The sequence below is a fragment of the Entelurus aequoreus genome, linkage group LG01, assembly GCF_033978785.1.
Source record: "Entelurus aequoreus isolate RoL-2023_Sb linkage group LG01, RoL_Eaeq_v1.1, whole genome shotgun sequence".
Classification (NCBI taxonomy): domain Eukaryota; kingdom Metazoa; phylum Chordata; class Actinopteri; order Syngnathiformes; family Syngnathidae; genus Entelurus; species Entelurus aequoreus.
Window position 1 is genome coordinate 58,683,974 of NC_084731.1, and position 66,946 is coordinate 58,750,919.

A 66,946-nucleotide genomic window follows, 5' to 3' on the forward strand; every position below is an offset into this window, starting at 1 on the left:
AGTTGTTTTTAAGTGTAAAAATGGCATTAAACAAACAAACAAAAAAACATTTAAAAAAAAACAGTCAGTAACATCCCAGCAGTTGTCTTACAGTAGAAGGCTAATCTAGCTACAAAACAAATTCAGCTGACATAGCATATTGTATCATTCACATATTTCTAACCTACTGTTAGTACCTACCGTTTCAATGCTATAAATCATAGTCACCAAGCCTGCCAGTAAAAGTCGTTTTTTTCGAAAAATCCATCTTTTTGTGAAAGTTTGTGGGAAGCAGGAATCTTCTTTGCACTCACAAGGCACACAGGCACAATAATGTTTGGGTAAATTTCTACCATACATGGATAACCTGCTGATGTAACACTTGAACAAAATTCCAAACGAACCGTTTGGAGGAAGTCTGAAGGATTGTTTTATAGATATCCCCACAAATTCATTTCAAATTGTCTGGACTGAAAAGGGCATTAAACAAACAAACAAAAAACACTAGCAAAAAAAAATTATAATTGAGTGATGGATCTGAGGTTGCTCTAGAGCACAGGTGTCAAACTCAAAGCCCGGGGGTCAGATGTGGCCCGCTACTTCATTTTATTTGGCCCTCGAAAGCCCGCAAATAATTTGTATCAAGTAACTTTCATTACTAAATGTAATGTTTCTTAAAAAAAATACTAGCACTCCATATAATTGCAAATTATGTTAACTTAAATATTGTCTAATTATGCAAAAATATGTTATCAAATATTCAAAGAAATAATAATAATGATTTCAAAGCAAGTTAACCATCAAATTGTGCAATGTAAAAGTAGCAATAGATTTCATGGTAAAATTGCGAAATTTACTGTGGTTTTTACAGCATTTGTCTCTAAATGAAAAAACTGTACTTTTTTTACTGTAATAAACTGTAGTGCTGTTTTGGCATTTACAGTAATACACCGAAAAATCTACAGTTGTTGATTTGGGGTGGAAAAAAAACAAAACTGCCAGCTCAGGTGCCAAAATGTTACTGTAAAATTGCAGTTTTTTTTATTTACAGTAAAAAAAAAAAAAAAAGTTTTTACAGTAAAATTCTGGCAACTGAGCTGCCTTTTTTTAACCATAAAAACAGCAGTACTGTTTTTCCATTTACAGTAAAATACAGTAAAGTTTGAGGTGAAATTATTCCAAGTTACCATATTTTTTTGACTTTTTTATTTTTATTTTTTAAATCTACTAATAAAATGCAATACAAAATGGTGTAATAATAGTATTCACTGTTAGAAGCGGCCCTCTGGGGCCAAACATAACTGCGTAACTTTTGCCCTCAGTGAAAACGACTTTGACACCTCTGTTCTAGAGATTTAAGCGTTGAAAGTAAAAGATAAGAATAATATTGTATGACTTCTTTAATATGAGTTTGGCCCATTTTTATTATTAACAAGAAGTCAAAAATGCTACTAACTGATAGTTCTTCCCACGGTGTTTGTAATTACGTAATTATTTAATAACAGTTACTTTTAATAATAACCAGTAATCTAATTGATTACAATTCAGTCCGTTACAATGCCGTGTGCGATAGCGTGATGTAACGTGGCGCGCTACTTTTGATGTGGTTGCATGTCGACAAAAAGACAGCGTCATAAGTGCAGCAAGTTCAACGCAGGAAATATCTTTTTACTAGTGAAAGCAACAATCAGTATCGCACTAAAATGAACTTGATATCAAACAGGATGGGGCACCATCACACTGTGACACAGCAGACAACAACGCACGCACACGTACACGATGGGAGTAATGAACAACAAATCGGTGATTGAAGTGACAAACTTGCCATCCAAACAACACCCTGTTTGTTGACAAGAAGGTACGACAGCCATGGAAGCACATTCAATCTCTTTATTAAGCAGAGGTGACACAATCCGGTGAAGAGATTCAAAAGAGCTGGCTAACTGCTAAAGCTAACAAACACAGCTCCGTTGAAACCCTCGACGACATCGCACGTAACTTGGCAACAGGCCTCGCCTTTTAAAAGCACAGACACACGCCCACTGCTCTATATCAAACATCTATCCACTGCAAATGCCAGATATTTAAACTTTCTTTTAAGTAACGTATTTATTATTTTCCCTAGTAATTAATAACATTAATTTAAGTGTAATTCCATTAGTAATTCAAAATTAATTACTTAATTAATTAATTAGTTAATTACTTTTTTAAAGTAATTTTCAGAACACTGTCCTCCGACAAACAAGACTCTAAACTTTTCCGGCAAAGACGAGTGACTGGCTTGAACAGTGTCCAGGTGATGATTAGCAGCAGGTAAAAAACATAATAGCAATCACCCCCAGGTGATGAAGACGGCACTAAGAAGCAACATTTGACCAAGAACGGCCTGACCTAACTGATTGGAACAAGTTGGTTGAGTTAGTTAGTTGGTTGAGTTAGTTAGTTGGTTGGTTAGTTAGTTAGTTAGTTAGTTAGTTAGTTAGTTAGTTATTTAGATAGTTAGTTGGTTAGTTAGTTGGTTGTATGGTTGGTAATTTTTTTAGTTTGTATGTTGTTTTTTTACTTTGTTAGTTGGTTGGTTGGTTGAGTCAGTTGGTTTAGTTAGTTAGTTTGCTATTTGGTTTAGTGAATTGGTTTAGTTAGTTCATTGATTTAGTTATTTAGTTGGTTTATTTTGTTAGTTGGTTGAGTTAGTGTGTTGGTTTAGTTAGTTAGTTTGTTGGTTGTGTTAGTTTGTTAGTTGGTTGAGTTAGTTAGTTGGTATCGTTTGTTGGTTGGTTGTTTTCGTTAGTTGGTTGAGTTAGTTTGTTAAGTTAGTTAGTTTAGTTTTTGTTAATTGGTTTAGTTTGTTGGTGTAGTTAGTACATTTAGTTAGTTAGTTGCTTCAACTTGTTGGTTGGATTATGTAGTTGGTTGAGTTAGTCAGTTTGTTTAGCTAGTCGGTTGGTTTAGTTTGGTAGTTGGTTATTTTGTTGGTTGAGTTAGTTAGTTAGTTAGTTAGTTAGTTAGTTAGTTAGTTAGTTAGTTGGCTAGTTTGTTGGTTAGTTGGTTAGCTTGGTTAGTTGTTTTTTGTCCGTTTGTAGTTTGGGCTGATTTTAATGAAACTTTTAGTACATGTCAGAAATGGGATACAGAACAACTGATTACATTTAGGGGATCATCATTTCTTTACATTGACTTATTTGATACAACTGACACGTGTTCACTCCATTTCCTTCACTCGTTATTGGGAGATTCTAGATGTTTGGGCTCACATATGTTAATTAAAGTGTGTGTGTGCAAGTATTACCTTTGCTAGCTTACCTCGAATGTCATTGGCCTCCAGATAGAAGTGCTGCAGGGTGGTGGGCACTGTGGGTATGCTCACAAGCTCATTGTAAGACAAGTCCAGTTCCAGCAGGCTGGAGAGGTTGAAGGCCTCAGGGTGGATGTGGGGGCTCTGCAGGCCACAGTGACTTAGACCAAGGTGCCTGAGGTTCACCAACCCCACCAAACTGTCCTTGTGGACCCCAGAGAGGGAGTTATTGGACAGATAGAGCTGCTGCACCAAGGGCGGTAAATGTTTGGGGACTAATGAGAAGGAATTTCCGCCGAGGTCCAGCAGGTGAAGACCAAGGAGACCTGTAACACATGAACACACTTGTTGGTCTGGTATTGTCGTGGTAAATAATACTATTATTCTAGGGATACATGACATGATGAGTGGTCCACTACCATCGAGCGCTCCTTCTTTGATGGTCTTCAATCGGTTTCCTTGCAAAAGCAGCACCGTCAGGTTCTGCAAGTTCTTCAGCGCACCGGGCGCGATGCTGCTGATTTTGTTGTGGGCGAGTCTGAGCTGCTTGAGACCGTCTGGCAGACCGCTGGGCACCGAGCTCAGCTGGTTGCGGTTGGCGAAGAAGTAATTCAGTAGCGTCTGGTTTTGCAGGAAACCCCAGTCCAGCTGGTCACTTCTCAAACGGTTGTGGTCCAGGATGAGCCAGCGAAGCCCAGTGATGTTTGCCAGATGTGGCGAAGACAAGGATGAGATGTTGTTTCCCTGTGAAAGACACAAAACCAAGACCGAGTGGTGGAGTAGTGGACAACTTCCAAAGAACCTCCTTACCTGCAGAAACAGGTACTTAGTTGTGGCTGGCAGGAACCCAGGGACGGCAGCCAGACTTCTGTGGTCGCAGTACAGCGCCGTGGGCCACTGAATGGGGCAGTCACACTGCCGAGGACACGCCTGAGGGTTGTTGGCGCGGTACCAGGCTTGGTCCAAGCGGCCCTCTAGGCTCAGCACGCTGGGCTCACCGAGCAAGCGGTTGATCCACAGGGGGATGCCGCCATAGTCCTTGTCAGACAGCGTGGTTGGCGAGGCCACAGCCAAAACAAACAGCAGCACCAAGTGACTTTGTAGCACACCCATGGAGACCAAAATCTTTGTAGACCTGCAAGAAACAGCAGACTAAAACTCCAAAAGTCTGTTTTGGAATTTACTGAAGAGTCATGCCTTTAAGATTTATTCTGTTGAAGGACTTTCATGCTTGGCCAATCAGTTTAGTTTGGTCAAGTCTATAAGATTTATTCAACTGTTTGTCACTTAAAATCTTTTATTTTCTCAAAAATTTACTTTGCGCTTTGTAACCCGGTGCGCCTTATGTATGTATTCATTCTGGTTGTGCTTACCGACCTCGAAGCAATTGTATTTGGTACATAGTGTAATAATAAGTGAGACCAGTAGATGGCAGTCACACATAAGAGATACTTATGGACTGCAGGTTGACGCCTGTTCAATTAATTATGCTGGCAAGGCAAAGCAACACCAAAACTTTGATGTTCCATTGAGAATATTGAACATTACACACAGCGCCCAAACATCTGTACAACTTTGGTTAGCTACGAAGCCGCACCGCTTGATGGATTGTTGGAACATTAGGGCTACCATAGTCAGACGCACTGTGCTTCAACATACGGTATTATTATAGTGTGTGTATAAGGACCCCAAAATGGCACCTATTAGCAGACATATTATCTGGTGTTTTTTTTTGCAATATTATACAAAACCAACTGTTCTTACCTATTGGTATCCGCTCATGTGTATTTGGGATCTGCATATGTCCTGAAAATGTGCACGCGTCTGCCATTGTAGTCAATAAGCTCCTCGTTTTTGTGGGGCATTCATCCTCCGCTGTTGCCATTTCCAATATACGGAGATGAAAGAAGGCCGTTTTAGTAACACTCTTAATGTGTGGCTCAAACAAGAGAGTTGGGTCGAAGATAATACCCAGATTCTTTACCGAGTCACCTTGTGTAATTGTTTGGTTGTCAAATGTTAAGGTGGTATTATTAAATAAATGTCGGTGTCTAGCAGGACCGATAATCAGCATTTCCATTTTCTTGGCGTTGAGTTGCAAAAAGTTAGCGGACATCCATTGTTTAATTTCATTAAGACACGCCTCCAGCTGACTAAAATCTGGCGTGTTGGTCAGCTTTAGGGGCATGTAGAGTTGAGTGTCATCAGCATAACAGTGAAAGCTAACACCGTATTTGCGTATGATGTCACCTAGCGGCAGCATGTAAATACTAAAGAGTGCAGGGCCAAGAACCGAACCTTAACATAGTCCCATGTCACATTGTTATGGGAGACGCACTGCATCCTGTCAGTAAGATAAGAGTTAAACCAAGACAAGGCTAAGTCTGACGTACAAATACATGTTTTGATACGCTCTAATAAAATATTATGATCGAAGATATCGAAAGCAGCGCTAAGAACAAGAAGCAGCAACATAGATGACGCATCATAATCCATCATTAACAATAAATCATTAGTCATTTTTGCAAGGGCTGCCTTTAAAGCCCTTAAAAAAACATCCAAACACCTCCATTAAGGTTATATATACATGATGTAAGTATATATGTAATGTAGTAACATTTACAACCCTAAGCCCAACATTTTAATCATTAATTTCACAAATGCATCAGAACGTTTGCTTTTTTTTCCAACATTTGCACTGATTAATTCAGAGGTGGGACCAAGTCATTGTTTTTCAAGTCACAAGTAAGTCTCAAGTCTTTGCCCTCAAGTCTCGAGTCAAGTCCCGAGTCAACACAGGCAAGTCCCGAGTCAAGTCCAAAGTCAAGACTGGAAAGTCTCAAGTCAAGTCCCAAGTCCTGCGTTTTGAGTTTCGAGTCCTTTCAAGTCATTTTAACCACATACTAATATATTTACACAGGTTGTGTATGCTTTTAAAATGCTGTATTTATTTATTAAAACAAGTGCATTTGAAATTGCAGTAAAAAAAATAGTGCTGACATTGCACTTTATTAAAGCACTATTAACCAGTCATTTTAAACATTTAACTCATTCCTTTACAGAATAAACACATTTGAAAAAACAAGTGCAACTGTACTTATTTGTACAAAAGTGTTAACATTGTAATTCCATGGCATATTGCATTGTAACTAGTTCCACAGCAGTTTCTATCCTGTTCTTACCTTATCTCATTGATCTCATCTCATACTGTATGTGTGTTTATGTGTGCGTACACATGAAAAACATAACAAAAACATGAACAAAACAATGAACAGAGTTGTACTTTTTAGATGTCAGGGCCCTATGCAATATGTACACATATTCTTAATATAGTATACATTTTAACTGACCTTTATTTGACTATGTTTGTCTTTTTGTAGGTGGCTAAAAATATGCGGTGCTGCTGACCGCCGTCTAACGTTATGTTACTGTGTGTGATACATTGACTAACGTAATGTTATGTAGGTACCTCATGCAGCCCTGCTTAAAAAAAATCACTTGACAAAAAGTATGAATAAGGTAGCGAACTGCAGTGGACGCAACAGATTGCCGTGTTTGCAATGACGTTATAACCATAGACATCTTATAAGTAGACGCAGCATTGGCTGCTGTGACGCGAGCAATTTTGGCTGCCATCTTGAAGTGGTGATGAGGAGCCGGCGAGCAGCCTAAACTGACAGTTGACAGGTAGAAAACAAAGATGCCATGCTGGTGTTCAGCGTTTTCCTACTCAAATGAGCGGACTGTTGAAAATAGGAATTGGGGGATTACTTTTCACAAGTAAGATTTAACATTGACGTACTATTGGTTGTATTTTGTGAAAAGAATATTACCACAGAGTTGAGAAGGAGCAAAGATCTTCAATATTTGTATGTGAAAATCACAAAGAAATCTTCTGGGGGAGGATGATGGCCCTAAAGGGGTTTGGTTTACAAACTTTCTGCCCCACCTAAAACAAAATTCACCAGCCGCCACTGATTATGATGTGTTCTCATTTTAGGCAAAGTATAAGACAATACTTTCTTAACAGTATACTTGTAACCAGGAATAAGTCTTCAATTAACACTATTCAAATACTAAGATTGTTGGGTAAAACAGAATTTAGTTTTATTCTGAATCCAGTGAAACAAATTGGTGGTTTTAGCTGATATAAAGACTTTCAGGTGTTTATATATGTTTATGTTAAAGTATTTGGCAGACGCTTTTTTTCAAAGCGACATACATAAAAAATACATATATAACAATCACTGTAAACATGATCATTTAAAGGAAGAATGTAATACAAAATATCAATACAAAGTGTCAAGACAGATTAAACTCTGCTGCTGCAGCAACATAGATACAGTCTATAGGTCCCTAAGATATATAGATATCTAATGTTTTCATACATTGTCTATGTAGGATATACTTATGTATATTTTACCTAATCATATTGTTTCTTGAATTTAAAAATAGCTGACCGTTGTTTCCCTCTTCTCTGGGATTATATTCCCAGTTTTTATCTCGGACGTCTGGTCACTTATAGCATATAAGAATATTGTATTACTGTTAAGCAAACTTTGAATAATAAAACACGCCAAAACATGTGTCCTTTATCATAGCTACACGTATGACAAAAAAGCGTGTGAAAATGAGTGGTATTCAGTGAGGTAAAATGAATTAAATTTGCTGACAGTTCATTGCTCCTGCCAAATGAATTGCACTGAGTGGAGCGGATCACCACTCCAAGATGGCGGCTCCACGTCTTGTCTGCGCCAGTAGGCAGTAGCGCTCGATGCTACGTCTACTTATAAGATGTGTATGGTTATAACGTTAGCAGTGAGTTTACAGCCTCACTGATTTGACTACACAGCAAATAAAAGTTATGTTACTTAGCCAATAAACATTAGCTTACATTCAAAACTTACCATTCTGTTTGCAACTTCAAATGTCGAACAAAGTTGGAAGTTGTTGCAATTCGTTTTTTGTTGACCAAGTCGTAGTTTTAATACCCGAACCGAACTATCTTTGGGGTCATTTTTCCTCACTGGCGCGTTGTTTGAGAGCTATTCTTTGTTGGTTGTTCTGCAATTTGATTGGATGAATGCCGTAGGACGAAAACAACATGGATCTAATTCGATTGGCTGTTGTAATGACAGACACACAAGCTGACAAAGCGCACACTCCCTGACAGACACACACACGTACACTTTGGAAGATATGGAGCGCTCCCGAATAACTTTTTAATCGTTGGGTTTTGGGGAAAGTAGCAAGTCATGTCAAGTCAAAAGGCTCAAGTCCAAGTGAAGTCACAAGTCATTGATGTTAAAGTCTAAGTCGAGTTGCAAGTCTCTTTACATTTTGTCAAGTCGAGTCTAAAGTCATCAAATTCATGACTCGAGTCTGACTCGAGTCCAAGTCATGTGACTCGAGCCCACACCTCTGCTGATTATTACTCACTGCAGACTTCATGAGAGCCAACAAACATAATAAAGCATCACTTACTGTACAATGTCTGCTGTCAATAGGATGCCGACTGCGAGGATGTTCATATGTTCCCATGTATATGAAAAATTACTCATAATCCTCATGAAGAAAAGGGGAGTGGAGCCAAGCCTCTTTTCGTGTTGTTCTCGCCATTTCCGGGTCTAAATTGGCTGTCAAAGTGTGTCAACTTGTCGGAATACCTACTCAGACTTCTACTGTCCAGGTGAGACATATGATCTACAATAAACTTACAGGGAGCAAGGAAGTGAGGAAGCAGCTGATCAGTCGATGATGTAAACATAGAGACACAGGAAGTGAATACATTGTTGTTGCTATAAATAGTTTGTCTGCGGTAGCACTGATAATAACAATATCACTAATACTTGCTCATATTAAAGTCACCAAATGTAAATGTAGTATTGTTGGCGCTTTTTTTTTTTTTTTTTTTGGTTTTATGGACGGAATGGAGAACCTTCCATTGGCCCTGCTGTAAGCACACTTTTATTTACGTTTATTTAATATTTCGAATACATTAAACAAAACAAAAAAATCCATCCATCATGTCTTTCATAATGATTGTGAACAATAGGCAACATTCCAAAAAAAGTGCACTTACCCTTTAAGTAACATAGAAATGTTTATCTATTTTATGGAGGAATGTAGTTAATCACAGAACTGGCACCCAATGTTATTACAAATGTATTGATTTTCAATCAAACGTCGTTTTGAGTCAATAATCGATTCTGAATCGAATCGTTTCCCACAAGAATCAAATCAAGTGGTGCCCAAAGATTGACAGCTGTAATGTTTGCAGTAATAAATATGATTAGAACATTTGAGCATGGTGTTTGATTATGGCCTTAATACCGTGACATCTTGTTGTTGTTTCATTGCTGGTTAATGCAGGTGAAGAAATAATATTATTTAAAATTAATCCACAGCAAGTCTGTTTTTAATCATCACTATGGAATATAACTGTGCCAAGGTAACATGCACAAATAATGTTTAATAACTGCAATAACAACAAGAATCGACATGGCAGCGGTCTCAAATCATGCGTTAGACTCCGGCCAACAGAGTCGCCCAGACAAAAGTTCTGGAAGGTAAACAAAATCAGCTGATTGCCGGCACAAAGCGATGACATCATGCAGCAAATATGTGGCTTGGACATTTATTTACCTGATGTAAAAGTGCTGGTGAAATCCCCCAAATGAAGCAGGAGCAGTCGGGTGTGTGTGTGTTTGTGTGTGTGTGTGTGTGTTTGTGTGTGTGTGTGTGTGTGCGTGTGTGTGTGTGTGTGTGTGTGTGTGTGTGTGTGTGTGTGTGTGTGTGTGTGTGTGTGTGTGTGTGTGTGTGTGTGTGTGTGTGTGTGTGTGTGTGTGTGTGTGAATTTCCATGCTCTGTTTACTTGCAGTCTGGTACATTCCTCTTCCCCTCACTCTGGTCCCACCAACAAGGCAGTGTTGCTCGTGGCAACGACTTATGAAATTATGGGATTGATGATTTGTTGACAGCACCTGTTTAGTGTGTGTGCGTGTGTGTGTGTGTGTGTTTTGTGTGTGTGTGTGTGTGTGTGTGTTTGCGTGTGTGTGTGTGCGTGTTACCTTGAGGTCTTTTGCAAAGTACCTGGGGATCCAAAGAGACCATTCTGTGTGTGTGCGTGCGTGCGTGCGTGCGTGCGCATGTGAGCGTGTATGTATGTGTGTGTGTGTGCATGTGTTTGTGTGTGTGCGAGAGAGAGAGAGAGAGAGAGAGAGAGAGAGAGACAGGGGTGGGGGGGTGAGTGAGAGAGAGAGAGAGAGAGAGAGAGAGAGAGAGAGAGAGAGAGAGAGAGAGAGAGAGAGAGAGAGAGAGAGAGAGAGAGACAGAGAGAGAGAGAGACAGAGACAGGGGAGAGAGCAAAATGATTCCAGAAGTTTCTCCCTAATTGTGAGAAGAGACTTGAGAATAACAGGAAGTGTTGGAGTATTGCAACAGCGCCCCCTAGTACACTCTTACTGTATGACATGTACATGAACTTTTACTACATTTTTTTTATCAGACTTTTTAGTCAAAACTTTATTTTAGCCTACAAATGTAACAAAGAACTTACATTATCACATGTACATGAACTTTTACTATATTCTTTTTATTACACTTTTTGGTCAACACTTTATTTTAGCCTACACATGTAACAAAGAACTTACTGTATCACATGTACATGAACTTTTACTACAGTCTTTCTATCACACTTTTTAGTCAATACTTTATTTTAGCTTACACATGTAACAAAGAACTTACTGTATGACATGTACATGAACTTTTACTACATTATTTTTATCACACTTTTTAGTCAACACTATTTTAGTCTACAAATGTAACAAAGAACTTACTGTTTCACATGCACATGAACTTTTACTATGTTCTTTTTATCACACGTTTTAGTCAACACTTTATTTTAGCCTGCAAATGTAACAAATAACTTACTGTTTCACATGTACTAAACTTTTACTACATTCTTTTTATTACACTTTTTAGTCAACACTTTATTTTTGCCTACACATGTAACAAAGAACTTACTGTATCACATGTACTAAACTTTTACTACATTATTTTTATTACACTTTTTAGTCAACACTTTATTTTTGCCTACACATGTAACAAAGAACTTACTGTATCACATATACTAAACTTTTACTACATTCTTTTTATTACACTTTTTAGTCAACACTTTATTTTTGCCTACTCGTGTAACAAAGAACTTACTCTATCACATGTACATTAACTTTTACTACATTCTTTTTATCACTTTTTAGTCAATACTTTATTTTAACCAACAAATGTTACAAAGAACTTCACCACATATTTAATGCATGATGAAGTAAGAACACACGTACATTTTTTATATTGTTTGTCCTCATTTGGGTCTCAGTTGAGGTGGAGCTTCTGCCAGGAGATGACGGACGAGAAGAGTCGATCACAGAATAGTTTCTTAACCATTGTTGGACCACTAGTTGTAATACACTTTTCCACCACTTAAAACCTTTAGTATTGTAAATTCCAGAGTACAAGCCTTTTTTCCTGCACTTTGAACCCTGTGGTTTATAAAACGGTGCAGCTAATTTAGGGATTTTTCTTCGGTAACGGCCATTGTGCAAAAAAACAAAAAAAACAAGCAAAGACATTACAATGGTGTGTTATTTTTTTGTGTTATGGCACTATCTTTTGGACGAGTTCACTCACTGTAGGTGCTGCTGTGCCCTTCTGTTAAGACTGAGCTTTTCAACCGGAAGTACAAGTGCTGTTTTGTCTACTAATCATCCATTGTGTTTCCACTCGTAATAAATCTTCATTCATCTCTACAAGCAACGTTTGTAAGTTTTAGTTATATTTATAATATAACTAAAACAATTCTTACTTACTAAACCGTCCCATGTGTGATGTCTGTAGGACTGTTTTCATGCATATTTGTACGTGCTATCGTAATATAATCAAGCTAGCGTCGTTAGCATGAGCTAATAGGCTAACACATTTACAAGTGTCTGTGTTTCTGTATATATATATATATATACGTTATACAGTGCTCAATACCGGTAGAGCGGAATATATGTTAGGTCAGGAAAAAACACAGAGGCTATATCATCCCAACAAGCCTGTTTCGCAGGTTTCCCTGCTTGTCAGGGGATTTTATTCCCCTGACTAAAATCCCCTGACGAGCAGGGAAACCATCCATATATATATATATATATATATATATATATATATATATATATATATATATATATATATATATATATATATATATATATATATATATATATATATATATATATATATATATATATATATATATATATATATATATATATATATATATATGTATTATATATGTGATGTATTATGTTATAACTGTACATCAGAATCAGAATCAGAATCAGAAATACTTTATTAATCCCAGAGGGGAAATTAACATTTTCAGCACAATCCCATTCAAGATCAGACAAACATTACAGGGCGACAGAACAGGATCAAACATTACAGGGAGACAGAACAGGATCGCTGACGTACAGCTATGAATAAAAAGTAAAGGAAAGATATACACTGTAGTGGCCTCCGCGGTGTTCCACGCCATCGTCTGCTGGGGTGGAGGGAGCATGGCCAGAGACAGGAGCAGACCCAACAAAGCAACCAAGAGAGCCGACTCCACTCTCAGCCGCCCACTAACTCGGCCAGTGTCCAGTCCGCATGGATGAACGAGGATGCGTCTAAGGAGACCGAGGTGTCCGATACCTGCTCATTCAGCCAAGACACTGTGAAGCCTGTCCGACCCGGCGCTCAGTGCTAGCTCCGCAGCCATGTCTCTTCATCCGCATCTCCTCCAGTCCCTCCAAACGGACTCTGGTGTGGCAGAGACCCAGCAGCTGGTCTCCATGGCCAAAAGGCTCCCGGGAGGCAGATCCAGACGTCCACAAAAAAGCACCGCAGAAGTCACGAAAGTGCCACCCCTTGTCGCACAGTCCCAAAGGGTCCCAAACCAAAAGGCAAAAAAAAAATATATATATATATATAATAACACATGAAAACAAGAGGGAAACACAAAAGGATGACACAAGAGCACAGAGCTCTTGCCAACAGCAGCCACTTTCTTACATGTGATGTAATATATGTATCATATACCGTATATTACCAAATAAACGCCCTTGTGCAAATAACCGCCCATGTCCTAATAGCCGCCCGGGGTCTGACCCCATTTTGTGAATTAGCCGCCTCTTCCTAATAACCGCCCATGTCCAAATAGCCACCTGTTATTTGCATAATTTAGATTAAAATCATATTGATTTCATTAAGCCCAATTTATAAGCTAAAAGGAAAAGCAAAGGTGCAGTAATTCTGGTAATTACGGTAACAGCAGACGTTACGTGGGGATTCTGGGTAATCAACATATTGCAATGGGTCACCGCATATAGCGTAACACACACTCAACGACAACAACAAACCCACGAGGAAAAGTTTCAGCATGGCAAGCAACAGTAGACGTGAGTTGAATGAACAGGATACCGGTACACCACAACTGATGGACGGGAATACTTTAAGGGGGAAGAAGAACATAAAGTTTGACTTAAAGTTCAAGCTAGCGGTTGTGAAGTATGTGCAGCAGAATTCTGGTTTGGCAGCGGCCAGGCAGTTTAACGTTGACCCAAAACGTGTACGAGAATGTAAACAAAAAAAGGGAGAACTACTATCTCAGTCGGGAATCGATGGAAAACGGGCTCGCTTATCTGGTGGAGGTAGGAAGAAAGTGAGCGACGAGCTTGATGCTAATTTGTGTCAGTGGATACATCACGTATGCTGCTTTCAGTGACATGCGGTGAGGTTCATGACTGGTGAGGCAGTGACTTCATCACAGTCAGATTTACAAACATATGAACCCTAAAGAGTATCTTATTCACCATTTGATTGGCAGCAGTTAACGGGTTATGTTTAAAAGCTCATACCAGCATTCTTTACACATACAAACTGTAGCACACAAAAAAGCACATTTGATAAAAAAACATTATTATGGTCTTACCTTTCTTGCTGGACATCCACGCAGCCAGACTTTGCGTGCGTACCACGCCGTTTGAAAAGAACCGGTCTTCTGTCCCAAAGTCTGAAGCAAACCTTTTAGCTCCGGCGTTGGTCTACCTTTAATTATTACTTCCTGCTTCGATTGAAAGTCCAGTTTAGAAAACTGTGTTATTTTACATATGTAATCCTCCATGTTTTTAATAAAAGTTCAGGCGAGAGGAAATAAACAATCGCTGCACTTGACTTGCTAATTTATTATTTTTTTTTTTTCTTCTTCTTCTGCGGCCGAGGAATGATCTCTGGGATCACTACCGTCCTCTACCACCAGGAGGCCGGATTACTGCGAGCCTCAGCCAGTACGTCTTTTGCAGCAGTTTTATGAATGCTCAGCACAAAAAATACGTGACACACATAATGTTGTTGACAAAATACACTGTACATTATATACCTCAGCTAACTAAACTATGCCATAGTTTAGTTAGCTGATATAATTCATATAGCAATGCAGTCTCACTGCACAGCAGGCCAGCAGTTAGCCGAGTCATTGTGCACAATCCATGTTGAGGCACAACTGAGTGACGTGCCTCAACTGGCTGCTGATCACCGCACCGTCTCTTCTCAATATTTGAGCGGCAAATGTGAAAATAAAAATAAAAAAAATCTACAACTGGTGAAGTTAAATGGAAAATAACTTTAGTATAATCACTGGATACATATAACAATTTAATTATCATTTTTTTCTTTTTAAATTTTTTTTCTTTCCATGATGGCAGGTGAGACCCCGCCTCCCCTGCCTCTACTGACTGCACGTCACTGGCTGCTTTATTTAAAACTTGGAGTACTATAGCCTTTATTTTATTTAAGTGACAGTATTATTGTTCTGTTTTGATGGTGGGTTTTGTACTTGAGTACTTTGTACCATAATTTTATTTTTCCCGGTAGGCTGCTTTATTTAAAATGTTTATTTATTTTTAGTATTGGTATTCTATTTGACAATTGTTGCACTACTGCCATGTTGAGGCCTTGTTGATCTCTTGTCTTTTGATAGCCTACCTCATGTTGATCTCTTGTTTTTTTGTTTGTATGTTTACAATAGCTTTTATATTTAAAGTTTTTTGTACGAAAAAAAAATACTGGACAGTAACCATTGTAACCAAGTAATGGCCTGGTGCAGGCTGGTGCAAAAATAAATAAAAGCCTTGTGCAAATAACCGCCCATGTCCTAATAGCCGCCCGGGTTCTGACCCCATTTTGTGAAATAAACGCCTGGGCTACTATTTGGTAATATACGGTATGTGATGTATTATGTTGTAACTGTGTGCATGTTTGAAATTAACCATCTTCACAACTATTGTGTGAACTATGACAAATATCAGGAGTCGCTCCTCACAGGAAGTACTACAGGAAGTACTGCGTGTGGCAACCTTCTGCCCATCACTGCGCTCCAGCAGGAAACAACAAGGCAGCGTGGTTATTGCAACATGAGTTAAAACCCGGGATGTCTCACGGATACGTCTGCTGACGTTTCAAAACACTTCCTGGTGCTGTCAGGAACAAAAATGCTGAAATAAGAGCTGTGATTGTAACTTATCCCCAAGACAGGAAGATTTATTTTGAAATCAAAGTAATGTCAACTTATTTTCACAGAGAAGTTGAAGTCACATGCTTCTCTGCAGCAATGGACACAAAGCTGTATGGTATTTTATTTTTTTTTTGTCATAAAAAAATACAATTATGTGTGCTTACGGACTGTATCCCTGCAGACTGTATTGATCTATATTGATATATAATGTAGCAACCAGAAATATTAATAACAGAAAGAAACAACCCTTTTGTGCGAATGAGTGTGAATGAGTGTAAATGGGGGAGGGAGGTTTTTTGGGTTGGTGCACTAATTGTAAGTGTATCTTGTGTTTTTTATGTTGATTTAATAAAAAATAAAAAAAATAAAAATTATTTTAATTTTTAATTTTTTTATTTTTTCAAAAATATCTTGTGCGGCCCGGTACCAATCGATCCACGGACCGGTACTGGGCCGTGGCCTGGTGGTTGGGGACCACTGCTCCAGAGCACTCTTCGGGTGACCTATTTGTTTTTAAGTGTGACAAGTTCCCTTACTTATATTGTCTAATGTTAAATTAATATCATAGATAGATAGATAGATAGATAGATAGATAGATAGATAGATAGATAGATAGATAGATAGATAGATAGATAGATAGATAGATAGATAGATAGATAGATAGATAGATAGATAGATAGATAGATAGATAGATAGATAGATAGATAAGACAGACAGACAGACATATAGCAAAATGAGCAATGTATAGACATTTGAAAATACGCACACACACACACACACACACACACACACACACACACACACACACCCACACACACACACACACACACACAATATCATCAATTACCGGGGCGTTGATTTAGTGATTGGTGACTCTTTAAAAGACCAACAGGCCTCTCACACCCTGTTGCGACTCAACTCCCACGATGCTAATTTTTGGTGTTATTGCAAGATGCCGCAGATCGTGCCCTGGGGAGGGAGCGCATATGTCACCACCATGTAGACCTGTTTGACCGAAGTGACAAATATTTATTTAAACGCTTTCGGCTACCTCAATTGTCCCCCCTTTCTTAAACTTACGTTTTGACATTATGTACCCCCCCCCCCCGCAGGATAATACGAATGTATCTTTTGTAATCTGTTTGTGTTTTCTCCGTGTGTTTGATGTCCGTCTTCTCCGCTGGAATTGTGCCCTAATATGAGGAATTAAGGGTGTTTACCTATTCATATTGAGAAAATGAGGGGGCGTGTTTATATGCAAATTATGATAGACACGCACACGCTAACCATTTGGCATTCAGCAACTTAAGAACAGCAGGTGTGAACAATTTGGCCGTTTAAGAACACGTCATGAATTTGAATGGACTCCTCTTAGGAAATCACTTAGGAAGAAAGATAAGAGGAAAAGTTAAGAACTTATTGCTGAATGGTGCCCTCTCCATCCCAGGGTCTAGACAAACAACACTATTGCTAAAATTGTGTTGAATCCTTGAATGTGTATTCACAAATAGTATTCAGAAACTTAACATGTTATGTTTTTGGGAAGTGGAAGGAAGTTGGGGTCTGCAGAGAAAAAAAAAACACACAAGAAAATTTCTTAACCTCCTGTTCCACTCTTCAACATTGCAGTTCTGATTAGTCTACATGTCAGTGTTGTATACCGGTACTAGTGAAGTACCGCGGTAGTAATGATCATAATCGGTACTATACCGCCTCTAAAAAATACCTATTCCCTTTTTTTTCTTTTTTTTTTTTACAGGCATGACACCGCGCCATTGTCACGTCGTGACATTGCTGGTTTTACGAGTATAGGAGCATGTTCGGCAGCGCACACAAACGGAGTACTTACAAGTAGACACAGTGTGTAGACAGAAAAGGGAAAACGGACGCATTTTGGCCTGAAAAGTAAAGATAAAGGTGAAGTTATAACACTAAAACGCCCTCAGGAAGAGGTGCTTTAAAACATGGTTAGCTAGCTTGCGGCTAACTTCCATCTGCAGTTGGCAGTGTTTTAGCTACTTCTAAATCACTAATCCTCGCCTCCATGGTGACAAATAAAGTATGTTTCTTACAAGTACCATTATCACTGGAGGACGAGGAATAACTCAACATGCTTCACTACACACCGTAGGAGGATACAATAGCTCACCGCTAACAGCAAGCTAGCACCCCTGAATGTAAACAAATGGGTGGATCTACACCTGACATCCACTGTAATGATACCAAGTACAGAAGCATATTTAGTCGATACTACTATAATTACATGGATATTTTTTATCGTCACAAAATCTTTTTTCCTTTTTTTAAAATTCACATTATTTTTATAAACTCAGGAAATACGTCCCTGGACACATGAGGACTTTGAATATGACCAATGTATGATCCTGTAACTAATTGGTATCGGATAGATACCTAAATGTTGTGGTATTATCCAAAACTAATGTAAAGTATCAAACAAGAGAAGAATAAGTGATTATTACATTTTAACACAAGTGTAGATAGAACATGTTGAAACAGAAAATAAGCAGATATTAACAGTAAATGAACAAATGGATTAATAATATTTTTTTTACAGTTTGTCCCTCATAATGTTGACAAAATAAAAGAATGCGAAATGACACAATATGTTACTGCATACATCAGCAGACTAATTAGGAGCCTTTGTTTGTTTACTTACTACTAAAAGACAAGTTGTCCATTATGTTCACTATTTTATTTGAGGACTAAATTGCAATAATAAACATATGTTTAATGTACCCTAAGATTTTTTGTTAAAATAAAGCCAATACCGACATTTTTGTGGTCCGCTTTATTTAGAAAAGTGTCAAAATAGTTTTTAGTACCGGTACCAAAATATTTGTAATGGTACATCCCTACTACATACAAACTAAATGAAAAAAAAAACATGATTTATTTTTCCTCTCCAAGCTCCTCCAAGCCCACAATACATGCGTGTCCTCGTTATATTAAACTCAAAACTCTCCTTTGAATGGCACATTCATTTTTCTGTGTTTTTTTTAAATGTCATAAAATACGTTGTGTGTGTGTGTTGAAACGTATCTTTCCTTTTTTGTTAATTCCAAGTGCGGTCAAAGGTTGGTTTTCTTAATCTGATGAATCACATTTGGATTCATCCTCTAAATGACACGTTATTACATGCTCAGACGTGCAATTTAATTGTCAAAATGTGTATCAAGGAACATTTTGACATGTTTGACTTGAAAATGAGACGTTTGTTTGTTCAAAACCTGCCAACAGTTTTAATACAAAATGCCAAACCTTCCTGCATGAGTTCTTTTTTCATCCATCCTATGATTATGTTCCTAAAGGTGTGTTAAATCGTGTGTCTAGTCAAGAGTCTGACCTGGTTTTAAGTTAAAGTTAAAGTTAAGTTAAGTTAAGTTAAGTTAAGTTAAGTTAAGTTAAGTTAAGTTAAGTTAAGTTAAGTTAAAGTTAAGTTAAGTTAAAGTTAAAGTTAAAGTACCAATGGTTGTCACACACACACTAGGTGTGGTGAAATGTGTCCTCTGCATTTGACCCATCACCTTGTTCACCCCCTGGGAGGTGAGGGGAGCAGTGGGCAGCAGCGATGCCGCACCCGGGAATAATTTTTCCTGAATTAACCCCCAATTCCAGCCCATTACGCTGAGTGCCAAGCAGGGAGGTAATGGGTCCCATTTTTATAGTCTTTGGTATGACTCGGCCGGGGTTTGAACTCACAACCTACCGATCTCAGGGCAGACACTCTAACCACTCGGCCACTGAGTAGGCTTTTAGTAACAATCAGTCACTTTTGCACAGAGCAAACTATAACCTGCTAGCTAAGAATATACAAAACCCAAAACCAGTGAAGTTGGCACGTTGTGTAAATGGTAAATAAAAACAGAATACAATGATTTGCAACTAATTTTCAACTTTTATTAAATTGAATAGACTGCAAAGACAAGAAATGTAATGTTCCAACTGAGAAACTTTTTTTTTTTTTGCAAATATTCATTAACTTAGAATTTAATGGCAGCAACACATTGCAGAAAAGTTGTCACAGGGGCATTTTTACCACTGTGTTACAAGGCCTTTCCTTTTAACAACACTCAGTAAACGTTTGGGAACTGAGGAGACACATTTTTGAAGCTTTTCAGGTGGAATTATTTCCCATTCTTGCTTGATGTACAGCTTAAGTTGTTCAACAGTCCGGGGTTTCTGTTGTCGTATTTTAGGCTTCATAATGCGCTACACATTTTCAATGGGAGACAGGTCTGGACTACAAGCAGGCCAGTCTAGTACCCACACTCTTTTACTATGAAGCCACGCTGTTGTAACACGTGGCTTGGCATTGTCTTGCTGAAATAAGCAGGGGCGTCCATGATAACGTTGCTTGGATGGCAACATATGTTGCTCCAAAACCTGTATGTACCTTTCAGCATTAATGGTGCCTTCACAGATGTTTAAGTTACCCATGCCTTGGGCACTAATACACCCCCATACCATCACAGATGCTGGCTTTTCAACTTTGCGCCTATAACAATCCGGATGGTTATTTTCCTCTTTGGTCCAGAGGACACGACGTCCACATTTTCCAAAAACAATTTTTAAATGTGGACTCGTCAGACCACAGAACACTTTTCCACTTTGCATCAGTCCATCTTAGATGAGCTCGAGCCCAGCGAAGCTGGCGGCGTTTCTGGGTGTTGTTGATAAATGGCTTTCGCTTTGCATAGTAGAGTTTTAACTTGCACTTGGAGATGTAGCGACCAACTGCAGTTACTGACAGTGGTTTTCTGACATGTTCCTGAGCCCATGTGGTGATATCCTTTACACACTGATGTCACTTTGTGATGCAGTACAGCCTGAGGGATCCAAGGTCACGGGCATTCAATGTTACGTGCAATGATTTCTCCAGATTCTCGGAACCTTTTGATGATATTACGGACCGTAGATGGTGAAATCACTAAGTTCCTTGCAATAGCTGGTTGAGAAATGTTGTTCTTAAACTGTTGGACAATTTGCTCACGCATTTGTTCACAAAGCGATGACCCTCGCCCCATCCTTGTTTGTGAATGACTGAGCATTTCATGGAAGCTGCTTTTATACATAATCATGGCACCCACCTGTTCCTAATTAGCCCGTTCACCTGTGGGATGTTCCAGATAAGTGTTTGATGAGCATTCCTCAACTTTCTCAGTATTTTTTGCCACTTGTGCCAGCTTTTTTGAAACATGTTGCAGGCATCAAATTCTAAATGAGCTAATATTTGCAAAATATAACAAAGTTTCCCTGTTGGAACGTTAAATATCTTGTCTTTGCTGTCTATTCAAGTGAATATAGGTTGAAAAGGATTTGCAAATCATTGTATTCTGTTTTTATTTACCATTTACACAACGTGCCAACTTCACTGGTTTTGTGTTTTGTATTTAATTATGAGAACTTTAACTATTGTGTACCGTGTTGGGTTGGTTACTGAAAACCAGTAACTAGTTATAGTTACTAGTTACTTCATTTCAAAAGTAATTTAGTTACTAACTCAGTTACTTACACCAATAAGTAATGCGTTACTTTGAAAAGTAACTATTTAGTTACTTCTATTTTTCTTTTTTTTTTTAAAGCTCCCATTAATGCCCTTTAGCCTTCATTTCAGTACTGTTATTGCACTGGAGAATAATACAATGTGTTGATCAACTTGACATGCATTTGCATCACTGAACTCTGCTAAGCAATGTGGTCTACATACAACACACAAAGACAAAGATTTGTTACAAAGGCCAATTTGTTTCTGGCCAGAACAAATTGACAAAACTATTTTAAATAGCTGCAACATAACATACATAAGTAACAAACAGCATAATAACAACATAGCTGTAAAGCAAGAAAGGCACACACTACATACACAAAGCCTAACCAGGCATTTTTTCCTCAAAGAATTCTGACACAAAATCATGTCTGAAGCCCAGAACACTCTACACATTTCCCCAGTTTTAGTTTAGAGATAAGGAAAGATTGGTCTGGCCCACTAGCATCCCTCTTTATGTTTGTGAACTTTATAGTCTATACATTTAGAGTGATGTGATAGTCAAACACTCTAGAAGTCTAGAATGAAAGAGTATATAAGAGAATTGACAGCAACGTTCCCTCTAAGGTGCGCGCCTGTGCAATTGCGCACTGCTCAAGCGTCCTGCGCACGGCAAATCTATGCCACGCACAAAATCAAATAAAAAAATAAGCGCATAACAATTTTCGACACGACACAGACACGACAGAGAAAACAGTTTTCGTCATCATTGTTCAAATATTGTAACATCTGTCGAGACGCTTTGAGGACATGAATTCCATCCATCACTTTACTGAGCAAAACTCTTTATTGTCGGCCATAAACACATCACCAAAACATCACTAAAAAAATGATATCTAGCAAAACTGGTCATTTTCTGCAGTACAAACCAGACCAAAAGCAACTTTGTTAGATCAACAGCAGCCGCTCGCTCTTTCTCACTTGCGCCAACACATGCACATATGGCACTTAGCCAGTGATGCGTTTACAGCCACACAAAAAGTCGGACAACTCCAACACCACACATAAAGTGTCATTCCAGGTCATTACACTATGATTTACCAATCAAATGTGTGCTTATTCTAGTGTCATTTATTAGAAATCTTAATTTATGAATATTAATCATTAAATGCTGTTAGTATATTAAATAAATACTAATAAAAATATATTTTTTACAAACAGGAAGTTGCAGGAATGTACACATGATCCCCTGCTTACATCTCATTGTGCAACATGTGAATGTTTTAATGGGAACTAAATGCAATGTCTGAAAGGGGTACAAACTATTTCCAAAGCAGGACCTCCACCCAGACAAACAATACAAGTACACAGTTCATGAAAAACAATATTTTTTGTTATTGTCATTGTAAGTGGGCCTAAACACTTATATTAGAAAAGGAAATGACTGCTGTCATTTGATTATAATAATAAGACAATGTTGTCTGTCTATCTGTGTTGGCCCTAGCTGCGATGGGTGGGCACTTGTCCAGGGTGTACTCCGCCTTCCGCCCGAATTCAGCTGAGATAGGCTCCAGCGACCCTGAAAGGGACAAGCGGTAGAAAATGGATGGATGGATGGATGGATGGAGCTTAAACTTGTTATTTAGTCAGGTTTGGGACAGGTGTGCTGCTGGTGTAGCCACAGTGTGCACGTCTGATGTTGCTCACATGTGCTCCACTGAATGCTCAGGGACTTTTTGCGTTTGCTCACACATGAAAAATTAGAGGGAACATTGATTGACAGAGTGTGTACCTTCAGTGCTGAATGATGAGCAGAGGCAGAGTTAATCCTTAAGTGGTGGAGGGAACGTGGCATCGGAGTCTCTGTCTCTCTTTACTAGCTACGTCGAAGCATGTTGCTTATGTAGCTTGTTTCAGCAGATTTGAATTGCTGTTTGGGCAGTAGATGGGATCTTTGATCCAAAGCACAATTTACATTTAACTAAAATGTTATTTTCTTTGTGCTCGACAAAAGAAAAGTAGTGAAAATATCTCCATGTTAACAAACTCGACTTCTGGCTCCGCCATGATCAGACACGCCCCCCCCTTCTCCTCCTCCACCTCCCCACAATCACACTCATGCTCACACTCACACACACACAGAGCGCAGGTCTCTCTTCTTCGGTTTGTGACACAAGAAGAATCAGCGCTCCGATAAAACACACTTTATACTACATTAAAAGTAACGTAAAATAACGCAGTAACGCATCATGTAGTAACGGTAACTGAGTTACTGTATATAAAAAATAACGCGTTAGATTACTAGCTACCGCCGAAACTAACGGCGTTACAGTAACGCGTTACTTTGTCCTAACACTGATTGTGTATGTGTAATATTTATACATGTATTTAATATTTGTTTACTTACGTATTGTGTATTAATGTATTTATTCACTGTTCTGTTACAAATAGAGGAGGAACAAACGGGATAACACTGATAGGAAATGGGGTAGGATTAAATGAGATCCGACACGTTGCAATGAAACAACTGGAAACAGGTGATGTATTACATTGTTATATAGTTTACATGTTCCAAATAAAGGGAAAACTGACTGATATTGAAAATGTATCCAATGTCCTCTGTGGTGGACATGAGGTCTGACTCTAGTTGTTCATATAAAATGATGACCATGCAGAAATGCCTGTGCACAATCAAGAAGAAAAACTGCTTCTTGCAGTCAGTACTTTGCTATAAAGTGCTTTATATCATACATGGTGTGTTTAAAAGGTGGTACTATTGAAAAAAAACATGTTCTGACATAAATCGCTGAATTGAAAATAACTAAACAAATGAAAAAAAGACAATGGAACAGATTATACACTAGATACTATTGTCCACTGCAAAGGACATTGCAATTGGAAAAAAAAAAATCTGACATAATTAATTAGAAAAAAAACCTAAACTAAACAAAGTAAAAAATTAAATAAAATGAAAAAAACATTAGAACAAATTATCAACTAGATTATATCGTCCACTGCAAAGGACATTAAAAAAAAAGAAGACATAAATCACTTAATTAGAAAAAAACTAAACAAAGACAAAAAAACAGTGGAACAGGTTATTAACTAGATAAGTTTGTCCACTGCAAAGGACATTGCAATAAAATAAAACAAATAAAAACATTTTCTGACATAAATCACTCAATTGAAAATAACTAACCAAAGTAAAAAACAAAACAAAACAAAAACCAATGGAACAGATTATTAATTAGATAATATTGTCCACTGCAGAGGACATTGCAATTAAATAAAAAATGTAAAACAGTTTCTGACATAAATCACTCCATTGAAACAAACTAAAAGACAAAAAACATTTGAACAGATTATTAACCAGATACTATTGTCCACTGCAAAGGACATTTAAATTTAAAAAAAAAAAGACATAAATCACTTAATTAGAAAAACACTCAATTGAAAATAACTAAACAAAGTAAAAAACAAAACAAAACAAAAACTAATGGAACAGATAAATAACTAGATAACATTTCCCACTGCAGAGGACATTGTAATGAAATAAAAAATTAGAAACATTTTGTTACGGCGCACGCACATGCGCAGCCTGTTTCTCCCTCTTCTGCGGGAGCACTCAGCGGCTCCACTGTGAGCGCATATGGACACGCCCCCACACGCGCTGCGCAGACCGCGCCCACACGCCACCGCCGCAGCCGGAGGCAATCTTCAATCTGCACAGCTGGCAGTGATTACAGACGACAGGATAAAGAGCCTCGCCGCTGACTACTCGTCGTCGGAACGTAGCCCTGTTCGCAGTAAGCTTCACGTCTCTGACTTCCCACCAGTATTATCTCTCATAGCTTGTTTCATTGTGTCCTGGTCTGATCATCTTCGTCTCCCTTTTCTACCACAGTCCCGTGTCTCATTGTCTACTTCCTTTTCCCCTGGACCCGGATTGCCCTCCTGATCTATCGACACCCTGCCTGGACTTTGGACGCGCTCTCCTGCACCACGACCCCTTTTGGACACCGGACTTGCTCTCTCCTGCACCACGACCCCGTTTGGACATCGGACTTCCTTGCCTCTTCCCTCTGGATTTGGACGCCCTCATTCAACACGCTTGACAACACTCCTTACGGTATCTTCATATGTTAATCCCAGCACATAGCTTATATTCAATCTCTCAATAAATTTATATTGAGTTGTACTTCTGCTGTTGTGCCGTCTCCTTCCACCCGTCTAAAGACATAACAGTACGTTCCGACCAATATGGAACTAGATGGCGCAACAAAGTCTCCACCCGGCACTTTGGTCCGATCTTCCCCTCCTAGAGACCTATTTACCATCCAGTCTGTCCTTCGACAACACCAGGCACGATTTATCACCTTGGAGGACAAACTTGATGTCGCGTTTGCTAACCTGCTGTCTAGAATAGACAAACTCAGCCCCGGTCAAGAGACACCTCTTGACCCAGTTTAAGCACCTCTGAGACACTTGCCACCGAAAGACCGTTTTCCCTTCGCAAACCCAAAATAGCCAGCCCTAAGATTTTTGAGGGGAATTTTTAACTTTGTCATGGCTTCCTGACTCAATGTGAGTTTATTTTTCTACACCAGCCCTCTCGCTATGCTAACGATGGGGCCAAGATAGCCTTTTTGTTCTCCCTATTTTTGGGACATGCTCTAAAGTGGGCCACTTCTGCCCTTACCAAGACTTTGGGCTTCAACTCTAATTATGCCGCTTTTCGTAAATAATTTTTGGCTGTTTTTGATCATCCTGCGTATGGAAGAGATGCTGCCTCTAGACTTCATTCCCTCAGACAGGGCCCATGGTCCGTGGCTAACTACACCATGGAGTTCCGCACTGTGGCAGCTGAGAGTGGTTGGGATGACATAGCTCTTCTGAGTGCCTACAGGAGAGGGCTTAATGAGACTATCAAGGATGGATTGATGCGAGACCGGCCGTCTTCTTGTCATGAGCTTATTGAACTAGCCCTCTTATTCGATCAGCGACTTTCGGAACGAGAAGCGGAAAGGGAGAGCGACATCGGCAGCATGGCTATGGCAAGACCTCCTCGTTCTACCAACCGGATCTTCCCGAGACAGACAGGCACAGTTAATCCGAGTCCATGTCCTTCTCCAGAACCCATGCAGGTTGGTAGATCTCAACTTACCTTTAAAGAACGAGAACAAAGGTTTCAACGACATCTATGTCCATACTGTGGTATGGCAGACCATCATATTCGTAACTGCCCCTTTCGGCCAAAAGATCGGGCTCACCAGTCAAGGGGATCCTGGTGAGCCATACCACAACCACCACACCTTTTTCCAGGAGAGACCCGAGTATTCTGTTCCCTGCTACCTTGACTTGGGAGGATAGGACACTATCGGTGGAGGCCTATGTGGACTCCGGGGCCGACGAGAGCTTCCTCGACTTAAAGGCCTACTGAAACCCACTACTACCGACCACGCAGTCTGATAGTTTATATATCAATGATGAAATCTTATAATTGCAACGCATGTCAATACGGCCAGGTTAACTTATAAAGTGCAATTTTCAATTTCCCGGGAAACTTCCGGTTGAAAACGTCTAGATATGATGACGTTTGCGCGTGACGTCAATGGTTGAAGTGGAAGTATTGGGACACATTGTATCCAATACAAACAGCTCTGTTTTCGTCGCAAAATTCCACAGTATTCTGGACATCTGTGTTGGTGAATCTTTTGCAATTTGTTTAATGAGTAATGGAGACTGCAAAGAAGAAAGCTGTAGGTGGGATCAGTGTATTAGCGGCTGGCTGCAGCAACACAACCAGGAGGACTTTGAGTTGGATAGCAGACGCGCTATCCAACGCTAGCTGCCGACCGCATCGATGATCGGGTGAAGTCCTTCGTCGCGCCATCGATCGCTGGAACGCAGGTGAGCACGGGTGTTGATGAGCAGATGAGGGCTGGCGTAGGTGGATAGCTAATGTTTTTAGCATAGCTCTGTGAGGTTCAGTAGCTAAGTTAGCTTCAATGGCGTCGTTAGCAACAGCATTGTTAAGCTTCGCCAGGCTGGAAAGCATTAACTGTGTAGTTACAGGTCCAGGGTTTAATAGTATTGTTGATCTTCTGTCTATCCTTCCAGTCAGGAGCTTATTTATTTTGTTTCTATCTGCAGTTAAGCCCGATGCTATCACGTTAGCTCAGTAGCTAAAGAGCTTCACCGATGTATTGTCGTGGAGATAAAAGTCACTGTGAATGTCCATTTCGTGTTCTCGACTCTCATTTTCAAGAGGATATAGTATCCGAGGTGGTTTAAAATACAAATCCGTGATCCACAATAGAAAAAGGAAAAAGTGTGGAATCCAATGAGACCTTGTACCTAAGTTACGTTCAGGGCGAAAAAAGATACGTCCTGCACTGCACTCTAGTCCTTCACTCTTACGTACCTCATCCACAAATATTTCATCCTTGCTCAAATTAATGGGGTAATCGTCGCTTTCTCGGTCCGAATCATTCTCGCTGCTGGTGTAAACAATGGGGAAATGTGAGGAGCCCTTCAACCTGCGACGTCAGGCTACTTCCGGTACAGGCAATGCTTTTTTTATCAGCGACCAAAAGTTTTGAACTTTATCGTCGATGTTCTCTACTAAATCCTTTCAGCAAAATTATGTCAATATCGCGAAATGATCTGCTATCCCCGTTTAAATAAGAAAATGTCATATCAGTAGGCCTTTAAGGTATGCCAATGAAAATGGAATTCTGTTAATTTCACTACAGACTTTTGTACCTGCCCAGGCCTTAGATGGTCACCCTTTAGGGCCAATTAAACATCGCACTAAACCTTTATTTCTTACACTTTCTGGTAACCATACAGAGACAATCGGCTTCTGGGTTCTGGACGCCCCGGTAGCGCCCCTTGTCCTCGGCCGATCCTGGCTGAGTCTACATGACCCCAAAAGGCAAAAGGCAAGATACTGGCCTATATAACTTGCCTATATCACTTAATTGAAAAAAAAAAAAAAAAAACTAAACTAAAAAGAAGAAAATAAAAAAACAGTGGAATAGATTATCAACTATATAATATTGTCCACTGCAAACGACATGGAAATAAAACAACTAAATAAACATTTACTGGCCTATATCACTTAATTGAAAAAATAAAATCTAAACAAAAAATAAATCAATCAATAAAAATTCAGTGGAACAGATTATTAGTTAGATAATATTGTCAACTGCAAAGGACATTGCAATAAAATAAAAAATGAAAAACATTGTCTGACATAAATCACTCAATTAAAAATAAGTAAACAAAGCAAAAAGGAGGACCAGAATTGTGTGGACAACACGTCAACAAGTCAACAAGTCAACAAGTCATGAATGAAGAGTTGAATCACACCAAACGTGCAAGTTTAACAGACGTTGAACAAAATGTGCCTTTTAAATTTACAATTGTATTAAAATAATTTACAACATTTCCATCTGACATCTGGCAACCCAACACAAGTGTGTCCCATTCTGAGCCCAAGTTTGGCAAAGATGGCTTGAAATTACATCACATTTGTGGTTCTTCGTAATACTTCCTATCCCTGGCACTAGGGGGCGTGGCTTTTACTATAACCACCTGTAATTACTACAGTACTTTGTGTACTTCCCTGGCACTAGGGGGTGTGGTTTCTTTTATAATCACCTGTATTTACTACATTACTTTGAGTACTTCCCTGGCACTAGGGGGCGTGGTTTCTTTTATATTCACCTGTATTTACTACAGTACTTTGTGTAGTTCCCTGGCAGTAGTGGGCGTGGTTTCTTTTATATTCACCTGTAATTACTACAGTACTTTGAGTACATCCCTGGCACTAGGGGGCGTGGCTTCTTCTATAATCACATGTATATACTACAGTATTTTGTGTACTTCCCTGGCACTAGGGGCATGGTTTCTTCTATAATCACCTGTAATTACTACAGTACTTTGTGTACTTCACTAGGGGCGTGGTTTCTTCTATAATCACCTGTAATTACTACAGTACTTTGTGTACTTCCCTGGCACTAGGGGGCGTGGTTTATTTTATTTTATAATCACCTGTAATTACTATAGTATTGTGTACTTCCCTGGCACTAGGGGGCGTGGTTTCTTCTATAATCACCTGTAATTACTACAGTACTTTGTGTACTTCCCTGGCACTAGGGGCGTGGTTTCTTCTATAATCACCTGTAATTACTACAGTACTTTGTGTACTTCCCTGGCACTAGGGGGCGTGGTTTCTTTTATTTTATAATCACCTGTAATTACTATAGTATTGTGTACTTCCCTGGCACTAGGGGGCGTGGTTTCCCCTATAATCACCTGTAAATACTACAGTACTTTGTGTACTTCCCTGGCACTAGGGGGCGTGGTTTCTTTTATAATCACCTGTAATTACTACAGTATTGTGTACTTCCCTGGCACTAGGGGGCGTGGTTTCTTTTATAATCACCTGTAATTACTACAGTATTGTGTACTTCCCTGGCACTAGGGGGCGTGGTTTCGTTTATTTTATAATCACCTGTAATTACTACAGTACTTTGTTTACTATCATTACATTCAAAACAAAACCAAAAATAGAACAATTACAGTATTTTTGTTCCTGTTTTAATGTTTTGTTCTTTCCAATAAGACTTGACAGTCCTCTTTAGCACAGATGTGTGCACAATGAGTGCGAACAACTGGCGTGTTAGGATTTTTTTTCTGCTTAACACATTTTAAATTCCAGGAGTAAATACTTTTTTCTACACATTTTTTTTACAAATGAGGCCTCAGGAGAGTTAAAGTATGGAATAAAATACATTTCTTTCAGGTTAGCAGAGCTGCCTTTTATTTATTTTGGTTGCCATGATTGTCTTAAAAGTGAGTCCCAACAACAGGGTGGTGTTTTATTGTGTGTTAAAAATCTGGGTGATGTAACAGCACTTTGTGTTTGCAGACATCTGCTTTTGGTTGTGTTTTATGGCGCTTCCTGCACCCTGAGGTGCTGGCTCACATTACTTTAGGAGCCCGTCCACACTGAAGGTTCTTGTTTCCACTGATTTACACCTCACTTAATAGTCTCTCTGTCATAGTCATATTATGTGCTCATCCATATTTGACGGTATAGCAGGAAGTGGCCATGGTTTATAATTGCTGCCACGTAATAATACAGGGTGTCAAAAAATCACGTTTAAGGCCTGATCTACTCAAGGTTTGCATGATTAAAACACGTGCAAACTTGATAGCACACGCAAAACTGATCGACTAAACTCGTGCGCAGAGGATTGCGTCTCTTAAAGGGGAACTGCACTTTTTTGGAATTTTGCCTATCGTTCAAAATCTTTATGAGAGACAAGAACACACATCTTTTTTTTTATTTTAAAGAAGACAAAAAACGCTTGGAAGATGCGGCTAATGGAAGTCACCGTTGTAGCCTTCAACGCCTCTAAAACTACTTCAAAACCCTCCATCAAGATTTCATATAAACATTGCAAGTATATATATAATGTGTAACAGACACCTTCATAACAATATGTAATATGTACAATATACACACTGCAAGTATATATATAATGTAGTAACAGACACCTTCATAACAATATGTAATATGTACAATATACACACTGCAAGTATATATATATAATGTGTAACAGACACCTTCATAACAATATGTAATATGTACAATATACACACTGCAAGTATATGTATAATGTAGTAACAGACACCTTCATAACAATATGTAATATGTACAATATACACACTGCAAGTATATGTATAATGTAGTAACAGACACCTTCATAACAAGAAGTATTTGTTCTGTTGTGTTTATGTTGTGTTACTGTAACAGGTACGTTAGCTGGTATAGTAGAAGTTCTCAATATTGGGCTAATCAGAAGTCTAGATTACGACTCGGAGAGAGTAGGACAGACACAATTAAATGCTTCAAATGATACTGGTGTTATTTAAATATGTACCATGCAACAAATAGTGGACATACATTGATAGGAATGGCCATTCAAAACAAAAGAAAAAAAAAGAAAGGAATCTCAACAAACAATGTTGGTTTAGTTCATTGATTAAGAGTTCAGGTAATTCATAATAATTATTATCAAAAGTTCTTAAAGTTCATAGGGGTCATATGAGACTGATCACAGTCCATATGCGCATTCACAGTTCATACAGCCACACGGGTTGGGGTTGTGGATATGGCAGTTTGTAGTGAGAGTTCAGTTTATGGGCAGGGTGTGTATGAGGTTGTGCAAAGGGCCGCAGAGTAATGAGGTGCGAGGCAAGGGGTTCTGCTATAAGCCGCCTACCGGCCCGACCAGAACAGTTGGAGTTCAGGGGTTGAGAGGTGGAGATCCTTGGACTCGGGCTCGAGGCCTATCTACAGCTCGCCATCCAAGACTTAGGGACCTGGCCTGCGTAAACACAGGACCCGGAGTTCAATCAATGTGCGCACATAAACATCAACATTAAGTCATCTATCGTTCGACCTTCAATAAATAAGTTACACTTATTATTATCATTATTAGCGATAATACTGCTAACATTAACAATATTAAAAAATCACATGTATGTACAAAATAACAAACAAGACAGTACACAATGTTGTCAATATGACGGGTGTAACCGCCCACCAGCGGCAGTGTTCATTCATTGTCTTTACTGTAGCATAAAAAATGCAGATGGCCTTAAAACGCCACAACACACAGTCACCATATGTTAGTACCCAAAATAAAGACTCGACATAAATATAAATTCAATCGGATCAGAGACATTGGAGGAAACAGGATTAAAACCTGATGCTAACCGCCCATAGAAGATACATGGGTACGGCTAGTAGCTACTATTAGCAAACAGATTCACTTACCAACTCGGCTTAATATCTTAACATCGACACACTCTCTCGTCGCAACTCGGCCCTGATGGTCGGCACCTATAAGTTTACAATTAGTTGTAAAATGTTGGACGGTTGTTTTTACGATATGTAGGTGAACGACAACTTTAAAACATACCGGCTTCAGATGTCCCCAGGCTTAGCCATCGCACCTGGCAGCCATCTTGGAACGCTGGATTTTATAGAGTGCGATAGGCTGCAGGGGGTCACGTGAGAGCGTGTGTTAAACTCGCGAGATTAAACGTGGAAACGGCGCAGGTAATATGAGGGGATGCCATGAGAGGAAATATGGCTTATTTCCCACCCGTGTTACATTACGGTGCGGATGTTCTCCCGAAATGTGTTTGTCATTCTTGTTTGGTGTGGGTTCATAGTGTGGCGCATATTTGTAACAGTGTTAAAGTTGTTTATACGGCCAACCTCAGTGTGACCTGTATGGCTGTTGACCAAGTATGCCTTGGTCAACAGGCATACTTGTGAAAAGCCTTAGACATTATGTGACTGGGCCGGCATGCAAAGGCAGTGCCTTTAAGGCTTATTGGCGCTCTGTACTCCTCCCTACGTCCGTGTACACAGTGGCGTTTTAAAAAGTCATGAATTTTACTTTTTGAAACCGATACCAATAATTTTGAAACTGATACAGATAATTTCCGATATTACATTTTAAAGCATTTATCGGCCGATAATATCGGCAGTCCGATATTATCGGACATCCTTACTTACTTACGGCGTGGCGAAGTTGGTAGAGTGGCCATGCCAGCAATCGGCGGGTTGCTGGTTACTGGAGTTCAATCCCCGCCTTCTACCATTCTAGTCACGTCTGTTGTGTCCTTGGGCAAGACACTTCACCCTTGCTCCTGATGGGTGCTGGTTAGCGCCTTGCATGGCAGCTCCCGTTCAGTGTGTGAATGTGTGTGTGAATGGGTGAATGTGGAAATACTGTCAAAGTGCTTTGAGTACCTTGAAGGTAGAAAAGCACTATACAAGTATAACCCATTTACCATTTACCATTTACTTAATATCAATATGTAATACGTACAACATACACACTGCAAGTATATATATAATGTAGTAACAGACACCTTTATAACAATATGTAATATGTACAATATACTGTACATACTGCAAGTGTGTGTGTGTGTATATATATACACCTATATTTATATATATATATATATATATATATATATATATATATATATATATATATATATATATATATATATATATATGTGTGTGTGTTTTATATACACACTGCAAATACAGTATATAGACGAGAATACACACATGATACATATTGACACAATATATATTGACTGGTATACACACATAATACAATTTGACTAGTATACACACACAATGCATATTGACTGGTACACACACAATATATATTGACTGCTATACACACAATACATTTTGACTGGTGTACACACACAGAATACCTATTGACTGGTATACACACATAATACATATTGACTGGTACACACACAATATATATTGACTGCTATATACACAATACATTTTGACTGGTGTACACACACAGAATACATATTGACTGGTATACACACATAATACATACTGACTGGTATACGCACAATAGATATTGACTGGTATACACACACAACACATATTGACTGGTATACACACAATACATATTGACTGGTATTCACACAATAAATTTTGACAGGTATACACACACAATACACATTGACTGTTGTACAAACATAATACACATTGACTGGTATACACACATGATACATATTGACTGGTATACATACATAATACATATTTACTGGTATACACACATGAAACATATTGACTTGACTGGTATGAACACAGAATACATATTGACTAGTATACACACATAATACATATTGACTGGTACACACACAATATATATTGACTGCTATACACACACTACATTTTGACTGGTGTACACACACAGAATACATATTGACTGGTATACACACATAATACATATTGACTGGTATACACACATAATACATACTGACTGGTATACGCACAAAACATATTAACTGGTATACACACACAATACATATTGACTGGTATACACACAATACATATTGACTGGTATTCACACAATACATTTTGACAGGTAACACACACACACAATACACATTGACTGGTGTACACACATAACACACATTGACTGGTATACACACATGATACATATTGACTGGTATACCTACATAATACATATTTACTGGTATACACACATTATACATATTTACTTGACTGGTATACACACATAAAACATATTGACTGGTATACACACATAATACATATTGACTGGTATACATACAATACATATTGACTGGTATATACACATAATACATGTTGGCTATCGTACACATATAATACATATTGACTGGTGTACACACATTATACATACTGACTGGTATACACACATAATACATACTGACTGGTATACACACACAATAAATAATGACTGGTATATACACACAATACATATTGACTGGTATTCACACATAATACATTTTGACTGGTATACACACATAATACATATTGACTGGTATACACACATAATACATACTGACTGGTATACGCACAAAACATATTAACTGGTATACACACACAATACATATTGACTGGTATACACACAATACATATTGACTGGTATTCACACAATACATTTTGACAGGTAACACACACACACAATACAAATTGACTGGTGTACACACATAATACACATTGACTGGTATACACACATGATACATATTGACTGGTATACCTACATAATACATATTTACTGGTATACACACATTATACATATTGACTTGACTGGTATACACACATAAAACATATTGACTGATATACACACATAATACATATTGACTGGTATACATACAATACATATTGACTGGTATATACACATAATACATGTTGGCTATCGTACACATATAATACATATTGACTGGTGTACACACATTATACATACTGACTGGTATACACACATAATACATACTGACTGGTATACACACACAATAAATAATGACTGGTATATACACACAATACATATTGACTGGTATTCACACATAATACATTTTGACAGGTATACACACGATACATATTCACTGGTGTACACACATAATACACATTGACTGGTGTACACACATAATACACATTGACTGGTATACACACATTATAAATATTGACTGGTATACACACATAATAAATATTGACTGGTATACACACATAATACATATTGACTGGTATACACACATAATACATATTGCCTGGTATACACACATAATACATATTGACTGGTATACACACAAAACATATTGACTGGTGTACACACATAATACATATTGACTGGTATGCACACATAATACACATTGACTGGTATACACACATTATATATATTGACTGGTATACACACATAATAGATATTGACTGGTATACACACAATACATATTGACTGGTATACACACATAATTCATATTGACAGGTATACACACACAATACATATTGACTGGTATACACACATAATAGATATTGACTGGTATACACACAATACATATTGACTGGTATACACACATGATATATATTGACTGGTATACACACAATACATATTGACTGGTATACACACATAATTCATATTGACAGGTATACACACACAATACATATTGACTGGTATACACACAATTAGGGATGATGTTCGAAACCGGTTCTCCCGGTTGTTCGATAAGAAAAGAAACGATTCTATGGACTCGAATCCCTGTTTGAGAACCGGTTCCCGTTATCGAGGCCACTATAGTAAAGAAAAAGAGTTGGTTCTTTATTAGAATCCCTGGGAACGAATCCCTTCCCACAGGAAATGCCCTGTGGGAAGGCAATGTTATGTCCATTTGATTGTAGACTCTTACTGACACCTTGTGGCGATATGAAAATACTACGCGTCATTAGTTTGGGCACTTCCGGGTTGGTGACGTCAGTTAAGTTCATGAGACAATTGAGAAGTAGACAATTTGTGTTAGCTCTTACAAGCCTTGGAAAAGATAAGTCTGTAAGTAAACTGTTTAACTTGTTTATGTAACTCAATATTAAGTTGGCAAGTGGTTAAATTTGATACTAAGATGTTTATTGAAAAACTTATTTTGTGCACTGTTTCAATGGATGTTTTGAGGACTTAAAATGGCTGTCAGTCGTGTATTTCCACCATTGAAATAGTTTCAACATTAAGAAATATTTGTTTGATGATGGTACTGTATATTTGTGTAAAGCTAATATTCACATATTGTGTATTACATTTCAGTATGTTAATTGAATCACATAGCTTATACATTTGTCATTGTGTGTATTTCAGTTAAAAAATAAAAAAAATAACAGTCCGGTGCTCAATATCCTGGTGTAGAGCGGAATATACGTTAGGGCCCCTGCAGAGCAGGGAAACCTACAAAACAGGCTTATAGGGATGAAATAGCCTTTTTTCCATTTTTTTTTTTTTTTTTTTTTGTGTGGTTCCACCCTGACTTGGGATGCATGAAAACCAGCCAAAGTCACAGGCAAATACTTAGTAATATTCAGCGGCCAATAGGGAATTTTTTTACAGGCAAAACATCTCCAGGGGTGAAGATGATGCCTCATCCTAATAAATGTATAAGAGTCTCACATAAATTCACAGATTTTCCACAACCAAAAAAAACAAGTGGTGTGAAAGCACAAACAAAGCTGTAAACAATCCTGGCACAATGCCTCTACATAAGTGCGTTCCACACTCGCCTGGCTCACACTTTCCACTGCAAAACATCTCCGACTACTTTTTGTACGGGGAATTCTTTCCTCGAAAATGGCAGCAAAAGTACGAGTGGAGACGGGCAGGAAGTGACTGGCATGAAGTCCACGCAGGCATCACCTGTTTTTATCTCACCTTGGCAGGAGGAGAGGAAGCGGCCCGCTCGCCCACATGTGCCGATCACAGCCTATCATAGCAGCGTGAAGGAAAGGGGCGGGGGCAACCACCATGGCAAAGGAAGCCAAATGGGGTGGAGACCTTGAAGTGTATGTTTGTGAAGTGTTGGTCCAAGGAACACAAGTCGCAGGCAGAAGGGGCACACAGAGGGAACTCTCGCTAAAATCAGGTAAATTATTTGGTGAAAGATTATGTCTGTCAGTGTGTCTTTATCTGATGAGGGCCGCCATCAACACCTGATGATGGGACCTCGCCTGTTCTTTGCTCCTCCGACCTCCGCACAATTTGGACCATTCCTGAGGCCCGTCGACAAAGCCGCCTTTTCTTACTGTGGTTTTCTTTTTTCTATTTTTTCCCCCCTTCCTCCCCATGGACTAAACCCTCCAAGAATGTGACTCCCTGCCGGCACTTTCCGCTTCCAAAATACGCCATGGCGACTCTTCTCATGTCGGAAGGCAGGGTCCCCGCGGGCCGTCAAAAAGCATTAAAAGTAATTCAATGGATTTTTCTGAAATTTAAGGGCCTACATGCCATTAAAAAGCATTAAAATGGACATCCAGAGGCATTAAATGGTAATACGATTGTAGGCCTGGGCTGACAGTCAACAAGTCAATTAATAAGTCAATAAGTCAATCAATAAGTCAATCAATCCAACCATTCATGAAAACTTTACCATCATCCTTCAATTGCTACGTCTCTGCATTTTCCTTTTTTTCTTCCTCTCTGGCTCTTAAAGCGGATACAAGAGGGTTCAATCTGTGTGGCACGTTTATTCGCCAGTGGAATTACATGAAGAGAGTGAGCCTCTTGTCAGTCATCCACAATCTTTGTTTCGGTACGAGCAGGTGGCGTGTAGTAGTGGTTGTAGTAAATATATTTCATGTTCGGAGCTGGAACTAGCGGGTAATCTATTATTAAATACTCACTTTTAATACTGGAACTGACAGGTAATCATTTTAAATAATACTCACTTTTAATACTGAAACTAGCGGGTAATCATTTTATTAAACATTCACTTTTAATACTGAAACTAGCGGGTAATCATTTTATTAAACATTCATTTTTAATACTGAAACTAGCGGGTAATCATTTTAATCAATATTCACTTTTAATACCGGAACTAGCAGGTAATTATTTTAATTAACACTCACTTTTAATGGTACTAGCGGGTAATCATTTAAATAAATACTAACTTTTAATACTGGAACTAGCAAGTAATCATTTTAATAAATACTCACATTTTAAACTGGAACTACAAGGTGTTAATTTTAATAAATACTCACTTTTAATGGAACTAGCAGGTCAAATTGTAATAAATACTCACTTTTAATACTGGAACTAACAGGTAATCATTTTAATAAATACTCACTTTTAATACGGGAACTAGCGGGTAATCGTTTAATAAATACTCACTTTTAATACTGGAACTAGCGGGTAATCATTTTAATAAATACTTACTTTTCATACTGGAACTAGAAGGTATTAATTTTAATAAACACTCACTTTTAATGGAAGTAGCAGGTAATATTTTAATAAACACTCACTTTTAATACTGGAACGAGCAAGTAATCATTTTAATAAACACTCACTTGTAATACTGGTACTAGCAGGTCATTATTTTAATAAACACTCACTTTTAATGTAACTGGCGGGTACTCATTTTAAATAATACCCACATTTTAATACTGGAACTAGCAGGTAATCAATTATTAAGTACTCTCTTTTAATACTAGAACTAGCAGATGATCATTTGAATAAATACTCACTTTTAATACTGGAACTAGCGGGTAATCGTTTTAATAAACATTCACTTTTAATACTGGAACTAGCGGGTAATCATTTTATTAAACACTCACTTTCAATACTGGAACTAGTAGGTAATATTTTAATAAACACTCACTTTTAATGGAACTAGCGGGTAATCATTTAAATAAACGCTCACTTTTAATACTGGAACTAGCAGGTAATCATTTTATAAATACCCACATTTTAATACTGGAACTAGCAGGTAATCAATTATTAAACACTCACTTTCAATACTGGAACTAGCAGGTAATTATTTTAATAAACACTCACTTTTAATGGAACTAGCGGATAATCATTTTAATAAATGCCCACATTTTAATACTGGAACTAGCAGGTAATCAATTATTAAATACTGTCTTTTAATACTGGAACTAGCAGGTAATCATTTTAATAAATACTCAATTTTAATACTGGAACTAGCGGGTAATCGTTTTAATAAACACTCACTTTTAATCCTGGAACTATCGGGTAATAATTGTATTAAACACTCACTTTCAATCCTCGAACTAGCAGGTAATATTTTAATAAACACTCACTTTTAATGGAACTAGCGGGTAATCATTTAAGTAAATACTCACTTTTAATACTGGAACTAGCGGGTAATCATTTTAATAAATACTTACTTTTCATACTGGAACTAGAAGGTATTAATTTGAATAAACACTCACTTTTAATGGAACTAGCAGGTAACATTTTAATAAATACTCACTTTTAATACTGGAACGAGCAAGTAATCATTTTAATAAACACTCACTTGTAATACTGGAACTAGCAGGTAATTATTTTAATAAACACTCACTTTTAATGGAACTGGCGGTTACTCATTTTAATAAATACCCACATTTTAATACTGGAACTAGCAGGTAACCAATTATTAAATACTCTCTTTTAATACTTGAACTACCAGGTAATCATTTTAATAAATACTCACTTTTAATACTGGAATTAGCGGGTAGTCGTTTTAACAAACACTCACTTTTAATACTGGAACTAGCGGGTAATCATTTTATTAAACACTAACTTTCAATACTGGAACTAGCAGGTAATATTTTATTAAACACTCACTTTTAATGGAACTAGCGGATAATCATTTAAATAAATGCTCACTTTTAATACTGGAACTATCATCAATCAATCAATCAATGTTTATTTATATAGCCCTAAATCACGAGTGTCTCAAAGGGCTGTACAAGCCACAACGACATCCTCGGTACAGAGCCCACATACGGTCAAGGAAAACTCACCCCAGTGGGACGTCGATGTGAATGACTATGAGAAACCTTGGAGAAGACCGCATATGTGGGTAACCCCCCACCCCCTCTAGGGAAGACCGAAAGCAATGGATGTCGAGTGGGTCTGACATAATATTGTGAAAGTCCAACACATCAGCGAAAGTCCAGTCCATAGTGGGGCCAGCAGGAACCATCCCGAGTGGAGACGGGTCAGCAGTGTAGAGATGTCCCCATCAGATGGACAGGCTAGCGGTCCACCCCGGGTTGGGAGCAGAGTAGAAAAGAAAAGAAAAGAAACGGCAGATCAACTGGTCTAAAAAGGGAGTCTATTTAAAGGCTAGAGTATACAAATGAGTTTTAAGATGAGACTTAAATGCTTCTACTGAGGTAGCATCTCTAACTTTTACCGGGAGGGCATTCCATAGTATTGGAGCCCGAATAGAAAACGCTCTATAGCCCGCAGACTTTTTTTGGGCTCTGGGAATCACTAATAAGCCGGAGTTCTTTGAACGCAGATTTCTTGCCGGGACATATGGTACAATACAATCAGCAAGATAGGCAGGAGCTTGACCGTGTAGTATTTTATACGTAAGTAGTAAAACCTTAAAGTCGCATCTTAGGTGCACAGGAAGCCAGTGCAAGTGAGCCAGTATAGGCGTAATATGATCAAACTTTCTTGTTTTTGTCAAAAGTCTAGCAGCCGCATTTTGTACCATCTGTAATCTTTTAATGCTAGACATAGGGAGGCCCGAAAACAAAACGTTACAGTAATCGAGACGAGATGTAACGAACGCATGGATAATGATCTCAGCATCGCTTGTGGACAAAATGGAACGAATTTTAGCGATATTGCGGAGATGAAAGAAGGCCGTTTTAGTAACACTCTTAATGTGTGACTCAAACGAGAGAGTTGGGTCGAAGATAATACCTAGATTCTTTACCGAGTCGCCTTGTTTAATTGTTTGGTTGTCAAATGTTAAGGTGGTATTATTAAATAGATGTCGGTGTTGAGCAGGACCGATAATCAGCATTTCCGTTTTCTTAGCGTTGAGTTGCAAAAAGTTAGCGGACATCCATTGTTTAATTTCATTAAGACACGCCTCCAGCTGACTACAATCCGGCGTGTTGGTCAGCTTTAGGGGCATGTAGAGTTGAGTGTCATCAGCATAACAGTGAAAGCTAACACCGTATTTGCGTATGATGTCACCTAGTGGCAGCATGTAAATACTAAAGAGTGCAGGGCCAAGAACCAAACCCTGGGGAACTCCGCACGTTACCTTAACATAGTCCGAGGTCACATTGTTATGGGAGACACACTGCATCCTGTCAGTAAGATAAGAGTTAAACCAAGACAAGGCTAAGTCTGACATCCCAATACGCGTTTTGATACGCTCTAATAAAATATTATGATCAACAGTATCGAAAGCGGCGCTAAGATCAAGAAGCAGCAACATAGATGACGCATCAGAATCCATCGTTAGCAATAGATCATTAGTCATTTTTGCGAGGGCTGTCTCCGTAGAGTGATTTGCCCTGAAACCGGATTGAAAAGGTTCACAGAGATTGTTAGACGCTAAGTGTTCATTTAGCTGCTGTGCTACAATTTTTTCAAGGATTTTCGAGATAAACGGAAGGTGGGACACCGGCCGGTAGTTTACCATGAGGTCAGGATCGAGGTTAGGTCTTTTGAGTAGAGGATGAATAACCGCTTTTTTGAATGCTAGGGGAACAGTGCCAGAGGAAAGTGATAAGTTTATAATATTTAACACTGATGGACCTAATAATACAAAAACTTCCTTGATAAGTTTCCCAGGAATTGGGTCAAGTAAACATGTTGTTTGTTTTGTCCCATTTACACATTTTGACAATTCCTCCAATGTTATTTCATCAAAGAGAGAGAAACTATTTTGGAGGGCGGTATCCGTCGTATATACAGTCGTATTTGTGTTAATAGAACCCAGTTGTAGCTGAGATGCATTGTCTTTAATCTCTTTTCTAATGACTTCAATTTTCTTATTAGAGAAATTCATAAAGTCATCTGCTAAGTGGGTGGAGCTACTGGGAGGAGTCCCTTGTTGGGTTAGCGATGCTACTGTACTAAACAGAAATTTAGGATCATTTTTGTTGAGGTGGATGAGATTTGAGTAATATTTAGCTTTAGCTGAGGTAAGCATGCGTTTATAAGTTATTAAACTGTCACACCATGCTTGATGGAAAACCTCAAGTTTAGTCGCACGCCATTTGCGTTCCAGCTTTCTACATGATAATTTCTGGGCTTTAGTTTCTTCTGTAAACCATGGGGTACGCCTTTTAGGGGCCCTTTTTAGCTTTAGCGGTGCTACACTATCAATGGTGTCGCGCAGGGCGTCATTAAAGTTGTTAGTGAGGTTATCAATAGAGCCCATATAATTTGGGAATGGTGCCTATACCGAAGGCAGTAGGTCAGTAAGAGTCGTCGTTGTGGTAGCATTAATGTTGCGGCTGCTATAGTAGTTATTATTATTATTATTAGTTTGTTGACAATGAGTCAGAACTTCGAATTTTATAAGGTAATGATCGGACATTACTTTAGTGTACGGAAGTATCGTAACTTTAGAGGTGGTGACACCCCTGACAAGCACTAGATCTATCGTATTACCGTTGCGATGCATGGGTTCATTTATTATTTGTGTAAGACCACAGCTATCAATTATAGTCTGGAGCGCCACGCATGGAGGGTCCGATGGGGTATTCATATGGATATTAAAGTCCCCCATTATGATTATATTGTCGGCGTGCGTCACTAGATCAGCAACAAACTCTGAGAATTCACTGATGAAGTCCGAATAGGGCCCAGGGGGGCGGTAGATAACAGTAGTGTGACAAACCTCAAAGTGAGCACCTCAAATGAGTTATATTTATTATTTAGGTTAGGTGTAAGATTATAGTTTATTATTGTATATTAGTGCGACACCCCCTCCCCTTTTAAGAGGTCGGGCAACATGTGTATTGGTATAGTTAGTAGGAGATGCCTCATTTAGCGCAAAAAAATCGTCTGGTTTGAGCCAGGTCTCGGCGAGACCAACGACGTCAAGTTTGTTGTCTCTAATGACTTCATTAACCAACAACGTTTTGGAAGATAATGATCTTATGTTTAAAAAGCCCATATTATAGGTAGTGGGCTGTTTTGAGGATTGTTTGTTGAAATTATCCGAAGTAGCAATATTAATAATGTTGCGTTTATTATGCGTAGTGCACTTTAAATAGTTTCGACCATATCTAGGAATTGATACGACGGGGATATTCAGATTGTTTGCTTGATATTGCGATAAACTGAACGCATCATAGTTAGCTACCTCAGTACAATGTATGTCTGCCTCTGACACGGTCACAAAAGAAAAAACATTATGTGAGTTGTGTTTTATTCTAAGAGAATTGCTATGTGTGCAGGGATTATCCAGCCTGACGCCGGCTAGTTCTAGTTTAAATGGCTTCTTACCCGGAGACTCCACGCTTCTTTGGTTAGCTTTTCTCTTTGTTGTTAGCCCAGCTCGGCATCCCCGCTTCTGCTTCCGCTCGCACCGCTTACGTCGTCTCCATTGGCGGTCACCGCTAGCACTTGACTCCGCTGCTACAAAGGCCGCTCGATGTAGCCCACGAAGTATTCCCATGCTAGCGAGGAGGTCCACCGTACATGCATCTTTCAGTCTATAACGACCCGATCCATCCACATCCAGAATTGTCCGTCGGTCGTATGTGATCACAGAGTGTTCACGCTTTGAGCCAGCCATGAAATTGACAGAAATGACGGGTGTTTTTTGCCAAATCGCTCTACACTCCCAAGAGCGTTAGCAAAGCCGCATCATCACCATCGCCATCGCCATGCGCCGCCATTTTTTTACTAGCGGGTAATCATTTTAATAAATACCCACATTTTAATACTGGAACTAGCAGGTAATCAATTATTAAACACTCACTTTCAATACTGGAACTAGCAGGTAAAATTTTAATAAACACTCACTTTTAATGGAACTAGCAGGTACAATTTTCATAAATACTCACTTTTAATACTGAAACTAGCGGGTAATCATTTTATTAAACATTCACTTTTAATACTGGAACTAGCAGGTAATCATTTTAATCAATATTCACTTTTAATACTGGAACTAGCAAGTAAGTGTTTTAATAAACACTTACTTTTAATGGTACTAGCGGGTAATCATTTAAATAAATACTCACTTTTAATACTGGAACGAGCAAGTAATCATTTTAATAAATACTCACTTATAATACTGGAATTAGAAGGTATAAATTTTAATAAACACTCACTTTAAATGGAACTAGCAGGTACAATTTTAATAAGTACTCAGTTTTAATACTGGAATTAGCAGGTAATCATTTTAATAAATACTGAATTTTAATGCGGGAACTAGCGGGTAATCGTTTTAATAAACATTCACTTTTAATACTGGAACTAGTGGTTAATCATTTTATTAAACACTCACTTACAATACTGGAACTAGCAGGTAATATTTTAATAAACACTCACTTTTAATGGAACTAGCGGGTAATCATTTAAATAAATACTCACTTTTAATACTGGAACTAGCATGTAATCATTTTAATAAATACTCAATTTTAATACTGGAACTAGCGGGTAATCATTTTAATAAATACTTACTTTTCATACTGGAACTAGAAGGTATTAATTTTAATAAACACTCACTGTTATTGGAACTAGCAGGTACCATTTGAATAAATACTCACTTTTAATACTGGAATGAGCTAGTAATCATTTTAATAAACACTCACTTGTAATACTGGAACTAGCAGGTAATTATTTTAATAAACACTCACTTTTAATGGAACTGGCGGGGACTCATTTTAATAAACACTCACTTTTAATACTGGAACTAGCGGGTTAAACACTCACTTTCAATACTGGAACTAGCAGGTAATATTTTAATAAACACTCACTTTTAATGGAACTAGCGGGTAATAATTTTAATAAATACTTACTTTTAATACTGGAACTAGAAGGCATTAATTTTAATAAACACTCACTTTTATTGGAACTAGCAGGTAACATTTGAATAAATACTCACTTTTAATACTGGAACTAGCGGGTAATCATTTTATTAAACACTCACTTTCAATACTGGAACTAGCAGCTGATATTTTAATAAACACTCACTTTTAATGGAACTAGCGGGTAATCATTTAAATAAATACTCACTTTTAATACTGGAACTAGCGGGTAATCATTTTAATAAATACCCACATATTAATACTGGAACTAGCCGGTAATCAATTATTAAACACTCACTTTCAATACTGAAACTAGCAGGTAATATTTTAATAAACGCACACTTTTAATGGAACTAGCGGGTAATCATTTTAATAAATATTCACTTTTAATACTGGAACTAGCATTTAATAATTTTAATAAATACTCAATTTTAATACTGGAACTAGCGGGTAATCATTTTAATAAATACTTACTTTTCATACTGGAACTAGAAGGTATTCATTTTAATAAACACTCACTGTTATTGGAACTAGCAGGTACCATTTTAATAAATACTCACTTTTAATACTGGAACGAGCAAGTAATCATTTTAATAAACACTCACTTGTAATACTGGAACTAGCAGGTAATTATTATAATAAACACTCACTTTTAATGGAACTGGCGGGGACTCATTTTAATAAACACTCACTTTTAATACTGGAACTAGGGGGTAATCATTTTAGTAAACACTCACTTTCAATACTGGAACTAGCAGGTAATATTTTAATAAACACTCACTTTTAATGGAACTAGCGGGTAATAATTTTAATAAATACTTACTTTTAATACTGGAACTAGAAGGTATTAATTTTAATAAACACTCACTTTTATTGGAACTAGCAGGTAACATTTGAATAAATACCCACTTTTAATACGGAACTAGCGGGTAATCATTTTATTAAACACTCACTTTCAATACTGGAACTAGCAGGTAATATTTTAATAAACGCACACTTTTAATGGAACTAGCGGGTAATCATTTTAATAAATACTTACTTTTAATACTGGAACTAGAAGGTAGTCGTTATAAGAAACCCTCACTTTTAATACTGGAACTAGCAGGTAATTATTTTAATAAACACTCACTTTTAATGGAACTAGCGGGTAATCATTTAAATAAATACTCACTTTTATTACTGGAACTAGTGGGTAATCATTTTAATAAATACTTACTTTTAATACTGGAACTAGTGGGTAATCATTTTAATAAATACTTACTTTTAATACTGGAACTAGAATGTATTAATTTTGATAAACACTCACTTTTAATAGAACTCGCAGGTAAAATTTTAATAAATACCCACTTTTAATACTGGAACGAGCAGGTAATCATTTTAATAAATACTCACTTTTAATACCGGAACTAGCAGGTAATTATTTTGATAAACACTCACTTTTAATGGAACTAGCGGGTAATCATTTTAATAAATACCCACATTTTAAAACTGGAACTAGCAGGTACTCAATTATTAAATACTTTCTTTTAATACTGGAACTAGCGGGTAATAATTTAAATAAATTATCCCTTTTAATACAGGAACTAGCGGGTAATCGTTTTAATAAACACTTATTTTTAATACTGAAACTAGCAGGTAATCATTTTATTAAACACTCACTTTCAATAGTGGAACTAGCAGGTAATATTTTAAAAAACACTCACTTTGAATGGAACTAGCAGGTAATATTTTAAAAAACACTCACTTTGAATGGAACTAGCAGGTAATCATTCAAATAAATACTCACTTTTAATACTGGAACTAGCGGGTAATCATTTTAATAAATACTTACTTTTAATACTGGAACTAGAAGGTATTAATTTTAATAAACACTCAATTTTAATGGAACTAGCAGGTACAATTTTAATAAATACTCACTTTTATTACTGGATCTAGCAGGTAATCATTTTAATAAACACTCACTTTTAATGGAACCAGCGAGAAACATTTTAATAAACACTCACTTTTAATACTGGATATAGCAGGTAATGATAAATAAATGATAAATGGGTTATACTTGTATAGCGCTTTTCTACCTTCAAGGTACTCAAAGCGCTTTGACAGTATTTCCACATTCACCCATTCACACACACATTCACACACTGATGGCGGGAGCTGCCATGCAAGGCGCTAACCAGCAGCCATCAGGAGCAAGGGTGAAGTGTCTTGCTCAAGGACACAACGGACGTGACTAGGTTGGTAGAAGGTGGGAATCGAACCAGGAACCCTCCGATTGCTGGCACGGCCACTCTACCAACTTCGCCACGCCGTCCCACGTAATCATTTTAATAAACACTCAATTTTATTGGAACAAGCGGGTAACATTTTTATAAATACTCATTTTTAATGGAACGAGCAAGTAATCATTTTAATAAACACTCACTTTTAATGGAACTAGCAGGTACCATATTTTTCTGACTATAAGGCGCATTTAAAATATTTACATTTTTCTCAAAAATGGACAGAGCGCTTTATAAACCTGTGCGCCTAATGTACAGAATAATTTTGGACCTTGAAGCAATTTTATTTGGTACATGGTGTAATGATAAGTGTGACCAGTAGATGGCAGTCACACATAAGAGATATGTGTGGACTGCAGGTTGATGCCAGTAAACACCAAAACTTTGATGTTTCATTGAGAATATAGAACATTACACAAGGCGCTCAAAAATATGTCAACATTTTTTTAGAATGACTACGAAGCCATAGTGCTTGATGGATTGTCGGAGCATTACGGCTACCATAGTCAGACGTACTGCGCTTCAACATACAGTATTATTATGGTGTGTGTATAAGGACCTCAAAATGGCACCTACTACCAGACAATATCAAGCATTTTGTTTTGCAATATTATGCAAAACCAACTTTTCTTACCTTCTGGTACCTGTTGATGTGTATTTGGGATGTGCATAAGTCCTGAAAATTTGCGCTCGTCCGCCATCGTAGTCAATAAGCTTCTTCTTTTTCTCTTTCTTCTTGTTATGGGACATTCATCCTCCGCTGTTGCCATTTCTAATATAAAGTAGTGTAAAGTTCTGTCAGTAGACTGGCTATGAAAGCGCTAAAAACTACCGCTACAACAAAGATGACGGGGAGAAGACGCTGTCGAAAACGGTGCATCCTGAACAGACGGTCAGAAAGCGACTTGTAGATAGATGATGTGTAAAACATCATCTATGCAACATTTTGACCAAAGAACCACCATTACATGTTATGTAGACCACAAGGAAGTCTTTTACATTTAGAAATAAATCCTAATATGACCCCTTTAATGCGCCTTATAATCCGGTGTGCCCTATGGTCTGAAAAATACGGTAATCATTTTAATGAACACTCCCTTTTAATGTACACATTGCTACGTTGGCGAAGGTGAACCGTGTGAGCCCCAGAAATGATGTCGTAACAACCTGACCAATCACAGCTCTTTTATATATCATTTCCCCCAGGGATCAATAAAGTACTTTCTATTAAAAAAAATTATATTTTATATCATACATACACTTCAAACATCAAGTAACTATACGTTTTTTCCAAAAAATGTGCAGAGAAATTATTTTTCTCTATCATTTTTAATCAGTAAATAGGAAATAGAAAAAAACTAATCTGCCATAAGGAAATAATAGACAAAAGAAAACATGAAACATGTGCAAGGGATAACTAAAGTAAATGGGGAAAAAAAGTAAGCATAATATTACTTTCTTTTTTTCTTGATGGAAATGTTCTTTTTAATGTCTTTTAGGATGTTGGAAGTTTGCATGACTTTTGTTTTTTTTTATCATCATTTATAAAATATATAAACATATATATATATATATATATATATATATATATATATATATATATATATATATATATATATATATATATATATATATAAACATATATATATATATATATATATATACATATATAATGTGTATTATACATTATACATACGTATCATTAAGCACTATTTTACAGAAATCAATCCTATGCTGTATTTATGTGTGTATATATATATATATATATATATATATATATATATATATATATATATATATATATATATATATATATATATATATATATATATACAGTATGTATATATATATATATATATATATATATATATATATATATATATATATATATATATATATATATATATATATATATATATATATATATATATACAGTATGTAAATATATATATATATATATATATATATATATATATATATATATATATATATATGCAGTATGTATATATATATATATATATATATATATATATATATATATATATATATATATATATATATATATATATATATATATATATATATATGTATGTATGTCTATATATATATATATAGACATACATACATATACTGTATATATATATATACAGTATGTATATATATATATATATATATATATATATATATATATATATATATATACATATATATTTAAATATGCATATATATGCATATATACATACATTTTCTACCGCTTGTCTCTCTCAGGGGCGCGGGGGTGGCTGAAGCCTATCCCAGCTACATTTGGGCGGAAGGCAGGGTACAACCTGGACAAGTCTCTATCTCATTACAGATATATATATATATATATATATATATATATATATATATATATATATATATATATATATATATATATATATATATATATATATATATATATATATATATATATATATATATATATATATATATATATATATATATATATATATATATACATATATGTAAATATGGATTATATACAGTATATAAGTATATTAACTGTGTTTTAAGTTCCATCCATCCATTTTCTACCGCTTATTCCCTTTGGGGTCGCGGGGGGCGCTGGAGCCTATCTCAGCTACAATCGGGCGGAAGGCGGGGTACACCCTGGACAAGTCGCCACCTCATCGCAGGGCCAACACAGATAGACAGACAACGTTCACACTCACATTCACACACTAAGGCCAATTTAGTGTTGCCAATCAACCTATCCCCAGGTGCATGTCTTTGGAGGTGGGAGGAAGCCGGAGTACCCGGAGGGAACCCACGCAGTCACGGGGAGAACATGCAAACTCCACACAGAAAGATCCCGAGCCCGGGATTGAACCCAAGACTACTCAGGACCTTCGTATTGTGAGGCAGACGCACTAACCCCTCTACCACCGTTTTAAGTTGCATTAGAATATTTAAATTAGATGTTCTGAAACCCTTGAATGTTTATTTAGTTTTGTGCAAGCACATTTTAGCTGAGAAACCTCCATTTTGCACCTCGCTAGTACTAAACGTTTGTGAGTGTGACTTCTCCGTCTCTCAGGTCAGCTGAAGGTGCATTGTGTCCGAGTCCCGCCATGCGTCAGGTGATCTTCCTCCTCTCCGCCCTGCTTCCGCTGTCTCCCTCCTGTGGACAAGATCCGTTCGCCTGGCTCTACAGCGGACGGCGCTCCTTGCAGGCAGACACCACAGGCGGCGAGTGTCCCCCCGAGTGTGACTGTCCTCCCACCTTCCCCATCGCCATGTACTGTGACGGGCGGGGCCTGACGGCCATGCCCACCGTGCCCTCCCGGATCAAGTACCTCTACCTCCAGCATAACGCCATTGCGGCTGTGTCAGACTCTGCTCTGCTCAACGCCACCGAGCTGAGGTGGCTCATGCTGCACCACAACCTTCTCACGGCCAGCGCCATCAGCCGGAAGGTAAACAGCCCAGCTCGATCTAGTGCAGGCGTGTCAAACTCGCTTCCTTTGAGGGGCCACATTCTAGTTATGGCCGCTTGTAACAGTAGGAAGGGGATTCATACGACCCCATTCGTTGCGCTTTACCTGACACGTGAAACGTGACAAATTTCAGCCACTTTGGCCACTAGATGGCAGTCGAGTGTTGAATATCCTTAAATCTGTTTGGTGGCCATTCCAACTTTGACCACAGTGTGAGTTGCTATGGAGAGTGTCTCTTTTCCATCATTTTCAGCAGACTGCACTGCAAAATGATTAACCCCCCCTCTTTCACTCGAGATCCACCCAGGAATGGGGCCGTATGAATCCCTTCTCTACTGTATATGAATTTGCTTATGCATTTGATTATAATTATTGCATATATTTTTATACGTACTGTAAAAACAAAATAAAAAACGACAACTCAGTCGCTAGAATTTTACTGTAAAATGTACAGTATTTTGTTACAACATATTACAGTAAATGTAAAAACAGTACCACTTTTTTGTTACGTAAAAAAAAGCTTAGTCGCTAGACTTTGACTGTCAAATTTCCAGTGTTTTTGTCTACAACATATTACAGTAAATGTAAAAACAGTAACACTCTTTTGTTATGTAAAAAAACTTAGTCGCTAGAAATTTACTGTAAAATTTACTGTAAAATTTACAGTGTTTTTGTTCACAACATATTACAGTAAATGTAAAAACAGTAACACTCTTTTGTTATGTAAAAAAACTTAGTCACTAGAAATTTACTGTAAAATGTACTGTAAAATTTACAGTGTTTTTGTTTACAACATATTACAGTAAATGTAAAAACAGTAGCACTCTTTTGTAACGTAAAAATACTTAGTCTCTAGAAATTTAGTGTAAAATTTCCAGTGTTTTATATTACAACATAGTACAGTAAATGTAAAAACAGTACCACTCTTTTGTTACGTAAAAAAAAACTTAGTTGCTAGAATTTTACTGTAAAATTTACAGTGTTTTTGTTTACAACATAGTACAGTAAATGTAAAAACAGTACCACTCTTTTGTTATGTAAATTAATGGAAGCTAAGTCGCTAGAATTTTACTGTAAAATGTATTGTTGTTTTGTTCACAACACATTACAGTAAATGTAAAAACATTCCCAGGTTGTTTTTGTTTGTATTTATATTCTGGCAACTGAGTTGTCTTTTTTTTTTTGGTTAACCGTAAAAAAAAATGTGGTACCGTTTTTCCATTTACAGTAATACATTGTAAAAACAACAACCATAGATTTTACGGTAAAAAAACAGCAACTCAGTCACCGGAATTTTACTGTAAAATATAAAGTGCTTTTCACAACATATTACGATAAATGTAAAAACATTACCACTGTTTTGTTACGTGAAAAATGTATGCTTGAATTGTTACAATATACTACAGTAAGTTTTTTTTACCGTAAAAAAATGTGGTATCGTTTTTCCATTTAAAGTAATACTTTGTAAAAACAACACCTGTAGATTTTATAGTAAAAAAAAAAAAATCTCAGCTCAGTCAACAAAACTTTACCGTAAACATTTTTTTGGGGAAGTTTCAGCAATTTACAGTAATATGCTGTAAAATCACTGTCAATTTTAACAGTAGCACTCTTTTGTAACGTAAAATATACTTAGTCTCTAGAAATTTAGTGTAAAATTTCCAGTGTTTTATATTACAACATAGTACAGTAAATGTAAAAACAGTACCACTCTTTTGTTACGTAAAAAAAAACTTAGTTGCTAGAATTTTACTGTAAAATTTACAGTGTTTTTGTTTACAACATAGTACAGTAAATGTAAAAACAGTACCACTCTTTTGTTATGTAAATTAATGGAAGCTAAGTCGCTAGAATTTTACTGTAAAATGTATTGTTGTTTTGTTCACAACACATTACAGTAAATGTAAAAACATTCCCAGGTTGTTTTTGTTTGTATTTATATTCTGGCAACTGAGTTGTCTTTTTTTTTTTGGTTAACCGTAAAAAAAAATGTGGTACCGTTTTTCCATTTACAGTAATACATTGTAAAAACAACAACCATAGATTTTACGGTAAAAAAACAGCAACTCAGTCACCGGAATTTTACTGTAAAATATAAAGTGCTTTTCACAACATATTACGATAAATGTAAAAACATTACCACTGTTTTGTTACGTGAAAAATGTATGCTTGAATTGTTACAATATACTACAGTAAGTTTTTTTTACCGTAAAAAAATGTGGTATCGTTTTTCCATTTAAAGTAATACTTTGTAAAAACAACACCTGTAGATTTTATAGTAAAAAAAAAAAAATCTCAGCTCAGTCAACAAAACTTTACCGTAAACATTTTTTTGGGGAAGTTTCAGCAATTTACAGTAATATGCTGTAAAATCACTGTCAATTTTACTGTAAAATCTATTTTAATTTTGACAGTGTACAATTTGATTGTTAACTTGCTTTGAAATCACAAGTTAAGCAGATATTTCTTTTTATTTTAACAAAGAAAATTGTTTGGAAATTATGATAATATAATATTTGTTGCAGTTCTGGACACTATTACAGTTTAAAAGTACATTAATTACATGTGTTTATATTCTGTCAAAATGTAAAGAACAAACACATTCAGTAGAAAAAGATGAAGTACTTTATTAACGCATATTATTTCCAGGCATTAACAAGCCACATAAAATAATGCGGAGAGCCAAATGTGGCCCCCGGGCCTTGAGTTGGACACCAGTAATGTAGTGGCTTGCATGCTGGCTGCATGGTGGATACGTCATGACTTCTCCAAACTCATCTTAGGCCTTTGTGAAGTTGGAAGGACTGGAGCGTTTGTATTTGCAACACAACAATTTGACCCACGTCCCTGAGAATCTCCCTCGTTCCCTGCAAGACCTGAGGATGGACCACAACAGCATCCAGCAGGTACCTCAGTCTTAGATCGTGGTCCATAAGATATATGTAGACACAGAACCTGCAGAAGTGGGACCATTCAGAGTGAGCTTTGTCACCTCAGAGAAGTGGGATGAGTTTTTTTTTTGTTTTTTTTTGTCATGGCACCACACAAGGGTAGAGAAACAAGCATGGTGGTAACCATTGAAACACAAATGTAACTAATGTACAACATAGGAAAATGTCAGTAGGATGTAACAAGATGTAACAGGAGGTAACAGCATGTAACATGATGTAACAGGAGGAAACAGGAGGAACAGGATGTAACTGGAAGTAACAGCATGTAACATGATGTAACAGGAGGTAACAGGATGTAACAGGATGTAACAGGAGGTAACAGGATTTAACAGGAGGTAACAGGATTTAACAGGAGGTAAGAGGATGCAACAGGAGGTAGCAGGATGTAACAGGATGTAACAGGATGTAGCAGGATGTAGCAGAATGTAACAAGAGATAACAGGATCTAAAAGGAGGTAAGAGGATGTGACATGATGTAACAGGAGGTAGCAGGAGGTAGAAGGGTGTAACGTGAGGTAACAGGAGGTAACCAGAGGTAACAAGATGTAACAGGAGGTAACAAGAGCTAACAGGATGTAAGAGGAGGTAACAGGATGTAACAGGATGTAACAGGGGGTAACAGGAGGTAGCAGGAGGTAGCAGGAGGTAGCAGGATGTAACAGAAGGTAGCAGGATGTAACAGGAAGTAACAGGATGTAACAGGAGGTACCAGGATGTAACAGTAGGTAGCAGGATGTAACAGCATGTAACAGGAGGTAAGAGGATGTAACATGAGGTGGCAGGAGGTAGCAGGATGTAACAGGAGGTAACCGGGGGTAAGGGGATGTAACAGGAGGTAACAGGATGTAACAGGATGTAACAGGAGGTAACCGGAGGTAAGGGGATGTAACAGGAGGTAACATGATATAACAGGATGTAACAGGAGGTAACAGGAGGTAACCGGAGGTAAGGGAATGTAACAGGAGGTAACATGATTCACACCTGCCTCTGTTTAGTGATTAGGACACACATCTGCCTCTGTTTGGTGATTAGGACACATACCTGCCTCAGTTTGGTGATTAGGACACACACCTGCCCCAGTTTAGTTATTAGGACACACACCTGCTCAGTTTGGTGATTAGGACACACACTTGCCTCAGTTTAGTGATTAGGACACACACCTGCCTCAGTTTGGTGATTAGGACACACACCTGCTGCCAATCCCAACCATGCCTTCTACTACCTGTGTCGCCGTGCCTGTGGAATATTTGATGTGAAATAATTGGACCCTAGAATAGGTCAACAATTCATAACATAGAATTTAATTCATTATTATTTTTTCCACAATGACAACTTTAATGAAAAGACAAACTGCCTGCATAAAAGCTTTGTGTTATTAGAGTCAACTTTGCAACTTTCTCTTGTTACATTTCACCTGTTTGCTCTTTTATTCCACTTTTTTAAGTAGTTGTTTTTTTTTTTGAAATATTTTTAGAATGTGCCACGGACCGTGAAAAAATTAACTGCGGGCCGCACTTTGGACACACCTTTAGCCCTGCACATGTACGTTTAAAACCGGCAATCACAATTCCACACTGATTTAGAGTTGATTGGAGCGGCGCTAGCCAATGAACTAACCAATGGCTGTCGACTCATTTTCCAGTGCAGCTCTAAAGACGCAGGGTTCCCACAACATACTTATTGCACAGTCACATGTCAACAGGAACCTTTCGTTTCAGGAACCTAAAGTTTGTTAGTGTGTGTATTTTGAAGTGCGTACCTTTTCTTTTGTTACGTTTTTGCTGTTGATGGGCCTTTTATCACACGTTGCCTAGGTAACGCCTTCAGATCTAGCCGGAATGGATAACCTCACCATCCTGCATCTCCATGACAACGCTATCACAGACATGGGTGCGTCACTACAGTCTCTGGCGTCCCTCACACTGTTGGACATCAGCAACAACAAGTTGACTAAGGTGAGTTTTTACCTACAGTTATAAAAAAAAATGGATTTGCGGTCGTCAAAAAGCTTTGCCTCGAAGGTCCCAGGGGGTCTCCCCGAGCATCTCCACCAGCTCTACCTGGACGCCAACTCCATCGCCTCTCTGTCCGAGGGCTTCTTGGGCGGTTTGACACGGCTACAGTACCTGCGCTTGGCCCACAACCAGCTGACCAACACGGGCGTGCCCTCCGGCGCCTTTAACGTGACGGCGCTGGTGGAGCTGGACCTCAGCTTCAACAGGCTGGAGAGAATCCCTCCAGTCAGCCTCGCCCTGCAGCATCTCTACCTGCAGGCCAACCAGATCAAAGGTGAGCGGGGGGGGGGGGGGGGGGGGGAGTGCCCCAGGTAAAGACGTGACCTGAGAGGGCGTATACCAGCCAGGATGACCAACTATCAGAGACCCAGCAGGACCACCAAGGATGTTCCTGCAAAAGCAACACTATAAGTACTATCATTTACGGGCAATAAAGTACATCAATATTTAAACCCCACCCACCAAATTTCAGAGGGAAAAAAATAATTTTACCTGTATTAGCTGCAACAGACTATAAGCCGCAGGTATATACTGGTAGGAACCCTTTTTTTAATGGTAATTTACCGTTCCGCACATTTAAAATCCTTGTATTTTCTCAAAAACGGACTTATATCCCAGTGCGCCTTATAACCCAGTGCGCCTTATATACGTATTCATTCTGGTTGTGCTTACCGACCTCGAAACACTTTTATTTGGTACATGGCTTATTCATAAGTGTGACCAGTAGACTGTAGTCACACACAAGAGATACATGTGGACTGCAGTTTGACGCCTGTTCATTAAATGATGCTAGCTGTAAGCAAGCAACACCAAAACGTTGATGTTTCGTTGAGAATATAGAACAGTACACACGGCGCTCGAAAATCTGTCAAAATGTTTTAGTACGACTTTGGTAAGCTATGAACGATGATCCGCACCGCTTGATGTGTTTTAGGAGCATTACAGCTACCATAGTCAGACGTACTGTGCTTCAACATACGGTATTTTTATGGTGTGTTAATGTAAAAGGACCCCAAAATGGCACCTATTAGGAGATATCATCTGGCGTTTTATTTTGCAATATTATGCAAAACCTACTTTTGTTACTTTCTGGTACCTGCTGATGTGTATTTGGGATCTGCATAAGTGCTGAAAATGTGCATTCATCCGCCATTGTAGTCAATAAGCTTCTTCTTTTTCTTTTATCTTCTTGTTGTGGGGCATTCATCCTTTAATACAAAGTAGCGTACAGTTCTCACTGTTCCATACCGAGTCTACTGTCAGTAGACTCCGTTTCGAAGTGCTAAAAACCACAACAAAGATGGTGGAGAGAAGACACTGTCAAAGTGGAGGCACATAAATAAGTTTGCCCACAAAACGAGGAATCCTGAAAAGATTGTCAGAAAGCGACTTGAAGATGTTATGTAAAACATAATCTATACAACATTTTGACCAAAGAACCACCATTACATGTTATGTAGACCACTAGGAAGTGTTTACATGTAGAAAATAATCATAACAAAGGAGTCTTTAATGCGCCTAAAAAATCTGGTGCTTCCTATGGGCCGAAAAATACGGTACATACCCCTAATTGTTTTTAAACAGAAGTCATTGTCATGCAGCTAATAGTTGCGAAAGCAAGCTCTTTAACCAGTCCTTCTCAAATAGTGGGGGAGGGGGCACGGTGTGATGCCGGGGGGCATGTTTTTTTTGCCATACCAGAATATGACAAGGCATATGTATCCCTTGGCTTCAGTGTAACCACAGTGGGAGAAAGGAACGACCAGTGTGTTGTTTCCTTTAATATCATACCATACCAACTTTATTTATAATGTTAATAAGCTTAAAATATTTTGCAGAGGTATACTTATAACAATTTTATAGACCATTTATACTATTTATAGTCACGGTGGAGAGTGGGGGGTTCGAAAATGTTCTTCTTCCTAGGTGGGGCGTAACAGAACATATTTGAGTAGCACTGAGCTAAACAGACTCAAAAACTTCACGGTGACGTTTTGGTAAATTTACCCAACTGAAACAATACAAAAAAAATGTCATTGTAAGTTAATAATACTAACACAGACACTCGTAAACGTGTTAGCATATTAGCTAATGCTAATGACGCGAGCTTGATTACATTACGAATGGAAACACTCCTACAGACATCACACATGGGACACTTTAGTAAGTAAGAATTGTTTAGTTATATTGTAAAACTACAAACGTTGCTTGGAGTGATGAAATGAAGACTCCATACGAGTAGAACCGCTATGGACGGCTAGAAGACGGAACAGCACGTCTACTTCCGGTTGAAAGCACTAAATACAGTGCCTGTAGTTAGGAAACTTGTTCAAAAGATGGCGCCATAACACAAACAATAACACACCTTTTCAGTGTCACTGTTTGTGTAATATGAAAACTATTTGTTGAATACAATATAATATGGCCGTCAGCGAAAAAAATACATAATTTAGCCACACTGTTTTATTATTCGCAGGGTTCAAAGAGTGGAAAAAGTAGCGCCTTATAGTTCGTAAAATGTCGCAATATGTTTTGCATTGAAACAGAGTCATTCACTGTCATTACATGTTCAAATGTACGCACAGTAGGAAGGGGATTACCTGACACATGAAACGTGATGAATTGGCTGGGTGCACTATCCACTTCAGCCAAAAGACGGCAGTAGAGTTGAATATCTACAGATGTGTTTTTTGTGGCTTTTCCAACTTTTGACCACAGCGTCGGTTGCTATGTAGAGTGGCACTTTCCATTGTTTTCAGCAGACTGCATTGCAAAATGATTACCATTAACCGGAATGGGACCGCACAAATCCCTTCCCTGCTGTCATCATTAGTGAGCAGAGCCAACAAGGATGTTGTGTGCTTGCAGAGTTCACACTGGGAAGTTTCTGCAACCTCGTGGACGTCAACAACTTCTCCAGACTGCAAACTCTGCGCCTGGACGGCAACCAGATCGCTCCCAGGACATCCCGTCCGATTCGTCGCTTTGCCTGCGCCTGGCTCCAGCATCGAGGTTTAAACGCGCCACACAGCCTCTTCAAAGGTCACGACTTTGTTTACGTCTGTTTCATGTTTGAAGTGACCTCAACTGCATCATGGGTGATCAAATACTTGGTAATAAATATAAGTACTATGCATATACAATAGTCAGGTATGTTATACACTATATTGCCAAAAGTATTGGCCACCTGCCTTTACTCACATATGAACTTGAAGTGCCATCCCATGGAATTGTCCAAAATGTTTCAAAGTTCCTTTCACTGGAACTAAGGGGCCAAGCCCAACTCCTGAAAACAACCCCACACCATAATTCCTCCTCTATCAAATTTCACACTCGGCACAATACAGTCCGAAATGTAGCATTCTCCTGGCAACCTCCAAACCCAGACTGGTCCATCAGATTGCCAGATGGAAAAGCATGACTCATCAGTCCAGAGAAGGCGTCTCCGCTGCTCTAGAGTCCAGTGGCGTTGTGCTTTACACCAGTGGTCCCCAACCACCGGGCCCGGTACCGGTCCGCGGACCGATTGGTACCAGGCCACGCAAGAAATAAAAAAATAAAATAATTGTTTTTATTTTTATTTTTTTAATTAAATCAACATAAAAAAGCACAATATATACATTATATATCAATATAGATCAATGCAGTCTGCAGGATACAGTCCGTAAGCACACATGATTGTATTTATCTATGAAAATAAATAAATAAATAAATAAATTATCGGACATCTCTAGTCTTAATAGTTGACTTCTGACTCGTGTGAAGTTATGAATAAATATTCTTTGATCTATATTCTTTATTATTTGGAGTTGCAGGCAACATTCATGACCGGTCACTACAGCTAAATGACAACCCAACTTTTGTCTGTTTTGTCTTGTGCTTTTCTGTGTAGTGCTTGACTGTCCGTCCATAATCAATCAATCAATCAATCAATCAATCAAAGTTTATTCGTATAGTGTCTCAAAGGGCTGCACAAGCCACAACGATCCCACATCAGGGCAAGAAAAAACTCAACCCACGCTAAGTGTTCATTTTATCTTTAACAATGTGTGTTTTACCTGCTACATGTCTTATATGTGTACTTTTAGCCATGGTATTATTTTTAGTACCATATTTTCTGGACTATAACGCACACTTAATTTTTTTTTTTCTCTCAAAACTCTACACTGCGCCTTATAACCCAGTGCGCCTAATGTACAGAATAATTTTGGTTGTGCTTACCGACTTCAAAGAAATTTCACTTGGTAATCGGTGTAATGTTAAGTGTGACTAGTAGATGGCAGTCAAACACAAGAGATACGTGTAGACTGCAATATGACTGAAGTAAACAACACCAACCTTTTATATGTTCCATTGAAAATATAGAACATTACACACGGCGCTCAATAATGTATCAAAATGTTTTAGTACGACTTTTGTAAGCTATGAAGCCGCACCGCTTGATGGATTGTACTGTGCTTCAACATAGGAGCCTTACTATGGTGTGTGTATAAGCTAAGACATATTATCTGGCGTTTTGTTTCGCAATATTACGCAAAAGCAACTTTTCTTACCTTCTGGTTGTACCTGCTGATCTGTATTTTGGATCTGCATAAATCCTGAAAAATTGCTCGCGTCCGCCTTTGTAGTCCATGCCGACAATTTTTCTCTATCTTCTTGTTATGGGACATTCATCCTCTGCTGTTGCCATTTCTAATATAAAGTAATGTAAAATTATTACTTATATATGTCAGTAAACTCGCCATGAAAGCGCTAAAACATACCGGTGTAGTGAGTTTACATTGTCCACCCAAGGAACTTTTAGAGAGTTTCGGTCGGTTGGTTTTTCACGGGACACATTTCAGTCCTTGTTGTTGTTTCCGGATGAGGAGATGCTGCTCCGTTGTTGATTTAAGTAAAGTCTGAAAATCATTAAAACAGGTAGCTCCATCTTTTGACACTTCTTCCACTCCCGCCCTTGCACGCTACACCGCTACAACAAAGATGACGGGGAGAAGACGCTGTCGAAGGTGAGCCACGTAAATAAGACCGCCCACAAAACGGTGCATCCGGAAGCCACTGTCAAAAAGTGACTTGAAGATGATCTGTAAAACATCATTTATGCAACATTTTGACCAAAGAACCACCATTACATGTTATGTAGACCACAAGGAAGGCTTTTACATTTAGAAAAAAAAAATCATAATATGACCCTTTTAATGCGCCATATAATTCGGTGCGCCTTTATATATGAAAAAAGATTGAACATAGACATTCATCGGCAGTGCGCCTTGTAATTCGTTGCGCCCTATGGTCCGGAAAATACGGTAACCATCCTGTTGAGCACATAATGTAGACAGCTGCTTGGCTTAAAACCAATCATTTACAGAGTTCAAACCGCCCACGTAGCGCAAACTATTGCAAATGAAATGACTGAAATTTGTAACAAATTGCTACAATTTGTGTTTTATCTTTAACAAATGTGTGTTTTACCTGCTACATGTCTTGTTTGTGTACTTTTAGCCATGGTATTGTTTTTAGTATTTACTAAGGATTGTATTTGTTTTAAACACGGACCAAGAGTGGCAACCATAAATCATGAAGTATTTAATAAAATGTCAAAACATCTTTTTAGTCTTTTCTAACCGAACCCTGGATTATGGCAGACTATACGTAATATGTAGAATTGTAAATTGTTCTTTGAGTGCAACAAGAAAAGCCCAGCGTGGTAGTTTTAGCTACTGGTGTAATTTTGTCTCTGTCCCCGCACCTGTTCTCACTCAGGGCACACCTGATCCCAATTAAGGGTTGCGCTACCTAACCGTGCTGGTGTAGCATTTGCGTGCCGGAGCGTTGTACCACAAACACATCGGGCCCCATTCAGCAACCGTTCTTAAGAACAAATTTTGCTCTTAGGCCCACTTACAAAGTTTTTAAGGAGATTTTTGTATTCACCAATGTTTTCTTAGCTGGGATTTGTTCGTGTGTAGAACAAAATCTACGAGTGCTCCAGAGCACTCTTCGGGTGGCTTATTTGTTCTTAAAGGCCTACTGAAATGATTTTTTTTTATTTAAACGGGAATAGCAGATCCATTCTATGTGTCATACTTGATCATTTCGCGATATTGCCATATTTTGCTGAAAGGATTTAGTAGAGAAAATCGACGATAAAGTTCGCAACTTTTGCTCGCTGATAAAAAAAACCTTGCCTGTACCGGAAGTAGCGTGACGTCACAGGAGCTAGTATTCCTCACAATTCCCCGTTGTTTACAATGGAGCGAGAGATTCGGAGCGACAAAGCGACGATTACCCCATTAATTTGAGCGAGGATGAAAGATTCGTAGATGAGGAACGTTACAGTGAAGGACTGGAGAGGCAGTGATGGACATATCTTTTTTCGCTCCGACCGTAACTTAGGTACAAGCTGGCTCATTGGATTCCACACTCTCTCCTTTTTCTATTGTGGATCACGGATTTGTATTTTAAACCACCTCGGATACTATATCCTCTTGAAAATGAGAGTCGAGAACGCGAAATGGACATTTAAAGTGACTTTTATCTCCACGACAATACATCGGTGACACACTTAGCTACTGAGCTAACGTGATAGCATCGTTCTCAAATGAAGATAGAAACAAAATAAATAAACCCCTGACTGGAAGGATAGACAGAAGATCAACAATACTATTAAACCATGTACATGTAACTACACGGTTAAAAATTCTCAGCCTGGTAAGGCTTAACAATGCTGTTGCTAACGACGCTAAGGCTAATTTAGCAACTTAGCAACCGGACCTCACAGAACTATGATAAAAACTTTAGCGCTCCACCTACGCCAGCCAGCCCTCATCTTCCCATCAACAGCCGTGCTCACCTGCGTTCCAGCGTTCGACGGCGCGACGAAGGACTTCATCCGTGGGTTTGGCGGCAAGCATCGGCTAGGCGTAGTAAGTAGTCCTTGTTGTGTTGCTGTAAGTATTGTACTTAGCCGCTAATACACCGATCGATCCCACCTACAACGTTCTTCTTTGCAGCCTCCATTGTTCATTAAACAAATTGCAAAAGATTCACCAACACAGATGTCCAGAATACTGTGGAATTTTGTCGAAGAAAACAAGAGGTTTCTGTATCGGGTTCGATGGGGTCCAACCACTTCCGTGGATTTTGTGACGTCACGCGCATAAATCATATCCAAATCATATCAACCGGAAGTGTGGCGGGAATTTTAAAAATGCACTTTATAAGTTAACCCGGCCGTATTGGCATGTGTTGCAATGTTAAGATTTCATCATTGATATATAAACTATCAGACTGCGTGGTCGGTAGTAGTGGGTTTCAGTAGGCCTTTAAGTGTGACAAGTTCCCTTACTTCTATTGTCTAATGTTACATTAATATCATAGATAGATAGAGATATATATAGATATATATAGAGAGATATATAGATAGATGGAGATACATTATATTGCCAAAAGTGTTTGGCCACCTGCCTTTACTCACATATGAACTTGAAGTGCCATCCCATGGAATTGTCCAAAATGTTTTGGTATCCTGGAGCATTCAAAGTTCCTTTCACTGAAACTAAGTGGCCAAGCCCAACTCCTGAAAAACCAACCCCACACCATAATTCCCCCTCTACCAAATTTCACACTCGGCACAATGCAGTCAGAAATGTAGCATTCTCCTGGCAACCTCCAAACCCAGACTGGTCTATCAGATTGCCAGATGGAAAAGCGTGATTCATCAGTCCAGAGAAGGCGTCTCCACTGCTCTAGAGTCCAGTGGCGACGTGCTTTACACCACTGCATCCGACGCTTTGCATTGGACTTGGTGATGTATGGCTTAGATGCAGCTGCTCGGCCATGGAAACCCATTCCATGAAGCTCTCTGCGTACTGTACGTGGGCTAATTGGAAGGTCACATGAAGTTTGGAGCTCTGTAGCAACTGACTGTGCAGAAAGTCTTTGCACTATGCGCTTCAGCATCTGCTGACCACTCTCTGTCAGTTTACATGGCCTACCACTTGGTGGCTGACTTGCTGTTGTTCCCAAACTCTTCCATTTTCTTATAATAAAGTTGACTTTGGAAATTTTAGGAGCGAGGAAATTTCACGCCTGGATTTGTTGCACAGGTGGCATCCTATGACAGTTCCACGCTGGAAATCACTGAGAGCGGCCCATTATTTCACAAATGTTTGTAGAAACAGTCGCCATGCCTAAGTGCTTGATTTTATACACCGGGCCAAGTGATTAGGACACCTGATTCTCATCATTTGGATGTGTGGCCAAATATTTTTGGCAATATAGCAATGAGCAATATATAGACATTTCAAAATATCGTGTGCGTACACACACACGCTCACGCACGCACACAGACGCTCACGCACGCACACACACTAATAATAATAATAATAATGGATTAGATTTATATCACGCTTTTTCTATTGTAAGATACTCAAAGCGCTCACAGAGAAGTGGGAACCCATCATTCATTCACACCTGGTGGTGGTAAGCTACATTTGTAGCCACAGCTGCCCTGGGGTAGACTGACGAAAGCGAGGCTGCCAGTTTGCGCCTACGGCCCCTCCGACCACCACCTACCATTCATTCATCATTCATTTCACCGGTGTGAGCGGCACCGGGGGCAAAGGGTGAAGTGTCCTGCCCAAGGACACAACGGCAGCGATTTTTTGGATGGTAAGAGGCGGGGAGCGAACCTGCAACCCTCAGGTTTCTGGCACGGTTGCTCTACCCACTACGCCACGCCGTCCCTCACTCACTCACACACACTCACACACACACAATGGAAATGCTTTTGCTGCCACTGAAAGATGCCGCAGATCGTGCCCTGGGTAAGGAGCGCATATTTCACCACCATGTAGACCTTTTTGCCCCAAATGACAAATATTTATTTGAACGCTGCAGTCCCCCCTTTCTTAAAGTTACTTTTTTACATTATGTATTTCCCCCACGGGATAATACAAATTTCTCTTCTGTAATCTGCTTGTGTTTTCTCCGTGTTTTTGGTGTTAGGCTTTTCCGCTGGAATTGTGCCCTTATACGGGGAATTAAGGGTGTTTACCTATGCAAATTATGGAATTAAGGGCGTTTACATATGCATACTGGGGAAATAAGGGCGTGTTTATATGCAAAATATGATAGACACGCACGCGCTAACCATTTGGTATTCAGCAACTTAAGAACAGCAGGTGGGAACAATTTGGGCGTTTAAGAACACGTCATGAATTTGAATGGACTCTTCTTAAGAAATCACTTAGGAAGAAAGATAAGAGGAAAAGTTAGGAACTTATTGCTGAATGGGACCCATTGTCCTTGATATCGCTGGACAGAGTCCTTGCCTTTTTTCCCCAGGTCTGCCCAGTATTTCAGAGCTTTGCCTAGCGTCCTTATTTTTGTGTTTTGGTTTATCCTTTGTAGTATTCTCGTGGTGTGTTAGTTTTTGCCGCCATCGTTTTTGGTTTGCTGCCTTTTTGTGTTTACCCTCAAGAATAAAGACTGTTTGCTGTAGCTACCGTCTCTGCGTTATTTGGGATCCACAATATCTGCACTTAACACCCAGCGTATTCAATCCCTTTTCATTTTCATTTTCATTTTCTAAAATTGTTCTTTGAGTGCAATTAGAACCATATGTTTAATGCAGGAGTTGGCAACCCAAAATGTTGAAAGAGCCATATTGGACTAAAAATACAAAGGCGCAAAAAATGTAAATGCCTTATATAAGTGTTATAATGAAGGCAACACATAATGTAAGTGTCTATATTAGCTATATTAGCCTACTATCAAAGGCGGACGCAAATCCTCGTTGACAGAAATGTTGTATTTTAATTTTTATTCTACACATTTTTGCAACATTGGAACTCATTTGTAAAATGGAGGGCTACTCACAAGGTGATATAACTTCTGGAGATGACTGGCTCAGAATGGCCAAAGGTATAGATGTGTGTGTCCAAGTTAAAGGAAACGGCAGGCTGTCTTTTTCTAATGGATTTATTACAATCTCTGCAAGCTGGGTAACGTTTGCTGTGGTCTGGAACAACATGGCACACAAACAACTATCAGAAATGCAGCCAATATTACATACAGATAATGTGTCATAAGACATGCAAATATAAATTAAATGCACAGAGGACATACGTAAAGGAAATTAAATGAGCTCAAATTTACCTACAAAGGATGCATAATGATGCAATATGTACATACAGCTAGACTAAAGAGCATGTTAGCATTGATTAGCTTGCAGTCATGGATTGACCAAATATTCCTGATTAGCACTTCAGCAAATCAATAAAATCAACAAAACTCACCTTAGTGCATTCACACACAGTATAAAAAGTTTGGTGGACAAAATGAGATAAAGAAGGAGTGGCATAAAACATGTTTTTCTGTGGCAGCATTGGAGAAAGTTGTACATGTAAACAAACTACGGTGAGTTCAAGGATCGTTTAAATTAGTAGGACAAAACAGTGCTTGCCAAATACTCTCATCAGTGAAGTATGTATAACATAAACAGTGGTATTTCTAACAATTAGAGAGGTTTGTGTCATGTTTGTTTGTCTACAGAAACTATGTTAAAACAAAAAATATTTTTTTTCTGCATTTTTTTCCATTTTCACACATCACTGAAAGAGGTCCAAAGAGCCACTAGGGCAGCGCTGAAGAGCCGCATGCAGCTCTAGAGCCGCGGGTTGCTGACCACCGGTTTAATGTGTTGTAAGATTTTTTGTTAAAATGAAGCCAAAAATAAAAACATTTCATGATCCCTTTTATTTTGAAAAGTATCGAAAAGTAATAACATACAATACATTTTGGTACCAGTACCAAAGTTTTGGTATCAGGACAACCCTAATATCAAGACATAACTTGGATCGGTTCGCAGCCGAGTGTGAAGCGACTGAGATGAGAATCAGCACCTCCAAGTCCGGGTCCCTGGTTCTCGAGGTAGAGTGCCATCTCCATGTTGGAGAAG

General features: G+C 38.2%; 2 protein-coding genes across 3 annotated transcripts in view; one reads left to right on the forward strand and one right to left on the reverse strand.

Annotated features, from left to right (window-relative positions):
- Window positions 1-10,352, reverse strand: part of LOC133633492 (lumican-like) — a 17,963-nt gene extending 7,611 nt beyond the window's left edge. The window contains exons 1-4 of one of the 2 annotated variants that reach the window (XM_062026066.1): window positions 9,920-10,352; window positions 4,085-4,409; window positions 3,694-4,018; window positions 3,283-3,600 (exon numbers count right to left, since the gene is read on the reverse strand). In XM_062026066.1, the coding sequence (XP_061882050.1) occupies window positions 3,283-3,600; window positions 3,694-4,018; window positions 4,085-4,409; window positions 9,920-10,164 (1,213 nt within the window). In that variant the 5' untranslated portion in view covers window positions 10,165-10,352. The remainder of the gene's footprint in view (window positions 1-3,282; window positions 3,601-3,693; window positions 4,019-4,084; window positions 4,410-9,919) is intronic. The other variant, XM_062026132.1, reaches the window with a different exon arrangement.
- A 26,938-nt stretch (window positions 10,353-37,290) lies between these two features.
- On the forward strand, window positions 37,291-59,882 carry LOC133646208 (fibromodulin-like). The gene is given in 8 exon segments (XM_062041396.1): window positions 37,291-37,383; window positions 50,618-50,996; window positions 53,801-53,923; window positions 55,783-55,923; window positions 55,990-56,257; window positions 58,852-58,935; window positions 58,938-59,025; window positions 59,876-59,882. Coding segments are annotated over 7 exon segments (1,056 nt in total). The 5' UTR covers window positions 37,291-37,383; window positions 50,618-50,651.
- Window positions 59,883-66,946: the final 7,064 nt, after the last annotated feature.